Here is a 63788-nt window from a genome sequence, read left to right on the forward strand (position 1 = left end):
GCACTCCTCTTCCCGCTAAAACAAGATGGCAGCTTTGCCCATTGGGGTCTGCTCCTAGGAAGAAGGCTCGGGGTTGCAAGAGCGGGCCTTGGAGATGCGTAGTCGGAGCCAGAGCTCTGCTGTGGCCTTTAATGAAGACTGCATGCCCTCCCGCCCGTTCCAGACTCCCTTTCTCCTGCACCTCTCTCTGTCCTTCCGAGAGCGTATCCCAGAACAGCGCGCATGCGCATAGCTGTCCTGCTGAGCAGATAGGGGACGTGCAAAACTGCAGGGCATGCTGGGTGAAAACACCGACATTGTAGATTATTTTGATTGAAGAGCTGATTTGCCACATTATAATCCAACTGTCAAATTTATGCCACTCACTGAGTCAACCTACCTATATGGGTCTGCAAGTTTCTTATGTCTTCTTTACAATATATTAACCAACCTGATTTCGTTTGTAAATTTAGCTGCCACAACTTTTCTCCCCTCATCTAATTCATTCATGTAAATTATAAAACATTGAGGTTCCAGTATAGACCACTTCAGGACTTTGCTGATCATATTCTACCAATAAGATATGGATGCAAGTTGTGCAAGCCGCTATCCATATTACCTCCCTTAACTTTCATAATAACCTTTATTGTAGCACTTCATTGAATGCCTTCTGGGAGTCCAAGTATAGAATATTGGCAGGTGTCTACAGCATATGTTACTTCTTCAGATATTTTTCTAATCAACCTGTTCGGACATGTTATTACACACGTCTGGGACTTGAACCTGGGTGTTCCAGCTCAAAGGCAGGTACACTACCACTGCACTACATGAGTCCTGATTTCACTCTATCAAAAACTCCAATAAATTTGTTAAGCATGAATTCCCTTTGACAAAACCTTGCAAACATGTGCTGATTGCCCCCTTTTTTTTTCCTAAAAGTGCACCTATAATCTCTTTAATGATCAGTTTTAACACCTTCCCCACTGGCCACATCGGTGTTTTCTTGGTGGTGGAAAGTATAGAATAAAGTTTTTGCACAATGGTGTCTTTTTACTGAGTCACTACGCTATAACACACAACCACGGGTGATGTGGGGAAAAATAAGCATTACTACTGTGCTCTGGTAGAGTAGGGGAGAAAAGGGGGATTCGGAGAATCAAAAGACAGGAGATTTTAAAATGCACTACTGCTGTGCAGTGGTAGTGTGCGGTAGAGGAGAAAAAAGGAAGAAAAGATGTGTCAGACATCCTGTTCACACTGAGAGTCGGTTCTGAGGAAGCTGGATCAGTGTCAAGGACAGTCCACATGTAAATAAAGGATGACTTGGTGATGGGATAACAGCCTCTGTGGAGTTATTTCAGTGGCGACAAGCGAGCTGCATGCTCCAGAAGAAATTATCTTGCGACAGTCGCCTTTAAGTTGGGGTAAGTATTTCTGGCATCTTACCATTATTTGGGAAGCTTGATTCATTGGATCCTGCCGTTGAAGACTGGCCCTAGTATGTGGAAAGAATGTGTTTTCTTTTCTGGGCAAATGACATTGAGGCAAATGAAAAGCAATGAGTAATTCTCCTGACAACTTGTGGACCAACAGCTTTTTTGGTTATTAGGAGCCTAACTTTTCCTGAGGCACCAGATACTGAAACCTTTCAAGCGTTGACAGATTTAGTTAAGGAATATTATGACCCCAAGCCTCCTCTAATTCTGTGACGCTATCAGTTTTACTTGGCAATTCGAGAATTCATGTTGGGATTTTTGACTAGTTTAAGACAACTGGCAGAGGCATGTAACTTTGGGTTAACCCTTAATGAGATGCTGAGACATCGTTTTGGTATGTGGGATAAATGATGTAACCATGCAAAAGCGCCTATTGCTGAAGTTTTCCTGGACTTCAAATAGGCACTACAACTGTTTTATCATTGGCAAGTGAGGCAAGTGGACCATATGAATTGTAGGGTATTCCAATGGAAGTGAACACCCTCCCCAGTCCAACTGAGCTTGGGGAAACACTACTTGAGGCAATTACATAGCCTCATTCCGTACATATCCTGAACAGAGGGACTCTCGGTCACCCCATAACAAAACTCCAAAACTAGCCAAGCCTAAGCCAAACGATTAAAATTTTCTTCAGGACCCGGGTAAGCAAGGTATTGTAGTTGCTGCAGGTATGTGGACTTGAAACAGCAAAAGAATCCCACTAGACCTAAATTGAGTAAGAGAACTCCTAGGCCAGTATCTAGGAGAGTGCATACCTTTAAAAGTCCAGCTACAACTGATTTGGAACTGTTAAATTGCTTAGCAACATCTAAATCAGAACCAAACAATGAACAACTGGTTAAATGGTTACTCAGTTCTAATGGAGATCAATACCGACACGGCCATTTTTGTGAAAGCAGAACCAATCTTCAGCAAAATTTGCTCTGGGCTACAACCATTAAATTTGTGCAAAACCTCAGCTAGACTACGCTGGGGAACCTTCACAGTTTAAGGGTACAATGTCGGTTCCGGTCTGAGGAGCAGCTGGTTCAGTTACCACCAGTTGTAGTAAAAAGCTTGGGCCCAAGCTTGATGGGGTGAAATGAGTTGAAAAAGATTCACTTAGATTGGCTGAACATTTTTTGATTGGAATATGGTTGCCTCAGTGAAGTCCTAATTAAATACGCAGAAGTTCTTCAGGAAGGCCTAGAGACTATCAACGGAGTCAAGGTCACCTTGTATGTTGACCAGGAAGCAATTCCATGATTCTGCAAGGCTCATCCAGTGCCATTGGACTTACAGGCAAAACTAGAGGCAAAGATCAGAAGGCTGAAAAGCGAAGGAATCATCGAATCAGTTCAGTTTGCGGAATGGGTAGCTGGTTGTACTGATTGTACAGCCCAATGGGTCAGTTCGCCTTTGTGGAGATTTTAAACAAACAGTAAACTGCTTTTTGCAGCTGGATAAATACTCAATCCCTCGCATAGGGTATGCACCATTGTACAAAACTGCAATTTTTCAGTGGACAAAGAAAAACATTTTACATGGTTACCCCAGGTCACCATTTATCTAGATGACATGCTAATAACAGGGAAGACCAATAAGGAACACTTAAGTAAACTTGGATATAGTCCTTAGACATTTCTCCCAGGTAGGCATAGCTCCTTAGAAGGGAAAAATGTATGTTCCAGGCACCAGGGCTACAGAGTTGACAAGACCGGGTGATCAACGATGCCATAGCTTCCACTTCTATATCAGAGCTTAGGGCTTTCCTTGGGCTGGTGAATTATTACATCAAGTTCATACATAACCCGGCCTCCATCCTGGCACCTTTGCATCAATTCTTTAAAAAGGGTCAGCCTTGGAATTGGTTGTGTATCCAAGCCATAGCTTTCAGGAAAGTGAAGAAACAACTATCATCCTCTAAGGTATCGGTACACTCTGATCTCAAGCGAGATCTGGTATTGACATGCGATGCCTCCTCGTAGGCCATCGTGGTAGTAATAGCTTACAGGTTGCACAATTGAGGGAAACATCCAACAGTGCATGTATCCAGGACTTTGGCTAATGCAGAACGTAAATGTGCCCAGATAGAGAAGGAAGCTTTGGCAGTCATATTTGGAGTCAGGAAGTTCCACAAATACCTTTACAGATATAAATTTGTAATAATAACAGACCACAACCCCTGCTAAGTCTACTTAAAGAGGACAAGGCAGTGCCGCCCATAGCTTCAGGCTGAATTCAGTGACAGCTGTAATACTAAGCGCATATAATTACAAGTCAGGAGGCCAAGAAGCAAATGCCGATGCATTGAGCCAACTCCTAGTGGCAGATAAACTGCTGGTAGCACCATCACAGGAAGCGTCCATAATTGTTTTAAATTTTGTGGACACAGTCCCAGTAATAGCTGAAAATATCAGACTTTGGACGCAGAAAGACCTAGTCCTGGCAAAACTGAAAGAGCTGGTGGTGATGGGTGAATCCAAAGGGCCACGAAAACCAGAATTGAAACCCATTTGGATATGAAGAAACCAGATCACAGTAGATGAAACGGGAAGCAAAGTTTGCCAGCAGATTCTTGCTGAACTCATCCAGGGGTTTCCAAAATGAAGATTTGGCGAGATGTTATGTCTGGTGGCCAGGATTTAATACAGGCATAGCTGCATTGGTGGATCAGTGCCCCGAGTGTCAACAGGGACGAAAATTACGGCCAGCAGATCGACCACATTCGTGGGAATGGCCAGGTAAACCCTGGACTCGGTTGGCTAATCAGTTCCTTTCAGGGGATCAATGTTCTTAGTCATTGTGGGTGCCGACTCATAGAGTTCATTCATCAAACACATGGGCGATGATAGAAAAACTAAGTGCATCCTTTGCAATACATAGACTCCCAGAAGTGTTGGTCACAGGTGACGAGCCATTGTTTACCAGTAGGGTACTTGAGTATTTCTAAAAGTCGAATGGTATTTGACATATAAGGACAGTTCCATACCATCCAATATCCAATGGTCTGGCAGAAAGACCAGTCCGAACTTTGAAGGCAGGCTTATTAAACAGCCTACAGCTTCACTAGATATCCAACAGTCCCGTTTCCTATTTGGTTATAGGACCACCCTTCATGCAACTATAAGGATAGCTGCAGCAGAGTTACTCATCGGGAGAAGACTCCGTACCAGGTTAAATCTGATCTTCCCAGACTTTGGTGGTGAAGGGGTGGTGGAGGGGTGGGGGAGGTTGGTCAAACAGCCATCATGAACGCCAAGGCCAGACCTAAGACTCTGCTAAGCAGGACAGACAGTTTACTTCAGGAGATAAAGTTTGGGGTAGGAACCATGGGAATGGCCTCGCATGGGTGAGAGGGATGGTCAATGCCAGGTCAGGTCCAGTGACACATCAAGTTCGAGTAGGTGCAATGGTTCTGAACAAGTGTGTGGACCATATGAAAGCTGCAAACTTGCAAACAGTGCAGTAGCCCAGCTCCTCAACAGCCTTTCAAACTATTCCAGAATCCGTGGGTTCTACTTCTCTGTCAAGCATTGATGATACCTCAGAATGTGAGTTGGACACAGTGGACATCATCACCTCGGCTGCCTATAGATGAGAATGTCCAGGCGCAAGACACAAACTACGATGCATTACATTCCTCCCAAATCAGAGGCAGAATTGGAGGAACCTGACCCATTGCTAAAACACCCCTGCAGGAAGTTTAAAAAAAAAGTCCTATGTCCTCAGACTCAAAGGAGGAGGAATGTAGTGATTGTCATGAGGTCAGCAATGTGAACCTCACAGAATATGAGTTCCCTGAGTGGGGCTGTTAAACTTGGCTGACAGATATAAAGCAGGAGTCTCAGATACCCAGTTCACTCTGACAACTGGCTCGGTGGGTGCTGGACCAGTGCCAAGGATGCTCCATGTGTAAATAAGGAGTGACTTGATGACGGAATATCAGCCTCTGTGGAGTTATTTTAGTTTCCACTAGTAGGAGAGTTTAGGACCCAAGACCACAGCCTCAGGGTGAAGGGACAATCCTTTAGAACGATGACGAGGAGGATCTTCAGCCAAAAGGTGGTGGTGACTCTGAGGACCACATTTCCACAGAAGGCTGTGGAGGCCAAGTCACAGAGTATATTTAAGACAGAGGGACATAGGTTCTTGATTTGTAGGGGGATTAAGGGTTACAGGGAGAAGGCAGGAGAATGGGATTGCAAAACAAATCAGCCATGATCCAAAGGCTGAGCAGACTTGATGGGCTGAATGGCCTACTTCTGCTCTGATATTTTATGGTCTAAAAGCCAGAACGTTTTGCTCTACCGAAGCTACTGTAAACACAAACCAAAAGAACTGCAGATGCTGTAAATCAGGAACAAAAACAGTTGCTGGAAAAGCTCAGCAGGTCTGGCAGCATCCAAGAAAAAAAATTCAGAGTTAAAGTTTCGGGTCTGGTGACCCGAAACGTTAACTGATTTTTTCTTCATAGATGCTGCCAGACCTGCTGAGGTTTTCCGGCAACTTTGCTTTTGCTACTGTAAACAAAAAGTTTCCAACTGAGATAAAACCTGGATTTTCCCCTTCAAAGTAAATGCACTAATCCCTTTTCTGGGGACAAAGAAGGTGCTTATCCCTGTTTGTGAACAGTAAAGGTGCAAATCCCTGTCCTGGGAACAGTAAAGATGTCAATCCCTACCCTGGGGTCAGTGAAGGAGCCGGGGAAATCAGAGAGGAGCAATCAGGCCAGGGACGCCTGACCCTCCAGCTCCCGCTCCAATGTACAATAGAAAAAGCTGGGACAGTCAGCAGCTCAGGGTGAGGCTGGGGCAGTGTCGCCTTACAATCGGATCCGGGTGATTGACAGTGGTTGTGGCCAATAGATATAGAGGGGGCGGGGCTGGAGGGCGGGGCCCCGGGACTGCTGAAGGCACGTGATCATCCACACAGGACGAAGCTCCTGTGCAGACGCAATGACTGAAGACTGTGCAAGTGCAGGAGCCGATGGAGAAGGGAGTGGTGCAGGGAGAGGAACAGCGAGGAGCTCGAATAAAATCGAGCCAGTGTAGACTTTAGGATTCGTTAACACCAGGCGTAGGTTCTCAGATCCAAATTAGGAACTCCCTGTCCTTCGCTTGCAGCAAACGGGAAAACGGCTACGTGACCCAGGCGCTGATTGGCCGCGGGATACTGCCGCCATCTTTGTTGGGGTCAATGTTCCGCGGGACACATGCATGGTTGCTCTGTTTGTAGGGAGGCAATATGCAGCAGTGCGCATGCGCTGCAGTTGACAGGGCTACAGTGAGAAAGGAAGGACTTAAGACACAGCAAACTCAGACCAAGAGAAGCGTTTGTCCATTCTGAATTTTTGTCCTGAACTGATTGTGATGGATTTTTTTAGCAAAATCCTTTGATAGAGGGTTAGATAGAGGGTCTCTTCTGAATTTCTATCCTGGACCGACGGTGAGGGGTTTTTCGTAAAATATTTTGCAGGTTATTAAATGGGAATCATTTGCGGACAGGAAACTCCACCAAACCACTTCGTAACAGCACCGTGGTATATTACCCGTCAAAGACTTCAGTGGCTCAAGAAGGAAGTTCCCCATTTTTTCCAGAGCAGTTAGAGATTGGGAATACTTACTGCCGTAGCTACTGATGCTCTCATCCTTGAGCAAATATTTTCAAAAAATCAAAATCAAACGAGGACCTGAATATCAACAGCATTTGACAGTGGAAGGCAAAAGGTTTGTTTTGTCTGTTGGAAAAAATTTCAGATCCATATGTGACTGTAAAAGTACTAAGATATTCAAGTATGGTTAGGTTATGAGCAGGGGTTAAGAAAATCTGGTATAGATTCATTATGGTACAGAAAGTGAACATTAAGCCCATTCAGGTTCTCTGCAAAATAATCCAGTCAGTCCCAATCCCCTGCTCTTTCCCCAAAGCCCTGCAAGTTTATTTCCCCCACAAGCGCTCATCCAATTTCCTTCATCAATCATTAATAGAATCAATTCTGCCACCATTATGGGTAGTAGATTCTGCATATTACCCGTCAATGCAAAACAAATAATTCTTGGCCTTCTATTCCTTCCCTGACACTTTAAACCTGTATCCCCAATCCCTGTCTCATCATCCACTGGAAACAGCTTTTCTTTTGTCTACCAAATCTAAACCTGTTTAAACCTTGTACACCTCTATGAAATCTTGCCTCAAATCCTTTTCTTAAAGCTGAATGACCCCAAACTAACCTTGTAATTAAATTTCCTTTATTCAGCCAACATAGTTTTTCTTGAGTTTGTTCTCATTACTTCTATTTATGAAGCCAAAGATCCCATATATTTTGCAAACTTCTCCCTCAATATATCCTGTTACCTTTAACGGTTTTGCACATTAGCCCCCAAGTCCCGCAAACTCTTTAAAACTGTAAAATTCAATATATAGTCACTGTCCCTATTGCTTCTGCCAAAATGTTTCACCTCATTGTATATTCCAAGAAAACAATCTTGAAATGTTAACCCTGTTTCTGTCTGTGCAGAAGCTGCTATATCTGCTGTTTTCTTCCAGCATTTCCTAATTTGAGGGATGTATTTCTGAAATTCAATCAGTTAAAATTTGATTTGATCAAAGCTTTCAGGATTTAAATTGGAATTGGTGATGTTGATGAGAAAGGAACTATTTTGACTGTTTGCGAAAACCAGGATGAGGGGACAGGGACTAAAACTGAGAGACAGACTTTTCAGGAGTGAATGTAGAAATGTTTCTTTAGACAAAATTGGTACAAGGTTGGGAATTGCTTTGTCAAATATTAACTCATGCACGATCTGTGCATGTTAAATCTGAAAAATTGTTCTGTAAAAGAGTCCTATTAGACTCGAAACGTTAAATCTGTTCTCTCTCCCGTGTCTTTCCAAAGGGTGTGTTTGTGGATTTGGGAGATTCTGTCAAACATCTGGTCGAGCTACAGATGTTTGAAGTCTATCTCCCTTTTGTCCTTTTCCACCTGTCTCTCTCCCAGAGAGGTCACAGTCTTATGTAAGTCCAAACTGGGTACTTCCCCTGAAGGATATGAATGAACCAGTGGGTTTTTATGACCTCCTCTTTTACTGTTACTTTTATCCCCAGCACCAGCCCACAAATTCATTCACTTCCATTTCACAGCCTGCCTTTGTGTTTTTCTTCCTGTTTTAAATATATTTTACAGGGCTTTGGAAAAGGACAATCTTCAGGCAAGAAGCACAAACGAAACACCAAGAATTGAGGGAGACACTCAGCAGGATCTGAATTTCATCGCATTTTGAACATGGAAGGAGAGAAAATGTACACATGTTCTGAATGCGGACAAGGCTTCAATCGATCCTCTGGCTTGTCAAGGCACAAGCGTAGCCACACTGGAGAGAAACCATGGAAATGCAGGGACTGTGGGAAAGGATTCAACTACCCCTTCGAAGTGGAAATTCATCAGCGCACTCATACTGGGGAGAGGCCATTCACCTGCCTGGAGTGTGGGAAGGGATTCACTAAGTCGTCCGAACTGCTGACACACCAGCGGGTTCACACTGGCGAGAGGCCCTTCACCTGCACTGAGTGTGGGAAGGGATTCACTCGATCATCCCACCTCCTGAAACACCAACGAGTTCACAATGGGGAGAGACCGTTCCGGTGCTGTCACTGTGGCACTGGGTTCAGACAATCGTCTCACCTCACTGTCCACCAGCGCAGTCACACTGGGGAGAGACCCTTCACCTGCTCAGCCTGTGGCAAAGGATTCACTCGCTCGTTCGACCTGCTCAGACACAAGCAGATCCACACTGGGGAGAGGCCATTCACCTGCTCTGAGTGTGGGAAGGGATTCACTCAGTTGTCCAACCTCCTGAGACACCAACTCGTTCACAATAGTGAAAGGCCCTTCAAATGCGAAAACTGCGGGAAGTGCTATAAAAGTTCTGGGGAACTGATGTCCCATCAACGTGTGCACACAGATGAGAGACCATTCAGGTGCTCTCACTGTGGAACTGGGTTCAGGCGATCATCTGACCTCACTGTACACCAGCGAGTTCACACTGGGGAGAGGCCGTTCACCTGCTCTGAGTGTGGAAAGGGATTCACTTCCTCAACTACCCTGCTGACACATCAGCAAGTTCACCAGTAATGTCAAAGATTGGATTTTGCTGTTCAATCACATCTAGAACTGAACTGTGTTCACTGGGGTTTATTTCTGCTGATGTTCCTAAGCCATAAGTCAATTACGGGAGCGGATGTTTTAAATAAAGATCAAACAATTCAGCTTTTTCTGAAACACAGGGTGTTGAGTCTTTTTAATATCTCAAACAACCTAGATCCTTTTGAAGGGCTCGCCCCTCGTCTGTCTTCTCCATCCTCACCTGCAATAACAACTGTAAGGGGCTTGTGGAGTTTCTTTCACATGAACATTGCAACCACCCTCCTTCCACTCGGCCATCAGGCCAAACTGTCTCCAGTGTTCTTCCCTGATCAACCCCACATCTTGCTGATTCCTCTAGTTGCTCTTCCCTCTTCTCTGCTGCCCTGTTAGAGTTGATCTTCTCAATGAGACCCACCTCTGCTCCCGCGATCAGATGCTGTCTTAACTGCTGACTGCCCAATCTTCCCATATTGTTTATAGTTCTCTCCTTGTGCTGTCCCCCTCATCTTTAAACTCACTATCATCACCCACCGTCCTTCCAAACTCCTGACCTATCTCCACCATTCCTTTCCTCTCCAAAGTCTTGTACTTGGCTCTTTTTGGTATATATATCCTTAGTCCCTCCTCTTTCTCATTTATATGCTGCTTTTAAGTGATATCATCCAAAAACAGTGTGTTATTTTTCATATGGACCAATATCCTGTTGGGGAAATTTGCTAGTGCTACTGCAGAGGCTTTAAATTAGTAAAGGGGCGGGGTGAGAAAAAACGATAGGTCTGAGAATGGTACACTAGATAAGGGGAGTCAAGACATAAATAGTCAAGGCAGGCCATGGCAGAGAACAAGGTAAGACTGATAAATTAAACTGCATTTACTTTAATGCAGAGGCCTGACAGGTAAGACAGATGAACTTAAGGCATGGTTAGAACAAGGGACTGGGATATCATAGCAATTACAAAAATGTGGGATAAGACTGGCAGCTTAATGTTCCAGGGTATAAATGCTACAAGAAGGATAGAAATGGAGGGCAAGAGAGGAGGGGAAGTGGGGTTTTTGGTTAAGGATAACGTTCCAGTTGTACTTGAGGATAATCCTGGCAGACATCCATTGAAGTTACATGAGTGGAACTGAAATATAAAAAAGGGATGATCACCTTATTGGGATTGTACTATAGGGCTTCCAGTAGTCAGCAGGAAATTGAGAAGTAAATGTTTAAGGAGATCTCAGATATATGTAAGAATAATAAGATTGTAATGGTAGGGGAATTTTAACTTTCGAAACATAGACTAGGACTGTCACAGTGTTCAGGGCTTAGATGGAGAGGAATTTGTTAAGTGTGTAGAAGAATGTTTTCTTATTCAATATGTGGATGTACCTACTAGGGAAAGACAAAACTTGACTTTCTCTTGGGAAATAAGGCAGGACAAGTGACTGAGGTGTCACTGGGGAAGCCCTTCAGGGCAAGTGATCATAATTCTATTAGTTTTAAAATAGTTATGGAAAAGGTTTGACTTGATCTAAAAGTTCTAAATTGGACTAAGGCCAATTTTGACAGTATTAGGCAAGAACTTGCAAAAACTTGATTGGGGGAGGCTTTTTGCGGGAAAAGGGATGATTGGAAAGTGGGAGGCCTTCAAAAATGAGATAATGAGAGTTCCTGTTAGTGCACGGGACTGGGCCTGATAGGTGTAGGGAATGCTGGATAGCTAGAGAAATTGAGGTTTGGGTCAAGGAAAAGAAGGAGGCATGTGTCAGGTATAGACTGCTGAGATCAAGTGAATTCTGAGAGAAGAATAAGGGAGGCAAATCAGGAGGGCAAAAAGAGGACATGAGATAACTTTGGCAAATAGAGTTAAGGAGAATCCAAGGAATTCTACAAAGACATTAACGGCAAAAGAGTAACGAGGGAGAGAATTGGGCTCCTTAATGATCAATGAGATCTTCTTTGTGTGGAACCACAGGGGGTGGATGAGATACTAAATGAATATTTCATATCAGGATTTACCGTGGAGAAGGGTATGGAAGCCACAGAACCTGGAGAAATAAATAGTGATGTCTTGAAAAGCAACCGCATTACAGAAGAGGAGGTGCTGGAGGTCTTAAAATGCATAAAGGTAGATAAATCCTTGAGACCTGATCAGGTAAATCCCAGAACTTTGTGGGAAGCTAGGAAAGTAATTTCTGGGCCCCTTGCTGAGATATTTGTATTATCGACAGCCGTGGATGAGATGCCAGAAGACTGGAGGTTGGCTAACGTGGTGCCATTATTTAATAAAAGTGGTAAGGAAAATCCAGGGAACTATAGACTAGTGTGCCTTATATAAGTGTTCATAGAATCCCTACAGTGTGGAAACAGGCCCATCGGCCCAAAAAATCCACACCAACCCTCAAAGCATCCCACCCAGACCCATCCCCCCATAACCCACCCTATGGGCAATTTAGCATGGACAATCCACCTAGCCTGCATATCTTTGGACTGTGGGGAGGAACCAGAGCACCCGGAGGAAAACCACGCAGACACAGGGGGAATGTGCAAACTCCACACAGTCACCCAGGGGTGGAATCAAACGCTGGCCCCTGGCATTGTAAGGCAGCAGTGCTAACCACTGAGCCACCGTGCCACCCAAGTTATTGGAGGGGATTCTGAGGGACAGGATTTACCTGCATTTGGAAAGGCAGAGATTGATTAGGAATAGTCAACATGGCTTTGTGTATGGGAAACCGTGTCTCATTAACTTGATTGAGCATTTTGAAGAGGTGACAAAGAAGATTGATGAAGGCAGAGTGGTAAATGTTATCCAAAAGGACTTCAGCAAAGCATGTGACAAGGCTCCGCATGGCAGACTGGTTAGTAAGGTTAGATCACAAGGAATCCAGGGGGAGCTGGCCAATTAAATACAAAATTGGCTTGAAGGTAGGAGACAGAGGTAGTAGAGGTGACAAAGTGTGGAGCTGGAGGAACACAGCAGGCCAGGCAGTGTTACAGGAACAGGAAAGCTGACATTTCGGGTTGGGACCCTTCGTTTTCTGAAGAAGGGTCCCGACTGAAATGTCAGCTCTCCTGCTCCGCTGATGCTGCTTGGCCTGTTGTGTTCCTCCAGCTCCAAACTTTGTTATCTCTGACTCCAGCATCTGCAGTTCTCATTATCTCAGTAGTAGTAGAGGTGGTGTTTTTCAGACTGGAGGCCTATGACCAGCAGTGTCTGGCAAGGATCAGTGCTGGGTCCACTGCATTTTGGATGTGGATGTGAGTACAGGAGGTACAGTTACTAGGTTTGCAGATGACACCAAAATTGCTGGTGCAGTGATCATGAAGAAGGTTATCTCAGAGTACCACAGAAACTTGACGAAAAGAGCCAAGGAATGGCAGATGCTGTTTAATTGCGATAGATGTGAGGTGTTGCATTTTGGTAAGGCAAACCAGGGCAGGACTTACATGGTTAATGGTAGGACCCTGGGGTGTATTACTGGACAAAGAGACCTAGGGGTACAGGTGCATAGTTCCTTGAAATTGCAGTCACAGGTGGACAGGGTAGCGATGAAGGCATTTGACACACTTGTCTTCATTGGTCAGTGCAGGAGTCAGGACATCATGTTGTGGCTGTACAGGACATTGGTGAGGCCACTTTTAGGGAATACTGCATTCAATTCTGGTCTCCCTGTGCCGAAAAGATTTGCAAGGATGTTGCAGGGATTGGAGGGTTTGAGTTATAGGGAGAGGCTGAACATGCTGGGGCTTTTATCCTTGGAGCATCGGAGGTTGACGGGTGGTTTAGAGGTTTTTAAAATCATGAGGGCCATGGATAGGGTGAATAACCAAAGAGTTTTTTTCCCAGGGAAGGGGAGTCCAAAGCCAAACAGCATATGGATAAAGTGAAAGCGAAAAGGGACCTGAGTGGCAACATTTTCACACAGTGGGTGGTGCACTTATGGAATGAAATGCCAGAGGAGGTGGTGGAGGCAGGTACAATTACAACATTTGGGTACATGAATAAAAAGAGTTTAGAGGAATATGGGCTAAATGCAAGCAAATGGGAATAGTTCAGTTTAGAATATCTGGTCAGCATAGACAAGTTGGACTGAAGGGTCTGTTTCTGTGCTGTATAACTCTATTACTGTATATACACTGACAATGCCCAGCTGTACCTCACCATCATCTCTCTCCATTCCTCCACTTTTACTAGTTAATCAAATTACTTATCACACATCCAGTGCTGGAATTAAAAATTGGAAAGATGAAAGTCATTGGCTCCAGTCACTACAACACTTTCTGATCTCTGATTACTGAATCTACTCCTTCAGACAGCGCATCAAAAGTAAAAGTATGGTGATAATATGATTAGTGATTAGATATGATAAGTGTTGGATAGGCTAGCGACACTTCAAAGTTAACAAAGCACCAGGATTGGATGAAATGCATCCGAGGAAGTGAGAGTAGAAATTGCAGTGGTACTGGCCACAGTCTTTCAGTCTTCCCTGGACTCAACTGAGGTGCTGGAGGAGTTAAGAATTGCTGGCATTTTGTCCTTGTTCAATAAAGGTTGTAAAGATAGGCCAGCAATTACAGAACAGTCAATTTAACCTCAAGTGCTGGAGAAACATCTAGATATAATTACTTGGAATAGAAATAGCAGTCAGATGGGTAAAGGAGGGTTACTTAGGAAAACCAGCATGGATATCCAAAGGAGAAATTGCATTTGACTAACTTGCTGGAATTTTTAAAAGAGGCCACAGAAAGATTGATGCAGCTAATACCGTTGCCGTAGTATACAATGCCACTGAATATACTGGTAAAGAGAGCATCTACATCCTTAGTAAAGACAAACGCAAAATTTCCATTTAACATCTCAGCGTCTTCTCCACTGTTACTAGACTTCTGAACAGACCTCTCAAATTTTCAACTTAATGTTGATCTCACTCACTGTGCACCTTCTCTGCAGCTGTAACATTGTGTTCTTCACTCTGTTCTATTACCCTAATGCACTTTGTATGGTATGACCTACCTGTACTGTACACAAAACATGTCACTGTACTTAGGTATATTTGACAATAATAAATTAAAATCAAATTAAATCAAAGGTGGTAATGAGCAAGTTAGACAAAGGAGAGCCAATCGTCATGATCTATTTCAATTTCCTATAGGCCTTTGACAAGGTGCTACATAGGAGGCAGTTACATAAGAGCCCATGATGTAAGGGGCAATGTACTGGCATAGATGGAGGATTGGCTAACTGGCAGAAGACAAAGAATGGGGATAAAGGGGAATTTCTCAGGATAACATCTGAGGGCTAGTGGAGTTCTGCAAGGATTAGTGTTGAGATCACAACTATTCACGTTTGATATGAATGATCTTGATGAGGGACGGACGGCATTGTTGCTAAGTTTTCAGATGACACAAAGATAGAGGGAAGGACGGGTACTGTCGAGGAGCAGGGAGGCCGCAGAAGGACCCGGGATCATTTTCTCCCATCAGGTGTAACATCATCCTGTCCCTTGGGTTCCTCTAGTACCACCCCTCATTCACTCTCATTGGTTGGAGGACCAGCTCCACCAGCTGGGTCCTCCAGTCCCACCCCTCGTTCACTCCCATTGGTTAGAGGAACGGCCGCTCAGGGTACCGCCCAAAAACTCCGCCCCTCCACCGGACCGAAGGTGCCTTGTGCGGCAGTGAGCATGCGCAGTGCTGTTGAGTTTAGGGGACGTGGTGGAAGATTCAGGAGATGTTTGTGGGGATCGGGAAGCTTTACCAACACCTGGAGCAGGCCTCACACACATACACATCACGATAAAAAGCTGCCGGCAACGGGTGGGGAGCGATCGACCAGTCAGTTGGTGAGTGGAAAGAGTTCCTCAACAGCTTGTGTCAGCCGCAAACCTCGGATAAACCCGGTCCCATCAAATGGGACGATGGCCCAGACTTATATCCCAGCGACAGGCTCTCGGGAATGCGACTGCCATCTTTGTTAGGGGCACTAGGCTGCAGGAAGCCTGTGCCATCTTTTTAGGGGCAATATTTGGAATGACTGGGAGGAGCCTGTTGTCCATTGTTGAGAATGGATACAATTTATTCATCAAGCTGCATGAAGCTTTCACACCCGATGTCTTATTGATGAGGCACAACGGTGCTACGAAGAAAGCGGCACGGTGGCTCACAGCGCCAGGGACCCGGGTTCGACTCCACCCTCGGGTGACTGTGTGGAGTTTGCACATTCTCCCCCCCCCGCCCCGTGTCTGCGTGGGTTTCCTCCGGGTGCTCCGGTTTCCCACAGTCCAATGATGTGCAGGCTAGGTGGACCGGCCATTCTAAATTGCCTACAGTGTTCAGAGATGTGTAGTTTAGGTGGGTTATAGGGGGATGGTTCTGGGTGGGATGCTTTGAGGGTCGGTGTGGGCTTGTTGGGCTGAAGGGCCTGTTTCCACACTGTAGGGATTCAATGAAAAAAGGGAAGCAAATCTTGCTCTCCAGATCCCACTAGTTCTTTGAACATTAAAGTAAAACAAAGAACTGTGGATGCTGGAAGTCAGAAACAAAAATAAGTTGTTGTAGAAATTCAGCAGGTCTGGCAGCACCTGTGGAGAGAAAACAGAGTTAATGTTTTGAGGCTAGTGACTCATTCTTCGGAATTGATGGTAGCTAGGAGAGGGTATCTCTGCTGAAGGGATTTATGAAATAAGGAGGGGCTGGGCATTGAAAGGAGTATGTGATTGGTGGAGATGGAGCCTACCACTTCAACACACCACACCAAATGTTCACTGGCTGACATTTCTGTGTAGGGCCTGTTCAGTGTTCCAGTGAGGCTCAGAGCAAGCTGGAAGAGCAACATCTCGCTTTCCACTTGAGGACCCTGCAACTTTCAGGGTTTAATATCATGTTCAATAATTTTCAGGCCTAAGCACCTTCTTCAATGTGCTTTACCTATCCCCACACCCACACCTCAGAACTTGTCATCATGTGTGCTGCTTTCAGCATAGCCAACTCATTCTTATCGTTGTCCCAGTGATTAGCTTTTCTATCTTCCCTGGCTTACCTATTATCCATCCCCTTTTCTGCCTAACTAACTTTCTCTGTCTCTGTCTATATCTCTACCTATCGTGTACTCCTCTCCCTCCTGTCTTCAGCATGTATGCAACATTTTCCTAGCTGCCATCAGTTCTGAAAAAGAGTCGCTGGAATCAAACTGTTAATTGCTTTCTCTCCACAGATGCTGCCAGACCTGAGTTTTTCCAGCAATTTCTGTTCTTAGTAGCTGTATAAAAATGCTTTCATGCATTTTCTTCTAGAGATGGCCAAATATCTTAAATTTGGGTAGTGTTGTAGAACAGAGGGATCTAGCAAGTTCAGGTACATAATTCTTTGACATTTGCATCACATATAGACAGGGTGGTTAAAAAGGTGTTTGGCACACTTGCCTTTATTGCTCAGTCCTTTGAGGATAGGAGTTCGAAAATCATGTTGAGGTTATACAGGATATTGGTGAGGAATACTGTGTCCAGTTCTAGTCACCCAGTTATAGGACGGACATTATTAAGCTGGAGAGGGTTCAGAAGAGATTTACCAGGATATTGCCAGATGTAGAAGGTTTAAGTTGTGGAGAAAGGCTGGGACCTATATCACTGGAGTGCAGGAGGTTGAGAGGCAACCTTACAGAAGTTGATAAAATAATGAGGGGTATAGATAAAGTTAATGGTAGTTGTCTTTTCCTAAGGATGGCAGAATTTCAGAATTCGGGGAAACATTTTTAAGGTGAGAGGAGAGAGATTTTAAAAAAGACATGAGAGGAAAACTTTTTACGTGAAGGGTGATTCGTGTGTCGAATGAACTTCCTGAAGAAGTGATGGACACGTGTACAATCACAACATTCAAAAGACTTTTGGATACATACATGAATAGGAAATGTTTAAAGGGATATGGGCCAGGAGCAGGCAGGTGGAAATAGTTTAGCTTGAGATTATGTTTGGCATAGACTGGTTGGACTGAAGGGTCTGTTTCCGTGCTGTGTAAACCTATGACTCTATATCTTGAATTGTAAGTCAAAGCAAGAGTAAGGATCTTCTTTTCTGAACTTCTGACCTTACTAAAAATGATGTATTTTTTAAAAAACTCCTATACAGGATATTACAACAGGATTCACGAACAAGAAACTCAAACCATACCAAAAATCTGACAGAAACACTTGATTCACCAGGACCTGGATATTATCAGCCTTTGAGTGAAAGTATTGAGTTCTAGCTCATTACCATAGATCATAGTAATAGAGGCATACAGCATGGAAACAGACCCTTCAGTCCAACTCGTCCATGCCGACCAGACATCCCAATCTGACCTAGTCCCATTTGCCAGCATTTAGCCCGTATCCCTCTACACCCTTCTATTTTGTATACCCATCCACTTGCTGTAAGATGTAGGAACAGCCCACTGAGTCGACTCCAACATTGAAAGAGATCACGGCTGATCTGATAATCCTCAGCCCCACTTTCCTGCCTCCTCTACATAACACTTGGCTCTCTTAATGAGTAAAAATCTTCTTTCTCCACCTGAATACACAATTCAACCCAAACTCAAAAGCCCTCTCAGGTAAAGAATTTCAGAGATTCGTTACCCTCTGAGAGAAAAAAAAATTCCTTCTCTTTACTGTCTTAAAGGTCCTCCCCTCATTTTATGATTATGTCCTCTTGCCCACAAAGAGAAACAACCTCTCCACATCTATCCCGTCAAGTCCCCTAAGAATCCGAATGTTTCAATAAGGTCAGCTCTCATTCTTCAAAGCTCCAATGAGTACAAGCAAAACCCACTAAATGTCTCCACATAAGACAGCCCCTCTGTACACGTGATCAGTCAAATGAAATTTCTCTGGACTGCCTCCAGTGTCAGGATATTTTATTTTAGATAAAAGGACGGACCAAAATTATTCACAGTATTTTGGCTGTGGCCTAACTAGTGCCTCACGTATTTTCAGCAAGCCTTTTTTTGTACACTATACCCATTGAAATAATGTCCAACATTCCACTTGTCTTCCCTAATACCTGCTGAATGTAGATGCTAGCCTTTTGTGATTCATGCACATGGACTCTCAAATCCTCCTGTTGTCTTGCTTTCTGAGCTGTAGCTTTTAAATAATATTCAACTACTCTATTCTTCATGCCAAAGTACATAACCTCACCCTTTTCCACATTATATTCCATCTGCCAAGTTTTTTTGCCTGCTCACCTAACCCGTCTGGATCCCTCTGCAGACTGTTTGTGTCATCCTCACCGCTTAGCTTCCCACCTATTCTTATTTCATCTGCAAACTTGGCTACAGAGCATTCACATTAATTTGTACTGCCAAACAATTGCAGCCCTCGCACTGATCCCTGTGTTACAGTTACAGGTTGTCAGCCTGAATACACAACGCCCCCAATCCCATATGTCTGGTTTCTATTAGTTAGCCAATCCTCTCTATGCTAATAGACTGCCTCCAACGTCATGGACTCTTATCTTATTAAGTAGCCTAACATGTGGTACCTTATCAAAGCCCTTGTTGAAATCCAAATATTACATCAACTGCTTCCCTTCCAGCTATGCTTCTTGTTAGAATTCTAGTAGATTTCTCAAGCATAATTTCCCTTCATGACGCCATGTTGACTCTGTTTGATCATATTATGCTTTTCTAAATGCTGTGCTATTGCATCTTTTATGATAGACTCTAACATTTTCCCAATAACAGAAGCTCAACTAACTGGCCTACAGCTATCTGTTCTTTGTCTCCTTCCCTTTTTAAATAAATGTGTTATATTGGCAGTTTTCCTCTCCACTGGGACTTTCTCTTAAGGATCTGAGGACGGCTGGAAGATGACTTATCGGTGCTTGCATTATCACTGTAGCTACTTTCTTTAATATCCCAGCATGCATACCGTCAGGGTTTTAGTCCCATTAGTTTCCCTAGAGATGGTTAATGTGTTTATTTTCTCTCTTCCTTTTGCCCCTCGATTACTTATTATTTTTGGAATGCTATTTGTGATTTCACAGAATCATAGAATCCCTACAGTGCAGAAAGAAGCCATTTGGCCCATCTAATCTGCATTGACTCTCCAAAGAGCATCCCACCCAGACTCAGCTTCCCACTCTATTACCATGGCCCCATATTTACCATGGCTTACCCACCTAGCCTGCATGCCCTAGACACTACAGGGCAATTTAGCATGACCAATCCACATCTTATGCTGCCCATCTTTGGATTGTGGGAGGAAACCGGAGCACCCAGCGGAAACCCACACAGACACAAGGAGAACGTGTAAGCTCCAAGCAGACAGTCACCTGAAGCTGGGATTGAACCCGAGTCCCTGGCGCTGTGAGGCAGCAGTGCTAACTGCTGAGACACAGTCTGTGTAGACTGATGCAAAGTACTGATTCAAATCCTCTGCCATTTTCTGGTTCTCCAGTGTTAATTTCCCACTTTCATTCTCTAAGGAACTCAAGTTCTCTTTCTCTTCTCCCTTCCCTTTTATATATTTCATGAAGCTCCTGCTGGCTGTCTTGATATCACTTTGCAAGTTTACCCTCAAAGTTTATTTCCTCTCTATCCTTTGTGGGCATCTTTTTGTTTTTAAATCTTTTCCTAATCTTTGCCACTTTGTATGCTTTTTTTCTTTCAATTTGATGGTATCCTTAATTTGGCTGGTTAATCAGGGTTGGCCAATCACTTTCCTAAAATCCTTCTTTCTCACTGAGATACGTCTTAGCATGTGAGCCATGAACTATTTTTTCTCAACTATCTTTGCTGCTAAACTCCTTACCCAGTCCACTCCAACTATCATTGCCCTCATTCCTTTGTAATTACCCTTATTTCAGTTTAGCAAAGTTGTTTCTGACCTAACTTTCTCGCACTCAAACTGAATGCTAGATATTATCATTGATGTTCACATTTGCTCCTCAAATCTCTTGGTGATTTTGCCGAAGACCTTAAACAGTCCTGCAATCCTTTTATGATCAGCTAATGAGAACCACTTTTATCTACTTTGTCTAACTGTCTCATAAAGGCCTCTATCAAATCTTCCCTCAATCTCCTTTGCCACACTGAGAACTGTCCCAGTGTTTCCAAGTTCCTGATACCCCAAAGCATGTAACAGTATCTAGAAAGCATAATTCAGTCCCTTTACCACTGATGCACAGTGCCAGTAAAGTGTACCGTCTACAAAATGCACTGCATTAATTCACCCAAACTCCTTAGATAGCACCTTCCAACTCCCAAACTTCTGCCACCTTGAATGGGCTGCAAACACATGGGAACTTTCTAAGCCGCACATCATCCTGACTTGGAAATATATTGCAGTTTTTTTCACTGTTGCAGGGCCAGAATCCTAACTCCACCCCCACCTCCCCTGAACAGCATTGTTGGGGGGTGGGGGGGTTCTCTACAGCAATTCAAGACAGCAGCTCACCACCACCATTTTAACATTTTAAGGGCAATAAATGCTGGACCCAGCCAGTGGCTCCCACATCCCATGAACAAATAATAGAAGAAAATTAACCTTACAAATAAAATTCCTCATTCTTTCAACTATTCTGATAGATCTCCTCCACCCCCTGTCAGGGACCCTCCCATCCTTCACCAATGTGTGGTGATCTCTGGTTTGCACAGACCCAGATGAGCTTTATTCCTGACAATTGCATGTGACGTCACCCATTCACTGGGGATTTCCTCAACCATGAGATTTTTCCTCTGTCTCCCGTGCTTCTCATATCATTCCAGCTGCCGGCTCCGCCAGGAGATGTTCGAATTCAAAACAATGAAATTGTTTCAGAGATAAGTATTTTGAGCATTTGTCTACAAATTTTGAATTTCTTGTGCAGTGCTCCACGGGAGGTTGCATGGCTGTGGAGGTGGTGTGGCTCCTTTACTGTAGATCTTTTCTGGAATTGGGAGGGCATAGTCTGAGAACTAGACCGAACTATTTGGGGGAGATGTTAGGAAGCACTTCTCCATACAAATGGTGGGAAGTGTTTGGAACTCTTCCACAAACGGCAATGGATCCTGGATCGGTTGTTAATTTTAAATGGTATATGGAGTTAGGACACAGATCAGCCACAATCTCGTTGAATGGTGGAACAGGCTGGAGGGGGCTGAATGGCCTACTGCTGTTCCCTAGAATCAAGCCATTGCTCCACTTCAGCTGTGCTCTCCCTGATCACATCTCTGACTTTGTCCCACTTCTTCTCCCTCTGCCAATGGCAAACATGGGCCAGGTTTTGTATCTCTCTGTTACTTCTGCCAACCATATCAACTTCCGATTTCCACCATTCCCCAGCAAAGCGTTGGTGACTCACCAGTTTTATCTTTCTGTCTTTCCCTGGTCAGGGATTTTTTTTTGCACTACGGTCAAGTTTCTCTTCCACTTCCAAACTTGCGTTGACCATCGGATTCTGAGGGGGCTCGGCAGTGTGGATGTTGAGGGGGAGGGGATGTTTCTACAATTAGAATCTTGAACCAGGGAATGTACAGAATAAATAGAAGCTCAATTAATACTTAAATATGAAGGTTTTTGTTTTCTCCCAAAGGATAGTGCATGTCTGGAATTCTCTACTCACGAGAGTTGTGGAGGCTAGGTCAGTGAAGGTATTTATAGAGGAGGTAGATAGGCTTTTGAAATATCAGAGGATTGAAGAATATGGGGTACTAGCACAAAAGAGGGCTTGGGACCTGCTGCAGATCAGCCATGATATTATGGAATGGTGGAGAGGTTTCAGGTTCTAAATAGACTATTCATGCTCCTACCCCTTACATTCTTAAAAGGGCCACAGTCATAGAAGCCTACAGCAAAGAAAACGGCCCTTTGGTCAACTGAGTATGCACCAGTCAAAAACAACCACCTCACCAATCTAATCCCATTTACAGCACTTGGCCCGTACTCCCATATTGACTTGGCATTGCAAATGCACATCTAAATACTACTTAAATGTTACAAGGGTTTCTGCCTTTACCGCCCTTACAGGCAGAGTGTTCTGGGTTCCCACCACCCTCTCGGTGAAAAACAATTTCTTCCCATCCCCTCTGAACCTCCTGCCCCTTGCCCTAAATCTATACCCCTCTGATCATTGGTCTCTCCCTCAAGGGGAAAGGTTTCTTCCTGTCTATGCCTCTCATAATTTTAGACAGCTCAGTCATGACCCCAAGGAAAATAACCCTAGTCTGTCCAATCTCCCTTCATAACTAAAACTGTCCAGTTCAAGTAACATTGTGGTAAATCTCCTCTGCACCCTCTCCAGTACAATCACTAGCCTACAATTTTGTGGATTCCAAAACCACAAGCAATACTCTAGCTGCGGTCTAGCCAACATTTTATATGATTCAGTCCAAAAGATTTCATAATTGTTATTTCATTGTACTAGCCCCACAAAGTACCACGTCCATTCAGTTTAATTTCACAATGCACCTTTGTGTTTTTTGAGTGTGGTGTCTCAATTTCCTCTTTCCGTTTTCGATCAATTTCACAGCGTATTAAAACGTGAGGATTTTCCGTTCGGAGAATCAAATGAGCCATCACATCAGGATCTATTGGATTCAGCCAGATTATTGTAACCGAAGCCTCACCCGGATTGGAACATGGAAGAAACAAGCACCGTTCCCGGTGCCGAGAAACTGTACACGTGTTCTGTGTGTGGACGAGGCTTCGCTAGATCATCTGACCTTTCAGAGCATAAATGCAGTCAGGACGGGGGGAAACCGTGGAAATGTGCCGTCTGCGGGAAAGGATTCATTTCTCCATCCAAGGTTGAAACCCATCGACGCAGTCACACGGGGGAGAGGCCGTTCACCTGCTCCGTGTGTGGGAAGGGCTTCACTCAATCGTCCAACCTGCTGAGACACCAACGGGTTCACACTGAGGAGAGACCGTTTAAGTGCCCCGAGTGTGGGAAGTGCCACAAAAGCTACGACGAACTGACGTGCCATCGGCGGGTTCACACCGAGGAGAAGCCATTCGGTTGCCCTCACTGCGGGACTGGGTTCAGGCGCTCGTCTGACCTCAGTGTACACCGGCGGGTTCACACCGGGGAGAGACCGTTCACCTGCTCCGAGTGCGGGAAGGGCTTCGCTCAGTCGTCCAACCTGCTGACCCACCAGCGGGTCCACACCGGGGAGAGGCCGTTCTCCTGCTCCCAGTGCGGGAAAGGCTTCACTGCTTCGTCTGTTCTTCTGGCGCACCAGCGGGTTCACACCGGGGAGAGGCCATTCACCTGCTCCGAGTGCGGGAAGGGCTTCACGTCCTCGTCCACCCTGCTGACCCACCAGCGGGTTCACAGTGAGGAGACCCCGTTCATGTGCTCTCACTGCGGGACTGGGTTCAAGCACTCCTCTCAACTCATTGTACACCAGAGACTTCACAGTGGGGAGAGACCATTCACCTGCTCCGAGTGCGGGAAGGGATTCACTCAGTCATCTCACCTACGGAGGCACCAGCGCGTTCACCAGTGAATGCAGTGATCAAGTTTTGTTGTTATTTCAGATGCTGGAAGGATTTATAATTGATAAGGAGACAGATACACTATTTGACTTTAAAGTTAAGAAGGCGTTGAAACCATTAAGATACAATCACTGGCAAATGAGAGTGAAAATCATGCAGTTGGTTGTCAGAATTTTTCAATTTTGTTTGCAAAATGTCAGAGGACTGGAAAATTGCAAACATTGTGCCCTTCTTCAAAGCAAAAATTGGGGTCAAGATAAGTCGATGACCTGCAGGCCACTCAGTTTAGTTTGGGTTGTTCAGAATCCTCTAGAAACAATAGTTTGGGACAAAATTGGTTAAGACAATTTTTTGTTAGAATAGGGAGAGCTAGCATGAATTTATGAGGCAAAGGTTTTGTTTAACCAACTTGCTAGAGATTTCTTTTTGAGAAGTAAGAGGATTGATCAGACACATTCTGTTTTGTACTGCATGTGGAATTCCAAAAGGCTTTTGATACAGTGCCAAACAACAGACTTGTGAGGAAATTTAGAGATCATGGAATAAAACACAGTAACAACATGGATACAGAATTGATTGAGAGGCAGTAAACAGAGATAAGTGGTTAATGGGTGTTTTTTTTCAAGGTGATGGAAGGCGTGTCGTCCAGTTCCTTAAGGGTTCAGCATTGACAGTTACCTTTCCTATCATTATTTTGTCATGAATTGGTTTAAAACCAACTTTCACACACATCTATAATGATTCGGTGACTGTATTTAAAATACAACCTAATAAAGATAAATGCTACAACCATATGATTGGACAAAGCAGTAGCCTCCTAGAAACTTCTTTAGAAGTCAAAGTGGGCTGCAGAATCAATGTACTTCCTGATGGGACGGGAGTATTAAAATATTATGCTAAAAACTATGATTGAGATAGGATTCAAATGAGTGTAAGTTACCCCTATCCTGTAAAACGATGTTAATTTCCTCACATAATCTCTGAGATGAGCCATAGGCAGTTTTTTTTCCCCCCAAAATCTGCAACACAAGCATCTGTCTTGATAACTGTTCACTCCAACGCTGACCAAGGAGTCTTGATCACATAACTCCCAAAGTTTGGAGCTCAGTTATTTTGAAACATTTGTCAATCACAGGGTCAATGTTACTTCATACAACATCTACTGACAGTATCAAAACCCCTAACTTCGCTTTGTAGCCTGGTCCTGTTTTTATGTTCTCTGCTTGTTATAAAGTTTCTTTTATCAACACAGCAAAATAGAATTGACATTTCAGCAAAATTCTTCCACCTCTGAAAGAATTTTATAAATAAGAAATATCCATGGACTTTTGAACTGCCAGCTAGACAATCAATGAGCCCCCTCAAAGGAATTCCAGACTGCTAACTCCAATTTTGGGCTTTTGGACTCCACCTTAAATGCAAAGATTTTGATAAATTGGTATCCGTTCATTGTTTTAGAACTTTTAGGCTATTGCTAACTGGATGATCTGTTTTTATTATTATTATTTGTATCTCTCCTTGCATGTTTGTGAGTGTGTCTTTATTTCCAAATCATCTCTCCCATCCACTCCCACCCCACCACCCCCCCGCCACTCCACCCCACATCCAAATAGTTTGAAATAAACCTTACTTCTCCTGTAGTTCTGCTGCTGTTCTTACAAAGTCAAGCAAAAAGCGTGTGGAAACATGCCACAGCTATTCAAATTGGGGGATGAAAATAATCTGTTTCTGGCCAGGTTGTGGAATACAGAGGAAGATTAATTTTAAAACTTGCAAAAATAGTTCTGTAGAAATGATCATTGTCAGTCTGGGATGGAAGTCTCTTGCTTTGACTTTGCTGAACACCTAGTCATCTCTTCCAGTACAGCTACAACCCAGGCATCTGCCTGATAATGTCGAAAATTGAGATTCTTTAACATGGCTTAATATTTATTTGGAATTAGTTTCTCATGGGCTTTATGTAAAATAAAACTCTTAGAATTAATTACAGTAATATAAAATTACTTATTACCTATTTCTTGAAACACTGGACTATTTGTGTTGTATTTAGTAGGAGGAAAGAGTACTGGCTAAATGGCTAATTTCGCTGAATTTCTGATTGAATCATCATCTTTGAAGTTTCATTTTCTGGCCAGAATGAATGTCCAAGTATTATTTTAACATATAGGTGAATCTTTGACTCTGGATGATAAGACTCACTCTTTTTAAACGCTAGTTAGTGTGAATTGATGCAGTAACAATACCACTGTACTGTCACTTCCCAACAGCTATTTCCTGTCTTGACAAAAAGCAGCACAAATCTCACTCAGGCAATTACTGCCTCATTGGTCTAATCCTGATCATCAGCAAACTGATAGAAAGTGACATTGACAGTCCTGTGAAACACTTAGCAATAACCTACTCACTGGGCTTTCAGTTCAGTTCCCACCAAGTTCCTGACCTTATGATAGCCAAATGTGGACAAAGGAGCTGTATTTCTCAGGTGAGATGAGAATAACTGCCTTTTAACACCAAGGCTACATTTGACTGAGTGCAGCATCAGGTCAGTGGGAATCGGGGTGAAAACACTTCACTTGTTACAGCAATCCCTAACACAAAGGAAGATTGTTATGGGTGCCAGAGGTAATCACTGCAGGAGTTCCTCAGGGGTTTTGTCCTTGGTCCAACCAACTATAGCTGACTCAGCAATGACCTTCCCTTCATCATATTGCTCCCCGATGATTGTACAATATTCAGCCCCCTTCACCACTCCTCAAACACAGAAGCAGTCCACAAATGAGACAAGATTTGATTGAAACAGTTGATACAGTTCCAAGTCAGGATGATGGGTCACTTGCAGGGAATTTGCATTTGCTGGTGTTCCTATGAAAATGCCACCATGTCCTTCTAGATGGCAGACGTCACAGTTTTACAAAGTGCTGGCAAATTCTTTGTCAATGTAGCGGTTTTTCTTGTAAATAGTACATAGTGCAGCCTGTACATGTCAGTGGTGGAGTGAATGTCGGAGGTGCTAGTTGGAAATCAGATTTGCAGAATTATTACAGTGCAGGAGGCAGCAATTTGGTCCAACCCGTATGTGCGAGCTCTGAGAGTGTCTCACTGAGTACCACTCTCCTGCCTGCTGCCCCAACCCAACATGTTGATCCTTTTAATAAAGCCTTATTCTATACATGAATATCTTGATTGAAACACCTAGACTGAAATATCAATCAACTGCTTTGTCCTGGATGGAGTTGACTTTTTGGAATATGGTTGGTGCTGCTGCCATCCAGGTTAACAGAGAGTATACTGCCACACTCCAACTTGTGTCTTGCAGATGGGTGGACAGACTTTGGGAGACAGGAGGTAAGCTAATAACCACAGAATTCCCAGCCTCTGACTTGCATTTGTAACTACGATATTTACTTGGCTAGACCAGTTCAGTTTCTGGTCAAATTTAATTATAGGAAGGATGTGGAAGCTTTAGAGAAGGTGCAGAGGAGATTTACCAGGATGCTCCCTAAAATGGAGGGCAGGTCTTATGAGGGAAAGTTGAGGGAGCTAGGGCTTCTCTCATTGGAGCGAAGGACGAGAGGTGACTTGATAGAGGTGTACAAGATGATGGGAGGCATAGATAGAGTGGATAGCCAGAGACATTTCCCCAGGGTGGAAATGACTATCACAAGGGTGCATAATTTTAAGATGATTGGAGGAAGGTACAGGGGAGATGTCAGAGGTAGGTTCTTTACACAGAGAGTGGTGGGTGCATGAAATGCACTGCCAGCGGTGGTAGTAGAGTCGGATACATTAGGGACATTTAAATGACTCTTGGATAGGCACATAGATGATAGTAAAATGAAGGGTATGCAGGTTAGTTTGATCTTAGAGTAGGATGATAGGTTGGCACAACATCATGGGCTGACGGGCCCGTACTGTGCTGTACTGTTCTTAACTTGCATGACTGCACAAACGCTTTCCCAACACTCAAGACAGGTGAACGGTTTCTCCCCGGTGAATTTTCTGATGTACCTTTAAGCTGGAAAAATGAGCAAATCCCTTCTCACAATTGGAGCAGGTTAGTGGACTCTCTTCAGTGTGTCAGCGTTGATGAATTTCTAGCCAGGATGGAAATCTGAATCCCTTTCCTCGGTCCACACGTTTCCATGATTTTACCAGGGTGCCAGTGTCTACATCTCTCCGGATTGAAGGATTGGTTGAATCCTTGTCTGGAAACAAAACACATACGTGGTTTTACACCCTGCTGTAAATGGTGCAATGTTTTTTGAGTCTGTGTAACTGGTGAAAGTGCTTTCCGTGGTTAGTTCGTTGGAACACACTCATTCGGGTGTGCCTGTGTCTCAGTGATTTTCCAATCACACTGATGTTTGAAATCTTTCTCCTCAGAAAAAACAAACATTTCTCCTTGCACATTAGGAGGGCAGTGATGTTCAGCTCCTGTTGAATGCAGTGACTCTGTTAGGTCTTGACCTGATGTTTCGTTTGGGTTTCCTGATCGAGATCCTGCTCTTCTAATCCCTGTGGCAGGAGATGTCAAACCTGTTCACTGTCAGTAAAGCAGAGAAATCATAAACAGGCAATTCCAGTTTCTGTGGAATATTTTCCTCTCTTGTGCCCTCAAAATTATGAATCCCCGTCCTACACTCTCTCCCACCCTCCTTCATATAAATAGTGGGTAATTCTCTCCAAATCATTCTGATTGTTTAAAACTGGAGACAAGACCCTGTTCCTCCTTTGACTCAGCTGTTAAAAAGACAGCCGCGCAGGCGCACAGTCGATTGGTGAGCAAAGGCGTGCTGCGCATGCTTGAGCACCGGGGTCGGACGGGGGGGCAAGTTCATTGACAAGACTCCAGCCCAATAGGAGGAGGAAGAGTGGAGCCCGGACGCCTGCTTCAACCAATTGGAATCAATGAAGGGGCGGGACAGGACTCAGGAGCGATACATGCAAAGCGCCGGCGCTGGAAGGGCTGAGGGTGGGATTTAAAAGTGCAAAGGGCTGAACCTTGAGACAGAGACATTCCCCACTTACGACCCCAATTAGAAATTCCAATTCTTGCATCTGGAAACTGCTTTGACAGTTGGTTAGAAGGGGAGCAAAAACAAAGTGTTGGAAAAACTCAGCAGGTCTGGCAGCATCTGTGGAGAGAAAGTAAGAATTAGAATTTCAGTGACCCTTCTTCAGAACTGATTGTAGCTGGGAAAGGTTTGGTATATATGCGAAAAAAAAGGAGTGGGGGAAGGAGTAAACAATAGATGGAGATGTACCCCAGAGAGAGACAGAAGATCAATTGGGCAGACAGAGGAATGGGTAAAGGTCAGCCTGGCAGAATGAATAGCTGCTAGTGGGGACTGTTAGAAACTGACGGTGGGTTGTTTGTGGTAGCAGCCCATGTGCTGACAAGGCCTGGTGTGTGGGGTTTGGGGTAAGGACATGGGAGAAGATGCTCAAGCCTTAAAATTGTTCAAGTTGATACTGAATCCAGAAGGCTGCAGGTTTCACAAGTGGAAATGAGGTATTCTTCTTCCAGCACGTGCTGAGCTTTGCTGGAACACTGCAGCAAGCCCAAGACAATGATGTTGGCCAGGGAACACGGCATCATCTGATCTGTGTTGAAATGGCAGGCAACCGAAAGCTCAGGGTCATTTCCATGAACAGAACTTAGGTGTTCTACAAAGCAGTTGCCTAGTCTGCACTTTATCTCCCCAGTGTGGAGGAAGCTACATTGTGAGCAGTAGACTACAGAATACAGTAGACTAGATTGGTGAAGTGCAGGTAAATCGCTGCTTCAACTGGAAGGTGTTTCTGGGGCCTTGAATAGTGAGGGGGGGAGGGTAAGAAGTAAACAGGCAGGCATTACACCTTTTGCAATTGCAAAGGAAGGTGCCGTGGGGAGGCATTGAGAGTGAAGGAATGGACCAGAGTGTCCTGAAGGGAACAGTCCCTGTAGAAGGCTGACAAGGGAGGGGAGTGGAATATATGTCTGGTGGTGGCACCCTGCAGAAGTGGCAGCTAATGATCCTTTGGATGTGGATGCTGGTGGGATAGGCTGTTTTTTATTCTCTCTCTGGGCTAAATCTCCACTTATCATTTACTGCTCCAGCCACCTCTTTAGCACATGTACCAACCTCTTCCCAGCTACAATCCGTTCTGAAGAAGGGTCATTGGACCCAAAATGTTATCTCTCCTTTCTTTCCACAGATGCTGCCAGACCTGCTGAAGTTTCTGATTTCCACCATCCGCAGTTCTTTGGGTCATTTTTTTTTGGTTAGAAGGTACGAATTTATACACAGCAACTTTCAACCGTGAAAAATATTTGGCTTTTTGAATTTCTATCCTGACTGATAGTGAGGAAGTTTCGAAATTTCTTTGACAGTGAGTTGGAATAAACATAAGAAATAGGAGGCAGCATAGGCCATTTCAACCCTTCAAGCCCCTCCAGCTATTTTAAAAGATCATGATTCATCCACCCAGGCCTCCACTCCCTTTTCTGCCAGCTCCTCAAAGCTGTCATTACCCCAACATTTCAAAAATCAATACACATCTTTAATTACTTTCAGTGATCTAGCCTCCACAATTTTCTGGGGTAGAGAATTCCAGACTTCACTATCCTCAGAGGAAAATCTCCTTCCCTTCTCAGTTTTAAATGACAATCCCTTTATTCTGTAAAAGCATACCCGAGTTCGAGAGATCCCCATCACTGGGATCATCTCAACGGTCACCGCATTGTTCTAAACACTAATTAATAACAACCTAGAACAAACACAGAAGATGCTAGAGAAACTCAACAAGTCTGGAAGCATCTAAAGAGGTAAAAAGAGTTAACATTTCGAGTCTGGTAGGACCCTTCAGAACTGAGGCCGAACCTGCTTAGCCATTCTCAATAAGTCAGCCCCTTCATCCTAGGATTCAGCCCAGCAAATCTCTTTCAAACTGTTTCCAATGCTAATATGTCACTTCTTGACAACTGTACACAGTGCTAGAGGTGCAGTCTCACCAACACCTTGTACAGTTGAAGCAAAACTTCCCTACTTTTAAACTCACATCAACTAGCGATAAAGACCTAAATTTTATTTGCCTTCTTAATTACTTGCTGCATTTGCATGATAATTTGGTTTGTGTTTCATGCACAAGACCCATCTGTGTTGCTCTTTTTTTGGAGTCTCTATTTAAATGACGGCCTGCCTCTTGATTCTTCCTGCCAATGAACATGACTTTGCTATATCAAATTGCATTTGCCACCTTTTTGCCCACTGACTCAATCTATATATTATATGTATATATAAGAAATATATACACACACACACACACATTTTTGCAGACTCCTCATCACAATGGGAGAACAGGAGAATTAACAGACCAAACTCAAACCAAGTGTGTTTGGCTCTTCAAATTTCTATCCTAGACTGACAGTAATGGATGTTAGAAACACCATTGTAGAGACTGAGAAGGGAAGGATTTATGTGCAGCAAACTCTACTGAATTTCTGTCCCAGACTGACAGCAATTTTCTGCTGTAAATATCTTTTATTGGACATTGGGGGAAACATTTTCGGGCAGAAAGCTCAACTCAAACATCACCATCATCATGTGCCATCCTGACTTGGAACTGTATCGACTATTCCTTCACTGTCACTGGGTGAAATCCTGGAACTCCCACCTTAACAGCACTGTGGGTGTCCTTACATCTAGTGATGGGCACCAAATGCCAGCCTCGCTGGTGTCACCCACATCTTGTGAAAGGTTAAAGAAAAACAAATCTGGGCAGTCCGTATGATGGAACTGTATATAACGTTGCTCAGGGCACAGTGGAGTAGTGTGTGCAGTTCTGGTCAGTGCACCATTGGAAGGTTGTGACTGCACTAGAGAGGGTGCAGAGGAGACTCACTGGGATGTTCCGAGGATAGAGCAGTTTAACTCCGTACAGAGGCTGGATAGACTGTGATGTTTTCTTCGAAGAAGAGAAGGTTGAGGTGGACCTGATTGAAGTCTATAAAACTATGAGGGGCAGACATAAGGATGGTAAGAAGGAACTTTTCCCTTTTAGTAACAGGATCGATAACAAAGGTACATTGATTTAAGATACAGGGCAGTAGTATTAGAGGGTATTTGGGAAGAAGTTGTTTCAGCCAGAGGATGGTAGGTATATGGAACTCACTGTGTAGGGGCAGGAACAATCACAACATGTAAGAAATATTTTGATGAATGGCCACGGACCAAGTGCTGGGAAATGCGATTGAAGTAGATAGGTACTTGATGATTGACTCAGACACGACAACCCAAAGGGTCTCCTTCCGTGCTGTATCACTCGATGACCCTCTCTAATGCTTCACGTCCTTCCTAAATGCAGCCCCCAAAACCAGACACAACATTCCAGCGTGGACCAAACTGGTGCGTGTCACACAAACTGAAACATAATCTGAACTCCGGGACTGCCCCAGACAGACTGAAATTGAAAACCAAACATGGGGAAATAGACAGCAGATCACTCACCATGAGAAAGTGAGAAGATGAATGGTCACTATTTCGGGTGGGACTTCTTCAGAATGAACACTTCCCACCAGTAGCACCAACCAGACCCTACCTCTATGTCCGCTGAATATGCCTTCGACCACTCATCCACCCATTGCTCATCCATCCATTGCAACCATCCTGGACCAACATTCAGTATTGAGAGATTTTATGGGGATCATGTGCGCTTCTGTATAATTCAAATAGATTAGCTTAGATTATTTAATATATATTCAGTACTTTTAGATATATTTAAACAAAATTATTAACTTAAACTACTTTAGATATCTTGAAATGAGTGAGTTTCACATCCTTTTGCTCATTGAGAACCCTGGCGATTGCTGGCACTTCCAGCTCCATCTCAATTTCCATGGCATCTTCTGTGAACCCAGTGTGATGGCGAAGTCCAACAAACTGAGAGAAGTCCTCAATATTAACAATGTTCTGGACTTGATATCATTTGCTGAATTGTCTTTTCTGAGTACTTTTCCCAAGCATTCCTCTATGCTTGGCAGTCACAAACAAGTCCAAAACAAGTCTCTGTGTCGCTGCAAAACAGCCTGTTCTCATGCCAAGTCCATCTTCTTGCAAAAAAAAAGCCTGTTTTCACATATTTCTCCACTCTCCGTCAATTGCTTATTGCCATGTCCACCCAACCCTTAGTGATCCGGCTTGGAGATATCATTTTATGATCTATACACTACATTCCAACCCTTGCAAGCTAATTATACATTTGGCAAAGTTTACAAGCCATTATACAGATAAATAAAAACAAGAAGCAAACAATTATCGATAGTACAATAAGTCAGGGCCATAGGAGCTACAGTACTGCTCAAGCTTTGGGTGACCACCCCTTTAATATGTCCCACCAATGATACACAGTAACAGTCCCTAAATTGTCCACTGCATGAATTAATTGATCATGACTGTAAGTCATGGCAGTTTCTTGCTGCAATAAGTCATGGTACACTGTGCCAAATGACAGTGAACCTGTTTATGATGTGCAAGCAAAGTCCACAGTTTTGAAATATCACATATTGGAGGTAGCTTATGTAATTGGTTATGGAGTCATAGAGATATACAGCATGGAAACAGACCCTTCAGTCCCACTCATCCATGCCAACCAAGTTTCCCAAACTAAACCAGTTTCACTTGCCTGCGTTCAGCCCATATTCCCACTAAACCTTTCCGATTCATGTACCTGTACAAATGTCTTTTAAATCTTGTAACTCTAGTGGTGTGGTCCTAGGTTATTGCCTGCTATTCTCTCATTCTGTAGATTTTATAACATCATAAATAACATACATTTTCTCACTATATAAGTGGATGGGTAGTTTTCCCTCTCTTATCATTAAGATATATAGCAGAGAACTAGTTACTAACATGTGGACAGGGCCAATTTTGTGAATGATTGTATCATTGACAGTAACTTTCTTCATGTGCGAGTACCCCTGCTAGGCTGCAAAGTACATGGTTCAAACGCAGGGGTATGGGAGAAGCATACTAGACCTTCTGGCCATTGTTCACAATCATCCACTTGTGGGTTTCGAGCTATTTACCATAAACATGGGTTCCCACAACATGTCTCCAAACAGAAGGGGCAATAAACTGGCACCATATTTCCCGTTGTGCACTACTTAAAATCAAAAAGGTAGCATTACATACTGTGACATTACAATTAGTTTTTAATGTATTACGCTTAAGCATTAAGTTAGCGTGTGTGAGACTAAATAACCATTTCCAAGACCACAAATGTCTGGAGAACAATGAGGTGGTTAATTCATGCCATTGTATCAAACAATATAACTCTAAGAAGTTACGCTATGTTCAAATAGCTTCAGCGTTAAGATCCATCTGGGTGTGATGCCCCAGACAGCACTACCAACAAATTTCCAAACCATGTTGGTCAGAGACCAATTTGCTAAATCTCTATGTGCTAATGGTTTGGTCTATACAGCAGATAATTTAATAGCTTCCCTAGTTAGTTACCCAACTTTAGCAATCTTATTTTCCACAGAATTTAAAGTACCTATCTCTGTCCCTGCTCCATCTACAGTGGTAGACAGTACATCATTTCTACTGCACCTCTGTAACATTAGTGGTGTGTGTAAAGGGCGGCAATGGAAGAGGAATTTTTATTTCTGTTATTTCCACTGTCAGAGTCAAAACAATATTTTGTTTGAACGCTGGGGGACACGCATCATACAATTGCTGAAGGTGGGGTATCTGTATGTCATTGGATGGGCCCATCTACTCACCCCACCCTAACCCCACACCCCAGAATCATGTCCCTTTATCTCTGTAACATCATGGACATAATAGCCAGTCACCATTTCAAAGCGCTATATTACACCAATTTTCATGTGAGCTACTGTCAGACACGGCCTACTTTAGGCACTGCCTTCCGATAGTCTTATGTCAGGTCAGAGGTGAGATGTAGTTATTGCTGTCTAGTTTTGTATTGATAATCAGGGATGCAGTGCGATTCCATGTCATACGGTAACAGCAGGATTTTCAGTGAACAGTAGCAAGGTGAGATAGATGACTGAGTTCCTGTTCTCTCGAGAGGGGAGTACATGGGTTGTTACACATGTATGGAAAGTTCAGCATGGCACACTTTTCACCCGGTCAGCAATTAAAATTATTTCGCGTACACTTATCCTCCATCTGACTCCATCCTCTAGATCGTATCCTGTGGTGAGATTGTGCAGGTGATGGCAGATCTCCTGTCAAACAAGGCAGGAGGAAGGAAACACAGGTACTGCAGCAGTCACCACATCATCAGTTTGCTGCAACAAAAATAATTTTTGTTGTTAGTTTAATACCTGATGCATCGTACCATATTCATGTTTGTCTCCTTTGACTGTTTTTTTTCCCAACTGGACACACTGGGATATCTTTACACTGTGATAACATCCAATAAATGTCTCCCTGTCCCATGGGATAACACATTCCCAGGTACAACCACCTGGTCAGGGGTAGCAGATCCATACCTTACCCCCATTACAGACAGACAATTCTGTCATTCACTTGTGGTTATCTGGATATCACTTATCGTTTTGCTCCTGGGTGGGTGGGGCGGTCCCCAAGTTGAGCTTGGTTGTCTAGGTCGTATTCTACCTGGAACAAGACTTGCAACCACCCTGAGTGTCTGTGTAGGTGTCAACAGTTCGATGTGTTGCTTAACAACTCCATTCATATGTTCTACTAACCTTGCTGTGTATACCCTTTGGATCCCATTATCAAGTGCCCAATGCTGAACTGCTTGTCCTGCAAAATATGACCCATCATCAGTTTGTATTTCCACCGGTTCCCTGTATCAGAAGATCAGGGCATGCAACCCTTTTATTGTACTGGTTTGGTTTGCTTTCACACAAGGTTATACGATTGCCAGGTTACCAATTCGGCATTCACCATGATCAAAATCTATTGATAGCGCTGTTGCGAGGACAATGGTCCAATATCGTCTCATTGCAAGATCTATCCTGTGCCTGCACGAGTGGATGCTAAGGGCTCAGTCTGCAAGGGGAATTGTTTCACCTTTCAGCAAGTATTGTGTTGCTCCACTATTTTGTGGGCGATGTCATGCATCAGAGGAATCTCTCACTCCACAGCCCATTGTTTGGTACCTGATACTCAAATTTCCACATGGCGAATTGTTTGAGCTCTTCTTCTGCAGTTAGCCACACAGTGAGTATCTTTGTAAGGCTATCAACTCTTCTATTGCGCACAGCCGTTTCACAGATTTTTTTTTGGTATAGTCGTTAACAGTTTCATTGCGCTTCTTGCTAGATTTCCTCCCATAATTGTTGCTCCGAGGGCTTTCCCTATCATCCAACTGTGTCATCAAAACCATCACATCACTGTCAACAGCCTGAGAACTGGTGAAAACACGCATCGCTCCTGGTTCAGCTTCTTGGGCGAGGACTACATTTGCTCGTTCTGCCATCTGACCTAAGCCAACCACACTTTCCTTTCCTGATATTGTCTGCGTCTTCAGGTTAAACGTAGCAGCTTTCCCGTGACGCTTGCCATCACCGTAGGTTGCACAGCCATCAGTAAGACCAGGCACACTCTGCCACGTCTGCATTTAACTGTTCAACAGGTAAACCCCTTTTTACCGGCCAGTTAGGAAGAGAGTCAGGCAGTGGGGCAATCAGTATTACTGAGATAACTGGCAATCCTTTCACGGAGACTTGAAACTCCATACCTTGGCTGCACTACCCGCAATGTACCACTTCTATTTCATTATGGAGCTCTGTTGCATTCATTACCACCCCCAACTCCTTATTGATGGTACGTCAGACAACGCCCATGTCAAGATGGTGCGCCCTGGCCTTAAAAGGATCTTATCTGTCCCAGTCACTCCCTCAGTTTTCACAAGTTTGGATGTGAATACAGGAGGTCTGGTTAGTAAGTTTGCAGATAACACCAAAATTGGTGGTGCAGTGTACAGCAAAGAAGCTTACCTCTGAGTACAATCGGACGTTGATCAGCTTGGACTGAGGAGTGGCAAACAGAAAATTTAGAGAAATGTGAGGCGCTGTATTTTGATAAAGCAAATCAGGGCAGGACTTATATACTTAATGGTAAGGTCCTGGGGAGTGCTGCTGAACAAACGGACTTTGGAGTGCAGGTTCATAGTTCCTTGAAAGTGGAGTCACAGGTACACAGGGTAGTGAAGGTAGCATCTATACACTTGCCTTCAATGATCAGCACATTGTGTATAGGACTTGGGAGGTTATGTTGCGGCTGTACAGGACATTGGTTAGGTCACATTTGGAATACCGTGTTCAGTTCTGCCCTTCCTGCTATGGGAAAGGCATTGCCAAACTTGAAAGGGTTCAGAAAAAAATTACAAGATGTTGCTGGGGTTGGACGGTTTGAGCTATAGGAAGAGGCTGAATTGGCAGGGGCTATTTTCCCTGGAGCGTCGGAGGCTGAGGGGGTGACCTTATAGAGGCTTATAAAATCATGAGGGCCATGGATAGGGTGAATAGCCAAAGTCTTTTTCCTAGGGTAGGGGAGTCCAAAACTAGACGGCATAGGTTTGTGGTAAGAGAGGCAAGTTTTAAAAAGGTAACTTCTTCACGCAGAGGGTGGTGCGTGTATGGAACGAGCTGCCAGAGGAAGTGGTGAGGCTGGGACAGTTACAACATTTAAAAGGCATCTGGTTGGGTACATGAATAGGAAGGGTGTAGAGGGATATGTGCCAATTGCTGGCAAATGGAACTAGGTCAGATTAGGACGCCTGGTCAGCATGAATGAGCTGGACCAGAGGGTCTGTTTCTGTGCTGTATGACTCTATGATTCTATGACTCTAAATGGCAGAGGAACTGAAGAAGTATTTTGCATCAGTTTTCACAGGGGAAGACATCAGTAGCATACCAGAACTTCAAGAGTGTCAGGAGGCAAAGGTGGCTGTATTGGGCATTACTATGGATAAGGTGCTGGGAAAGCTGAAAGGTCTGAAGTTGGATAAATCACCCAAACCTGATGGACTACAGCCAGAGTTCTGAAGGGGATGGCTGAGGATACTGTGGAGGCATTGGTGGTGATCTTTCAGGAATCACTGGAGTTCAGAGAGGGTCCCAAAGGACTAGAAGATGGCTAATGTAACACCCCTGTTTATGGAGGGAAAGAGGCAGAAGCAGGAACCTGTAGGCTGGTTTGACATTGGTAAGATTTTAAGAGTCCATTATTAAAGATGAGATTGCAAAGTATGTGGAACTGCAAGGTAAAATAGGACTAAGTCAGCACATCTTCGACAAGGCGAAGTCATGGCTGACAAATTTGTTACGATTCTCTGAGGTGGTAACGAGCAAGTTAGACAAGTTCCCTTTTCCATGCCCCTCATGATTTAATAAACCTCTGTAAGGTCACCCCTCAGCCTCCAACACTCCAGGGAAAAAATCCTCTTCAGCCTCTCCCTAGAACTCAAGTCCTCCAGTCCCGGCAACATTCTAGTAAATCATTTCTGCACCCTTTCAGGTTTAACAACATTTATTCCTGTGGAAGAGCGACCAGAATTATGCATGGTATTCTAAAAGTGGCCTCACCAATGTTCTGTACAGCCGCAACATGACGTCCCAACTCCTTTACCCAAAATTCCAACCAATGAAGGCAAGCGTGCCAAACGCCTTCTTCACCGCCCTGTCTTTCTGCGACTCCACGTTCAAAGAACTACGCACCTGCATCCCTAGGTATCTATATATGGAAACACTCCCCAGGGTCCTACCATTAACTGTATAGGTCCTGCCCTGGTTAGCCTTACTTCACATTTATCTAAATCTCCATCTTCTACCTCTGAGCCCGTTGGCCCATTTGATTAAGGTCTTTGTTCCCCAACACTAATTCTCTAGGGTCACTGTCCACTCTTGCCTCTTTGTTACCTTTTATACATCTTAACAAAAAAATCCCTTGAAATCTCGCTAGCTTCCTCTCACATTTCATCTTCTCCCCACTTATTGCTTTTTTAGTTATCTGCTGGTTTTTAAATGCTTCCCACTATTTGTCACCACACTGTATTCTTTGATTTTGCTTTAAAGTTGACCCTGACCTCGCGCCGGAACCAAGGTTGCTTTGTCCACCCCTTTGTATGTTCCTTCTTCCTTGTGTGATAACCCTATTTGTGCTTCTATAAATCGCTTCTTCCATTAATGTTTAAAACAATTATGAGAAGACACTGGGATTCTGTACAAGGCTCATGATTCAGTAGCAGTAAAGGTCAACTAGAAGACCGTTGTGGGTGAGGAACCATAAGGTGAGCATCTGATTGGTAGGGTACCACTAGGAGATTTCCCGGATGAAGGAACTAACTCAACTCAGTAACTCTTCGAAAGGCTTCAGCTCTTTCCTCACCAAACAGTCCTAGAGATGGTCAGAGGGCTTTCGCACATCCGGAGGTCAGAACCGCTAGCCTGAGACTCAAATGCTCTGAATCCTGCCACGTAGCTCACCTCCTTTCTCTCTCTCTCTCTCTCTAACGTAACAATCTAACCTCTGCTACCAACCTTTTGCCTTGTACAACAGGTCGAAGTGCCGGCTCAGGGAAAAGTAGGGGAGTTTTGGGCTAATAATCCGGGTTGTTAAGTCTGTGGCTTTAAGAGGTTGTCTCATTGCCTTTCCTAGAATTTTAACTGGTTCATTTTGTTAGTAAGAAATAGTTATTCCTATTTTATGTCAAACGAACAGTGTCCAAAGTCTTTGTAACAGGTATATCTCGGGCAGAGCACATTCAAGCATAGGTCAATTGGGAAGGAGTTATTGCGATCAGTTCACAAAACTTTCATCACATTGGACCCGTAGTTCTCCATTTTGCATCCATCCGTGTGGTTAATTCCCTCTCCGTGATACTTGGGATGAATACACTGTGTCTCCCGTCATTGCTGCTTTGCCAACTTCCCCACTAGGCTCCCATTCTAATCAACTCTGGCCAGCTCGTCATGTCTTTGTATATCCTTTACTCAAACGTAATGCTGGTACATATGATTCAAAATTTCTCCCTCTCAAACTGCAAGGTTGAATTCTATTGTTTTATGGTCGCTACCCCAGAGAGATTCCTTTACTTTAAGCTCCCTAAACAAGTCTGCCAAATTTTGCATCATCAAATCCAGAATTGCCTGTTCCCTTGTTGGCTCCACCACAAGCTACTCCAAAAAAATTCCTGCAGACATTCCACAAATTCCTTTTCTTGGGATCCACTACCAATCTGATTTCCCCAGGCTACTTGCATATTGAAGTCCCCCATGATTATTGTAATAGTGTCTTTCTTACACGCCTTTTCAATCTCCTGATTTATTTTCTTCCCCGCGCCATCCTGACTACTGCCAGGAGGCCTGTATATAATTCTCACCACGGTCCTTTTTCCTCAACTCTACCCACACAGATTCCAAGTCTATATCACTTCTTCTTATCGATTTCATTTCCTTTCTTACTAACAAGGCACCTCACCCCCTCTGCCCATTGGCATGTCCTTTCAATAAATGTATCCTGGGATTTTTAGGTCCCAGCCCTGATCCTGTCGGAGTCACATCTCTGAAGATACCCACAAAATCATACCTGTCAATTTCAATCTTTGTTTCAAGCCCATTAACCTTGTTTCATATGCTGTGTGTATTTAAGTACAACACCTTCAGTCCTGAGTTGACTGCCCCACTTCTCATAGCTGCCCCCTTATCTTCTGTGTCTAAAGTTAGATTCCTGACCTTTTCCCTCTGTCCTATTTCACATTCTGGAAAATTTCATAACTTCTGCTTAGCCCTCCCACCACTTTTAACTTTTTCCATAATTTTCGATGTAATTAAATCCACGCCCTACTATTTAGTTAAAATCTTATCCACACTGCTAATTATGTAATTTGCAAGAACTCTGGTCCCAACATGATTCATGTGGAGCCCCATTCAACGGAACAGCTCCCTCCCTTCCCAGTACTGCTGCCAATTTCCCATGAATTTGAACCCATTTTCCCCAACACTGATCTTTGAGCCACACGTTTACCTCTTTAATCTTGTTGACCCTGCGCAAGATTAGTTTGTGGCTCAGGTAGTAATCCAGACATTATTACCTTTTTGGTACTTTCTCTTTCAATTTAGCCCCTAGCTGCTGATATTACTTTAGCAGAATCTCTTTCCTGGTTCGACCTGTGTAGTTAATACCTTTGTGGATCACGACAACTGGATCTTTCCCCTCCCACTCTGCAGCTCGGATAGGATATCCTGAATCCAAGCACCAGGTAGGAAATACTCTTGATCCTGCCCACACAGAACAGGGTCTATTCCCCTGACTATACGATCCCCGATTACAACTACATTTCTCTTTTCTTCCCTGTCTTGAATAGCTCCTTGTACCACAGCACTGTGGCCAGTTTACTCATCCTCCAACCAGCCCCTCCTCTCATCCCTACAGGGAGCAAGAATCTCAAAACTGTTTGACAAGCTCAAGGGCTGAGGCTCCTTCAGAACTATCTTACGGACCCCCTGCCTGCCTCGGTCTTGCTCACATCCTCCAGTCCCTGACCACTGACTGAATTCGGGGTCGTTAATCCCGGGGCGGGGTGTGACACCTCCTGAAACACAGCATCCAGGTAACTCTTCCTCTCCCTGACGTGTCACAGTGTTCAAAGCTGAGACTCCAACTCATCGACTCTGAGCCATAGGTCCTCAAGCAATCACCACTTGCTGCAGATGTGGTCACTACCAACCACAATGGGGTCTGCCAGCTCCCATATCATACAGGTACAACACATCACCTGGTCCTGCATCTCCAGCTTATCTACTTCATTCTTAATTTGATTTTTAAAACTTTCCTACTGATATTTTAGTTTGTAACCTGTAAATATTTCCCCTATTTACCTTCAATCTGATGGTAATCTATGAAAAACAGTTACATTTGTAGCTACAACCAAGCAATGAAGTTATTGTCTTACTGAGATGTCACTCTTTGTATTGTGCTGGGCCCTATCCTCGGCTTCAATTTATCATTTTAAAAAGACCTTACAAACAACAAGACAAAAAGGAAGCAGAAAGCATCTCCTGCCCTCCACGCCGAATTCCGACACTGCCTACGAGTTCCCCAAACTATGTACTCACTTAAGCCATCTCTCATTCTGGATGTGATCTCGCCTTCCTGACAGTGCGCAGTTTACAGCAAGTCCTCTGGTGCTGCTGTAAGTTGGATAACTGAGTGAAACTCTTCCCGCAGTTAGGGCAAGCGAACGGTTTCTCTCCAGTGTGCGTTCGCTGGTGTACACGCAAGGTGGATGACTGAGCGAATCCCTGCCCACAGTCAGAGCAGATGAACGGTTTCTCCCCGGTGTGAATTCTCCAGTGTTCGCATAACTTAGAAGACTGAGCAAATCCCTTCCCACACTCAGAGCAGGTGAATGTTTTTTTTCCAGTGTGAGTTCCCATGTGTGAATGTAAGTTGGATAACTGAGTGAATCTCTTCCCGCACTCAGGGCAGATGAATGGCTTTTCTCCGGTGTGGGTTCTCCGGTGTTGATGTAAGTTCACCAACTGAGTGAATCCCTTCCCGCACTCAGGGCAAGTAAACGGTTTCTCTCCAGTGTGAGTTCTCAGGTGTTGATTTAAGTTGGACAACTGAGAGAATCTCTTCCCGCACTCGGGGCAAGTGAATGGTTTCTCTCCAGTGTGAGTTCTCTGATGTTGATTTAAGTTGGACAACTGAGTGAATCTCTTCCCGCACTCAGAGCAGATGAATGGTTTCTCTCCAGTGTGAATTCTCTGGTGTACCTGCAAAGTGGCTGACTCTGCGAATCCCTTCCCGCAGTCAGAGCAGGTGAATGGTCTCTCCCCGGTGTGAGTTTCCTTGTGTGAATGTAAATTGGATAACTGAGTGAATCTCTTCCCGCACTCAGGACAAGTAAACGGTTTTTCTCCGGTGTGAGTTCGCTGGTGTTGCTGTAACTTGGATGACTGAGCAAATGCCTTCCCACACTCAGAGCAGGTGAATGGTTTCTCCCCAGTGTGAACCTTCTGGTGCACATGTAATCCAGATACATTAGCGAATCCCTTACCACATGTGGTGCAGATGAATGATTTCTCCCTGGCATGATGTCTCTGGTGTACCTGTAAGCTGGATAAATGAGCAAATCTCTTCTCACACTTCGAGCATGTGAACATTTTTTCTTCAGTGTGTGTTCCCTGGTGTACCTGTAAGGTGGATAACCGAGCGAATCCCTTCCCACAGTCCGAGCAGATGAATGGTTTCTCGCCAGTGTGAGTTCTCCGATGTCGATATAACTTGGAAGACTGAGCAAATGCCTTCCCACAGTCGGAGCAGGTGAATGGTTTCTCCCCAGTGTGAATTCTCTGGTGTACATGTAAAGTTGATGAATGAGCAAACTCCTTACCACACTTGGTACAGATGAACGGTTTCTCCCCGGTGTGAATTCGCTGGTGTACATGTAAACTGGATAAATGAGCAAACCCCTTACCACACTTGGCGCAGGTGAATGATTTCTCCCCAGTGTGAGTTCTCTGATGTATCTGTAAGCTGCATAAACGAGCAAATCCCTTTCCACATGTGGAGCAGGTAAATGGTTTCTCCCCAGTGTGTTTGCGCCGATGAACGTCCAGCCTGGATGGAAATCTGAATCCTTTTCCGCACTCCACGCATTTACATGGTTTCTCCATGGTCTCCAGGGCCTTTGTGTCCTTCCAGACTGAAGGATCAGTTCAATCCTTGTCCAGACACAAAACACGTGTGCAGTTTCTCCCTGCTGTAAATGGTGCAATTTTTTAAAAGTCTGGGTGACTGGTGTAAGCGCTTTCCACAGTCAGTTCACCAGAACACTCTCATTCAGGTGTGTCTGTGTCTCGGTGATTTTCCAGTCACACTGATGTTTGAAATCTTTCCCCTCAGACAAACATTTCTCCTTGCACAGCCAGAGGGCAGTGATGTTCAGCTCCTGTTAAATGCGGTGACTCTGTCAGATCTTGACCTGATGTTTCGTTTGGGTTTCCTGATCTAAACCCTGCTCTTCTAATCCCTGTGGCAGAAGATGACAAACCTGTTCACTGTCAGTAAAGCAGAGAAATCATAAACGGACAATTCCAGTTTCTGTGGAGTATTTTCCTCTCTTGCTCCCTGCAAATTGTAAATCCCCGTCCCACACACTCTCTCTGTCTCCCACCCTCCTTCCTGGGTGAAACCCCTATAAAAATGTTGGATAATTATCTCCAACTCATTCTAACTAAATGGTTATAACTGGAGACAAGACACAGACCCAGACACAGACCCAGTTTTCTGAAGAAGGGTCTAGGCCCGAAACGTCAGCCTTCCTGCTCCTCTGATGCTGCTTGGCCTCCTGTGTTCATCCAGCTCCACACCTTGTTATCACAGACACACACCCTGCTTTGAAGCAGCTGCTAAAATGGCTGCCGCGCGTGCGTACAGACACTCCGGGAGCAAATACGCGCTGCGCATGCCTGCGTCTGCCACCGGGCTGGATGATTGACGGATGTTCCGGACCAATGGGGAGAGAGGGGGCGGTCCTGGAGGACCATTTGGCTGCTCTGGTCCTCCAACCAATCGGAGTCAACGAAGGGGCGGCACAGGACTGCAGGGGGCGAAAATGAAGTGCTCTTCTTCCAGCTTGCGCTGAGCTTCGCCGAAACACTGCAGTGAACCCAGCACAGAGATGTTGGCCAATACAGGGGTGTTGAAACAGCAGACATCTGGATGCTCAGCGCCATATCTGCAGACAGAACAAAAGTGTTCTGCTAAGCAGTCACCCAGGCTGCACTTTGTCTCCAGAATGTATAGGAGACTACATTGTGAGCAGCAAATACAGTAGGCTAGATTGAGTGAAGCGCAGGTAAAATCAGGCTTCATCTGGAAGCTGTGTCTGGAGCCTTGGACAGTGAGGAGGGAGGAAGTAAACACAGGATGTGTCCCAGAAGAAGCAGTCCCTACAGAAGGTTGACAAAGGAGGGGGGGGGCAATACGTATCTGGTGTGGCAACACACTAGAAGTGGCAGAAATGGCAGCTAATGATCATTCGGATGTGGATGCTGGTGGGATGGGCTGTTTTTCACTCTCTCTCTGGGCTCCATTTCCACTTTGCATTTATGCCTTCCATCTCTACCCAACCCTTCTTTAGCATATATACTAACCTTTTTGCAGCTAAATCAGTTCTGAAGAAGGGTCACTGGACCCAAAATGTTACTTGATTTATTACAGTCACACATATCGAGGTACAGTGAAGTCTTGCCTTGTGTACTTGACAGGCAGATCGTACTATACAAGTCCATCAGCGTAACAGAATAGAGTGCAGGATATAGTGTTACAGCTGCCAAGATGCAGAGAGAGATTAACATTAATATTGGAGAGGTCCATTCAAAAATTTGATAACAGCAGGGAAGAAGCTGTTCTCTGCTATCTCTCCACAGGTGCTGCCAGAACTGCTGTTTTTTTTTCAGCAAATTCTGGTTTCATTCCTGATTTCCACCATACACAGTTCTTTGTTTTGTTTTGTTTTGTTAGAGGGAGACAATTTATACACTGCAACTTCCACCCAAGAAAACTGTTTGGCTCTTTTGAATTTCTATCCTGACTGACAGAGGGGGAGTTTGGAAATTCCTTTGACAATGGGTTGGAATAATTATTAAGAAATAGGAGCAGGTGGAGACCATTCATTCCCTCAAGCCTGTCCAGCTATTTTAAAAGATCATGGTTCATCTGGCCCAGGTTTCCATTCCCTTTTATGCCAGCTCCCAAATACCCTAACATTTCACAAATCTGTACACATCGTCTTTAATTACTTTCGGTGATCTAGCCTCCACAATTCTTTCGGTAGAAAATTCCAGACCTTCACTACACTTTTCAGGGGAAAATTTCCTTCCTTTCTCAATTTTAAATGAGAGTGCCGTTATTCTGTAACAGTGTACCCTATATACACTCATGGCACCATCTCAACATCTATCCTTTCAAATCCACAGCCCCCACCACCTCCCAAATGTGGATGCTGGTGGGATGGGCTGTTTTTCTCTCTCTCTGGGCTCTGTCTCCACCTATCATTTACTCCTTCCCTCTCCATTTTTCAAAAGTGTACCTTATATACATCTATCCTGTCGAACTGTGCAATACTTGCATGTTGAGACCGTTTAATTTAGGCTGAGTAGTAGAGTTAAAATAATACATGACTAGGAGTACGAAGTAGGGAAACTTTAGCTTAATGAAACAGTACATATTGCTGTAACTGCAACCTGCCTTTCCCTAGCCTGAGAAGTCACATAGGATAGATAGCAAAAGCTAGAGCTCGCAGCATCTGTACACTCTTATCTTCACCGCATTCTGCTTTAATTAATGTATGTCTGGTTGCCTAAGTAATGACCTTGCCTTGCTAAAACACAGTACAATTGCAGTTTGTTTTAACTGGTTTGTACCACTGTATAAATTCTGCTTCTTTTTTGTACTTGTCGGAGTCTTCGGACCTGACCTTTTGTCAACGTTGGCTCTCTGTGATATCACGAATAAAATCTCTTTGCCTCAAAGTCTGGGCCTTTGGTGTGATTTAATCTAAGCTCTTCGACACAAATCCACCACCCCCCCCACCCTTGGAATATGTTTCAATAAGGTCACCCCCTTGTTCTAAATACTAATTAACAAAGGCCTAAAACAAACATTAAATGCTACGAAACTCTCAAAGTTCTGGCAGCATCTGTGGAGAGTAAAAGAGTTAATGTTTTGAATCTGATATGACTCTTCTTCAGAACTGAGACCTAACCTATTTAGCCATTCTTGATAAGCCAACCCCCTCATCCTGGTAATCAGCCTAGTGAATCTCTTTTGAACTGTTTCCAATGGCAGTATATCACTTCTTTAAAATTGTACACAGTGCTACAAGTGCTGTCTCTTGTACAGTTGAAACAAAACTTCCCTATTTGTAAACTTAGATGGCCCAGCAATAAAGACCCAAATTATATTTGCTTTCTGAATTACTTGCTGCACTTGCGTGATAATTTGTTTTGGGTTTCATGCACAAGACCTCTCTGTGCTGCTCTTTTTTTTGAAGTCTCTATTTAAATAACAGCCTGCCTCTTGATTCTTCCAACCAAATGTTCATGACCACACACTTTGCTCCATTAAAACTGCATCTGCCATGTTTTTGCCCACTCACTTGACCTGTAGCATTGCAGATTCCTCAGATCCTTATCACAATAGGAGAATTAACACGCAACTAACTCAAACAAGAGAAGTATTTGGTTCTTCTGAATTCTATCCTACCCAGTTAATGATGGATTTTGGAAACTCCAATGATAGGGGTCGAGAAGGGGAGGATTTATGAGCAACAGACTCGACTGAGTTTCTGTCCAAACTGACAGAGATTTTCTTTTATAAATATCTTTTATTGAACATTAGGGGAAACATTTTCAGACAGAAACCACAAACCAAACCACCATCACATACCATCCAGATTCGAACTGTATCGACCGATCCTTCACTGTCACTGGGTGAAATCCTGGAACTCCCTGCACGACAGCATTGTGGGTGTCCCTACACTACACAGGCTGCTGTCATTAAAGAAGGAAGCTCACCACCACCTTCTCCAGGGCATTTGGTGCCAGCCTTGCTAGAGATGCCCACATCCTGTGAAAGATTAAAGAAAAACAGATCTGCACTCTCAACAGAACAGATGGTTAAGAAGGCATTTCAGACATTTGCCTTTATTTGTTGAGGTGGTGAACACAGGATGTAGACAATGTTGCTCAGGCCACAGCTGGAGTATTGCATGCAGTTCTGGTCACTACACTGTCAGACGGTTGTGACTGCACTAGAGGGGGTGCAGAGGAGATTCCCAGGGATGTTCCTAGGATGAAGCAGTTTAACTATGAAGAAAGGCTGGATAAGCTCCGGCGTTTTCTTTGAAACAGAGAAGATCAAGAGAGGACCTGATTGACATTTCAAAATTGAGAGGCAGACACAGGGATGATAAGCAGAAACTTTTCCCTTTTAGTAATAGATTTAATATACAGAGCAGAAGCATGAGAGGGTATTTGAGAAGAAATCGTTTCAGCAAGACGGTGGTAAGTATGTGGAATTCACTGCATAGAGGAAGGAACCGCCACAACACTGAAGGAATACTGTGACGAATGGCTGTGGAGCAAGTGCTGGGAAATGGGATTAGAGTAGATAGGTACTTGACGACCGACTCAGACATGATGACCCAAAGCGTCTCTTTCTTTGCTGTATTACTTGATGACCCTCTCCAATGCTTCACATCCTTCTGGATGTGTGGCCCCCAGAAGTGAACACGACATTCCAGCTGAGACCTAACCGGTGTGCCACACAAAATGAAACATAACCTGAACTCTGCAACAGCCCCAGACAGATTGAAATGGAAAACCAAACATGGGGAAATAGAGAGCAGATCATTAATTATTAGAAAGTGAGAAATTAGTGGTCACTTTTTCGGGTAGGACTTCTTCAAAATGAACAAGTGCCAACGACTCCCCATCTCCAAATCCACCGAACATTCCTTCGATCACTCATTCATCCATCCATCCATCGCTTATCCATCCAATGTCTCCCATCCCGGACTGACATTCAGTATGAGCTGATTTTGGAGGTGGGAGGAACATGTGAGCTGCGATATTATGTCAGCTTAGATTATTTAACACATATCAAGTAATCAAACAATTGGTGGTCACAAAAGACAAAAACAAGTCCAGTTGTCACTGCAAAATTACATGTTCTCATGCCAAGGCCACTTTCTTGCAAAAAAAGCCTGTGTTCACGTATTTTTCAACTCTCCAATTGCTTATCACCATGTCCAATTAAACACTAATGATCCGGCTTTGAGATATATCATTTTTGGATCTAAACATTACATTGCACCCTTTCACATTTTCACTCTAGAACCATGTGTTGTTCAATGGTTGCAATTTAATTATACTGGTGACAAAGCTTACAAGTCATTACAGAAGTGAATAAAGACAAGAAGCAAACAATCAGCAACAAAACAATAACTGGGTGCCATTGGAGCTAGAGTGCTGCTCAAGCTTTGGGTGACCACCCCTTAAATATGTCTCACCGATGACACACAGCAAGACTTCCTAAATTGTCTGCTATACAAATTAATTGATCATGGCTGTAGGTCATGGTTCACTGCTGCCAAATGAAAGTGAACCTGTTCATAATATGCAAGGAAAGCCTGCAGAGTTTCAAATGTCACATATGGAGGTACCCTACGTAACAGGACAGTGGTGTGGTCAACAATATCACTCTAACAAATTACAAATAGCTTCCGCATTAAGATCCTTCTGGGTGTGATGCCCCAAACGGGGCTATCAACAATCTTCCAAACTGTGTTGATCAGAAACCATTTCGCTAAATCTCTACGTTCTGATGGTTTGGTCCATGCAGCAGATAATTTAGTAGCTTCCCTAGTGAGTTACCCAACTTTAGCAATCTTATTTTGTAAAGTTGCAATATCCATAGAATTTAATGCACCTATCTCTGTCCCTGCTCCATCTACAATAGTAGACAGTACATTGTTTCTACTGCGCCTCTGTAACAAGAGTGGTGTGTGTAGAAGGTGGCAATGGAGGGGTAATCTTCATTTCCATTAGTTATTTCCACCATCACAGTCAAAACAATATTTTGCTTGCACACTGAGGTACATACAACATACAACTGCTGAAGGTGGGGTATCTATACATCATTGGATGGGCCCATCCACTCACCCCAACACCCCAGAATCATGTCCCTTTATCTCTGTAACATCTTGGACATAATAGCCAATCATTTCAAAGCACTATATTACACCGATTTTCAAGTGAGCTACTGTTAAACATAGCCTACTCTTCAGGCACTGTCTTCAGATTGTCTTATGTCAGGTCAGTGGTGAGATGTAGTTATTGCCACCTACTTTTGTACAGATAATCGGGGGCGCAGTGCAATTCCACGTCATACAGTAACAGTAGCATGTTTAGTTCCTGTTCCCTGGATTTGTTGGGAACATAGGTTGTTACATGTGTAAGTAAAGTTCAGCTAAGTACACTTTTCACCCGGTGAACAATTAAAATTAATTTGCATACAGTTATTATTATGACGACTCCATCCTCTAGATCATATCCTGTGGTGAGATTGTGCAGGTGATGGCAGATCTCATGTCAAACAAGGCAGGAGGAAGGAAACACAGGTACTGCAGCAGTCACCGCATCATCAGTTTGCTGCAACAAAAGCAATTTTTGTTGTTAGTTTAATACGGTATGCACCGTACCACATTCATGTTTACCCTCATTACAGACAGACAACTCTCACCCACTCATGATCACGTCATAGCTGTCCTCAGGTATCACTTACATTTGCTCCTGGTGGTACCCCAAGTTGGGATCGGTTGTGTAGATCACATTCTACGTGAAGTAACACTTGCAACCATCCTGAGTGTCTGCGCAGCTGTCACAGTTTGATGGGTTGCTTAACACGTCCATTCATATGTTCCACTTATTGTGCTGCCTGTGGGTCATAGGGACTGTGATTTACCCTTTGGATCCTATTATCAAATGCCCATTGCTGTACTGCTTGAACTGCAAACTATGATCCATTATCAGTTTGTATTTCCACTGGCTCCCCATATCGTAAGGTCAGGGCATGGAACCCTTTTATCGGACTGGCTCAGTTTTGGGCAATTTCACATAGACTGTGGGACCAAAGTCCGAGCAGAGACTGCCGCCATGGCTGGCTTGTCCATAGCTAATGTAGCTATTTGCGGTCTATCACAGATACCTGCGACTCCAGGGGAGCTCCTGGTACACAAGCAGCCTATGGTGGGGTAGGCGATGGCCTAGTGGTATTATTGCTAGACTATTAATCCAGAGACCCAGCTAATGTTCTGGGGGCCTGGGTTTGAATCCCACCACGGCAGATGGCGGAATGTGAATTCAATAATAATCTGGAATTAAGAGTCTAATGATGACCATGAAACTACTGCTGATTGTCGGGAAGAACTCATCTGATTCACTAATGTGCTTTAGGGAAGAAAACTGCCGTCCTTACCTGGTCTGGTCTACGTGTGACTCCAGACCCACAACAATGTGATTGATTCTTAACTGCCCTCTGAGCAATTAGGGATGGGGCAATAAATGCTGGTCTAGCCAGTGACGCCCACATCCCATGAACGAATAAAAAAAAACACAAGCTTCCAAAGGATCGGCTTGCAAAACCGCCTCCTTAGCAGCTTCAAAAGCCCTCCGTTGTAATGGTCCCACTTGAATACTGCTTTTTTCCATTTATATTCATTCCAGTTTCCATGTGTCTGAATGGATTTCCATGAAGGATAAGTAACCTCAGCCTTTGGATCAAGTGAGGCCATAACTTGTTGTTTATTCCTATTTCTCCAATATATTACAAGAGGGATATATGATCTCTGGAATTAAATCCCTCTATTAGTTGCATTACAGGGCCCCTGTCAGCCCACTAAGCTAAGGGATTACTCACTCTCCATATTCCCTCTAACATAGGGTACCCAGGGAACTCCGACGTATCCTCCTTTTCCTGGGGAGTGACATCTAAGTTGGAATTTCTTTCTCGCACCATGGACGGGACTGACAGCCACCAGTGCACAATGCTTCCTCCAAACAGGATACATAACGCCGGTGAGTACACTGTCTATTTCAGGCTTACTTCTGCCTGCTTTCAATTAAGCAGCAAACATCTCACTTCAGGTTACCTTCCGTTTCCCGCTCTTTGCTTTTCTTATTGTTCATCGCTGGCTAGGCCAGCATTTATTACCCACCTCAGAAGGCAGTTAACATTCAACCACATTGCTGTGGGTCTACAATCGCACGCAGTCCAGATGAGGTAAGGACGGCAGTTTCCCTCCCTGAAGGATATTAATGAAGCATGGAGGAGATTGGCTGGGACACATTTCTCCTCCACCTCAGGATTAAGTCTCACGTTCAATCCCGGATATGACTTGCAACAGCAACAGCAGCAAAATCCAACCCCTACAGTCACTCACAAACTGGCTGATGCCTATGCAGATCAAGTGACCAAGTGTAGTACACCCCATACTTGGTGCGAGTGAACAGTTTTTCTCCAGTGAGAGTTCTCTGGTGTGCATACAGATGGGTAACTGAGCGAATCCCTGCCCACAGTCTGAGCTGACGAATGGCAGACCAAGACCATAAGACAAGGAGCAGAATTAGGCCGTTTGGCCCAAGGAGTCTATTCCACCATTCAATCATGCCTGTTATGTTTCTCAACCCCATTCTGCAGCCATCTCCACGTTTCTTTATTCATTAACGTGATGAGGACATTGCTGGACAGGCAGCATTTATTGTCCATCCCTAATTGCCCAGAGGGCAATTAAGAGTCAACCACATTGCTGTGGGTCTGGAGTCACATGTAGGCCAGACCAGGTAAGGATGGCAGTTTCCTTCCCTAAAGGACATTAGTGAACCAGATGGGTTTTTCTGACAATCGACAATGGATTCATGGTCATCATTAGACTCTTAATTCCAGATATATTTTACTGAATTCAAATTCCACCATCTGCTGTAGCAGGATTTGAACCTGGGCCCTCAGAATGTTATCTGGGTCTCTGGATTAACAGTCCAGCGATAATGCCACGAGACCATTGCCTCCCCTTAAACCTTGATCCCCTTACTCATCAAGAACCTATCTCTGTCTTAAATACACTCGATGACTTGGCCTCTGCGAAAATCCGTTCCACAGATTCACCACCCTCTGGCTGAAGAAAATCCTCTTCATTTCAGCTCTAAAGGCTCATTCCTTCACTCTGAGCTGTGCCCTCAGGTCCTAGTCTCTTTTACAAATGGAAACACCTTCTCTATCCAGTTTAGACCCAGATTCCTCAACCGTTCATCAAGTGCCAAGCCGTTCATCCTCAGGATCATCGTTGCAAGCTTCCTCTGGACCCCCTCCATTGCCAGCACATCCTTCCTTACATACGGGCCCAAAACTGCTCACAATATTCTAAATGAGCACTCACCAGAGCCTTACATAACCTCAGCAATACATCTATGGTCTTGTATTCCAGCCCTCTTAAAATGAATGCTAACATTGCACTTGCCTTCCTGCCTGCCAAATGAAGCTGCATGTTAACTTTACAAGAAAACCAAACTCCTGCATCGTTATGTCCTGAAGCTTTTCCCCGCTTAGAAAATAGCTTATGCCTCTATTCTTCCGAACAAAGTGCATAAACTCACAGGTCTGATGAAGGGTCACTGAATCCGAAAAGTTAACTCTGATTTCTCTCCACAAGTGCTGCAAGACCTGCTGAGATTTTTCAGCAATTTGTTTTTGTTTCTGATTTCCCGCACCCGCAGTTCTTTTGATTTTTTATTTTGCATAACCTCACACTTCTCCACACTGCATCCTATCTGCCACTTCTTTGGCCACTCTCCCTGCCTGTCCAAGTCCTTCTGTTGGCCTCCCTGCTTCCTTCACACTACCTATCCCTCCGCCTCTCTTTATGTCATCCGGAAACTTAGTCCTCAGTTCTTTCATCCAGATCGTTAATGTATCCACGTGAATAGTTGTGGTCCCAACACCCTGACCCCTGCAGAACCTCCCTTAAAAGAACTCTATTCCCCAGTGTCTGCCTTCTGCCCGTCAGCCAGTCCTCTATCCATGCCAGTATCTTGCCCCAAACACAACAGACCCTAACCTTATTTAGCAGCTTCTTGAGTGGCACCCTCGTCAAAGGCCTTCTGGAAATCCAAATAGATCACATCCACTGGCTCTCCTTTGTCAAACCTGCTCATTAACACCTCGAAGGAATTCTAACAGATTTGTCAAGTATGACTTCCCCCTGATGAAGTTGCACGGACTCAGCCCTCTTTTACCATGCACTTCTAACTACTCCACAATCTCATCTGTAATAATTGATTCTAAAATATGACCAATGGCTGAGGTCTATAGTTTTCTGTCTTCTGCCTCTCTCCCTTCTTAAACAGGGGTGTTGTATTAGCCATTTTCTGGTTCTATGGACCCTCCCTGACTCCAGTGGTTCCTGAAAGACCACTACCAATGCCTCCACAATATCCTCAGCTATCCCCTTCAGAGCCGCGGAGTTTAGTCCATCTAGTCTGGGTGATTTATCCACTTTCAGCTTCCCCAGCACCTTCTCCTTCGTGATGGCCACTGTACTTTCCTCCGCACCCTGACTGTCTCGATGTTGGTACGCTACTGGTGTATTCCATCCCGTAGACTGTCACAAAGTACTTTTTCAATTCCTCCGCCATGTCTTTGTTCCTCAATACTACTACTGCAGCCCCACTGTCCACTCTTGCCTCTCTCGTACTTTTTATATATCTAAAAATCTCCTGCAATCTTCAATTCTACTACTACCATCTAGCTTACCCTTACATTTCATCACCTTCTCCCTTATTGCTTTTTCAGTTATCGTCTGCTGGGGTTCAAAGGTTTCCCAATGCCTCAGGCTTCCCATGGATCATCACCACATTGCATGCTTTTATCTTTTATGCTGCCTCTTGACAGCCACAGTTGCCTTGTCAACCCCATTGTACGTTTTGTCTTCCTTGTGTTATAACCCTACCTGTTCTTTCTAACTTTTCCTTCTGTAAACCTCTTATATTAATGTTTTAAACAGTTATCAGAAAAGGCTGCGATTCTGTACAAGGTTCATGATACAGTCAGCACCCTCGCCATCTGCACTGCCAGGGATACAACACAGATCAGGATCGACTGTTCGTCGGTCACCTGTGCCCCCCGCTGTTACGCTGCAGAAAGCCAACCAAAGCTAACAGGGAATTTAATCCTACAGTCTTGCAAAGAAACAGTCACAAATCTGCAGGGAAAAACAAGGGGCCGGAGTAACAATGCCAAACCCCTCAGCCCTGCCTGAGGAGTCGAAGGCTGGAGCTTGAGCAGCGAGGTTTGAGAAAGGGATTGCTTCCAGAGAGGAGATGCATCCTGAGTGCCCGATTGGTGAGGAGCCAAGGGGAGACCGCCTGAAGCAAAGAACAGATAAGAGTGACTGCAGCAATAAAGGTCGAACTGCAAGACCATTTTTGGCAAGGAGCTGTAGCGTGAGTTTCTGATTGGTAGGGTATCATGAGGAGATTGTCCAGAGGAAGGAACCAATCCAACCTAGTGAATCTTTCAAAGCTTTCAGCAATTTGTTCAGCAAACAGTTGTAGAGCTATTCAGAGGGATTTAGCACATCCAGAGGTCAGAACTGAGATTCAAATTCTCTAAATCCAGCTGCACAGCTCATCACCTTTCTCTCTCTCTACCTTTCAACAAATATCTCACCTCCACCACCAACATTTTGTCCTGTCTGACAGAGTAAAGTATACCGGCTTCAGGATAAAGCAGGAATTTGGGCTAATTATCTGGGTTTTTAGTTTGTGGCTTTAAGAAGTTGTATCAATGCCATTCCTAGAATTCTGTCCGGTGTTTTTTGTTAGTAGTGAGCTGTTATTCCTGTTCTACATAAAATAAAGGCTGTCAGAAGTCTTCATAGTATGCCTGGCTCAGGAGCGGTAAATTGAAGCACAGGTCAGTTGGGAGGAGTTATTGCATTAACATCACAAAACCTTCATATGATTACAGTTCTCCACTTTGCGTCTGACCGTGTGGTTAATTCAGTGTCCGTGATTCTTGGGATGTATTTCTGCTATGTCTCCCGAGTTAGGCCAGAAAATCCTGTCATTGCTGCTCCAACATCTTCCCTGCTAGACTCCCATTCCAATCACTTCTGGTCAGCTCCTCCACCATGTCTTTGTCTTTAGCCTTGGTCAATTGTAACACCGTTACATCTGATTCAAATTTCTAACCCTCTCAAACTGCGGGGTGAATTCTATCATATAATGGGTACTGCACCCCACCCCAAGGATTTTTTCATGTTAAACTACCTAATCAAGACTACACATCACCAAATCCAGAACTGCCTGTTCCTTCTGTCGCAAAGTCGGGTCAAGTATTTGTGGATCGGATGGCAGGACGTTAGAATTTGATGTTTGTAAAATGATGGGGGGAGAAAAGAGTGTGTGGTCCCTTTAAAAGATGATGCGCTTTGTTTTAGGCTTGGCGATTAAAAGAAAATGTCTGCAGGCAGCAACAGATGCGCAGAGTTCTTGAAATTGAAACACTGTTATCAAAAGGTGATACTGTTAGCAGGCAAAGCAGCATTTTTACCAAGACAACAGGTTTTTGAATTTAGCCAATTAATTTAAACCAGGCCCTGGATTCCAAAATCCAATTAAATTTAAACCTGACGGTTTTGACAACCTAGGATCGATCCTATTGTAAGAAATTAATAGGTTATCAAGGGTATAAAGGAGGAGGGCATTTGAAAATCGGTGTGAGAGTCTACTGTCATCTGCGAAGAGAACAGCTTTCAGCTATAAAAGAAAGAATCATTGGCTCTCACAGAATTCTGTTAGCTCTCTGAAAATCATCTAAACTAAAGGTACAGCGGCACTCTTGGCTAATATTCCTGACACAAGATTTCAACAGAGAATGGCAGTCCTGACTGAGGATCAGTGGAAAGGGCACGGAGCATTCCGGAAGACACATCTTGGCTGTAATTTCGAGGGATTAAGGTATAATTTTTTTTGTTATTTTGATTTTTACAAGTGGGGCTTATATTTATTGGAACAGCATATCATTAGAATTCTGTTTTATTCGGGAATAGTTAGTAGTTAAGGGGGAATTGTTTGGTTTGTTAGTAGTTCTGTTAATGGGGAGGCAATGGCCCAGTGGTATTGTCGCTGGACTGTTAATCCAGAGACCCGGATAACATACTGGGGACCCAGGTCTAAATCCCGCCATGGCAGATGGTGGAATTTGAATTCAATAAAATATCTGGAATTAAGAATCTAATGATTCCATTAATCCATTGCCGATTGTTAGAAAAACCCACCTGGTTCACTAATGTCCTTTAGGGAAGGAAGCTGCCATCCTTACCTGGTCTGGCGTACGTGTGACTCCAGACTCACAGCAATGTGGTTGACTCTGAACTGCCCTCTGGGCAATTAGGGATGGGCAATAAATGCTGCATAGTCAGGGACATCCTCATCCCGTTCGTAAATAAAGAAAAAAAAAATTGTTCACTTTTAGAATTAGATAAAATAAATTGTTACTTGTTGATTATAGAGTGACTGTCAGGAGTTCATTTCATTTAACCTCTCCATTATAACAGATTTGGTGGGGGTCGTGAGAGGCAGATTATACCACTTTTCACATTTCCTTTAACAGATGAGCTTCTCTGGGTGTTTCGGTTTTAGTTATTAGAGGGTGGTCATCCTCTGCTTCATAACACTTCATGAGCTCTACCACAAACTATTCCAAAAAAAAAGTTGCAGACATTCTATGAATTCCTTTTCATGAGATCCACTGCCAACCTGGTTTTCCCAGTCTACCTCACTGTCCCCATGATTATTGCTATAGTGCCTTTCAATCCCCTGATTTATTTTCTGCCCCACAGCCTGACTACTGTCAGGGGGCCTGTACATAGTTCTCATCACAGTCCTTTTTCCTTTGTGGAATCTCAACTGTACCCACACAGATTCCAAGCCTTCCCAGCCTAAATCACTTCTTCCTATTATTTTCATTTCTCACTAACAAGGCAAGCCATCCCTCTCTGCCCACTTGCATGTCCTTTCCATACGATACGTATCCTTGGACATTTAGTTCCCAGCCCTGATCCTGTTGGGAGCAATGTCTCTGTGATACTCATAAACTCATACTTGTCAAGTTCAATCTGCAGTACAAACTCATTTACCTTTTATATCCTGCATGCATTTAAATACAACACCCTCAGTCCTGCATTGCCTGCCTTCCTTCTCATAGTTGCCCCCGTATCTCCTGGGCCTCAAGTTCGAATCTTGACCCTTTCCATTCGCTCTGTCCTATTTCTTGTTCTGGAAACTTTGATAACCTCTGCAGACCTCTCCCCCAACTTTAAAATGTTCCATAATTTTACATGCAATTGATCCCACACCCCACTGTTAAGTTAAAGCCTTATCCACAGCCCCAGTTATGCAATTCGCAAGGAATCTGATCCCAGCATGATCCAGATGGAACCTGCCTCATTGGAAGGAGCTCCCTCCTTTTCCAGTACTGCAGTCAATTTCCTGTGAATTTCAAACCATTTCCCCACCACACCCCCCACCAAACTTTGAGCCATAGGCTTACTCGTTTAATATTGTTGACACCGAGCCCAATAGTTTGTGGCTCAGTTTATAATCCAGAGACTATTACCTTTTCGGTTCTGCTTTTCAATTTAGCCCGTAATGCTCCGTATTCGCTCAGCAGAACCCCTTCCCTCTTTATACCGACATCGTTGGCATCTACAACTGGATCTTTCCCCTCCCACTGCAAGTCTTTCTGTAGCCCGGATGAGATATCCTCAACCCAGGCACCAGGCAGGAAGCACAGCTTCGGGACTCTTGATCGTGACCAAAATGTCTATTCCCCTGACTACTCGATCCCCGATGACAATTACATTTCTCTTTTCTTTACTATCTTGTTGCCCTCTGAATTGAATTCCAACACTGCCTACAAAATTCCCCGAACCAAGTACTCACTCAGACTGTCTTTCACTCCAGACGTGATCTCCCCTTCCTGGCAGTGCGCAGCTTACGGTGAGTTCTCTGGTGTGAATGTAAGTGAGATAACTGAGTGAAACTCCTCTTGCACTCAGGACAGGAGAATGGTTTCTCTTCAGTGTGAGATCGCTGGTGTTCACGTAACTTGTACGACTCAGTAAATCCCTCAGAGCAGGGTTTATCTCTGCTGTGAGTTCTCTGGTGTTGATGTAAGTTGGATAACCGAGTGAATTTTTTCCCACACTCAGAACACGGGAACTGTTTGTTTCCACTGTGAGTTCTCTGATGTGACTGTAAGTTTGTTAACTGAGCGAATACCTTCCCACACTCACGGCAAGTGAATGGTTTCTCTCCAGTGTGAGTTCTCTGGTGCCTAAGTAAAGTGGATGACTTAGTGAATCCCTTCCCGCAGTCGGAGCAGGTGAATGGTTTTTCCCTACTGTGAGTTCGGTGGTGTTGTTGTAAGTTGGATAAACGAGTGAATCTCTTCCCGCACTCAGGGCAGGGAAATGGTTTTTCTCCGGTGTGAGTTGTCTGGTGTTGATGCAAGTTGGAGAACTGAGCGAATCCCCTCCCGCACTCAGGGCAGGTGAAAGGTTTCTCTCCGGTGTGAGTTCTCTGGTGTGACTGTAAGTTCGTTAACTGAGTGAATCTCTTCCCGCATTCAGTACAGCTGAATGGTTTTTCTCCAGTGTGAGTTCTCTGGTGTTGATGCACGTGCGATAACCGAGCGAATCCCTTCCCACAGACAGAGCAGCTGAACGGTTTCTCTCCAGTGTGAGTTCTCTGGTGCTCACGTAACTTGGAAGACTGAGCAAATCCCTTCCCGCACTCAGAGCAGGTGAATGGTTTTTCTCCAGTGTGAGTTCCCAGGTGTTGATGTAAGTTGGATAACCGAGTGAATCTCTTCCCACACTCAGGACAGGGAAACGGTTTTTCCCCAGTGTGCGTTCCCTGGTGTGACTGTAGGTTGACTAACTGAGTGAATTTCTTCCCGCATTCAGGACAGGTGAATGGTTTTTCTCCAGTGTGAGCTCTCTGGTGTTGATGCAAGTGTGTTAACTGAGTGAATCCCTTCCCACATTCAGGGCAGGTGAACGGTTTCTCTCCAGTGTGAGTTATCTGATGCCGAAGTAAAGTGGATGACTTAGTGAATCCCTTCCCGCAGTCAGAGCAGGTGAACAGTTTCTCTCCAGTGTGAGTTCTCTGGTGCTCACATAATTTGGAAAACTGAGCAAATCCCTTCCCACTCTCGGAGCAGGTGAATGGTTTCTCCCCAGTCTGAACGTTCTGGTGTACATGTAAGTCAGATGAATTAGCAAACCACTTACCACATGTTATGCAGATGAATGACTTCTCCCCAGCGTGACGTCTCTGGTGTATCTTTAAGCTGGATAAACGAGCAAATCCCTTCTCACACTTGCAGCAAGTAAATGGTTTCTCTCCTGTGTGTTTGCGCCGATGAACATCCAGCCTGGATGGAAATCTGAATCCCCTACCGCACTCCACACATTTACATGGTTTCTCCATGGTGCCAGTGTCTTTGTGTCACTCTCGTTTGAAGGATTTGTTCCTGCTCTAAACGGTGCACTGTTTCTTCAGTCTTTGCAACTGATTAAAGCTCTTTCCACAGTCAGTTCACTGGAACACTCTCATTCAGATGTTTGTGTGTCTTGGTGATTTTCTAGTCACACTGATGTTTGCAATCTTTCCCGCTGAGACAAAGCAAACATTTCTCCTTGCACAGTCAGAGGGCAGTGATGTTCAGCTCCTGATAAATGCAGTGACTTTGTCAGATCTTGAACTGATCTTTCGTTTGGGTTTCCTGATCTAAACCCTGCTCTTCTAATCCCTGTGGCAGGAGATGTAAAACCTGTTCACTGTCAGTAAAGCAGAGAAATCATAAACAGGCAATTCCAGTTTCTGTGGAATATTTTCCTCTCTTGCTCCCTGCAAATTGTAAATCGCCGGCACACACTCACTCTGTCTCCCACCCTCTTTCCTGGGTGAAACCCCTATAAAATGTTGGATAATTATCTCCAACTCATTCTAACTAAATGGTTACAACTGGCCCAGAACCTAAACCTGCTTTGAGGAAGCTACTAAAATGGCGGCCGCGCACGTGCACAGACGTTCCGGGAGCAAATCCTTACTGCGCATGCCTGTGCCCGCCACCGTGCTTAATGATTGACGGACGGTCCGGACCAATGTGGAGAGAGGGAGCCGTGCCTGGAGGACCATGCGGCTGCGGTGGTCCTCCAACCAATCGGAGTCAGTGAAAGGGCGGTACAGGACCGCAGGGCGAAGCATGCGCAGCGCCGGCGCTGGAGCTGAAAGGACGGAGGGTGGGATTTAAAGGTGCAAAGGGCTGAACGTTGAGACAGGGACATTACCCCTCAAGACCCCAATTAGAAACTGGTTTGACAGCGAGTTAGAAGGCGAGCATTTATGCATAGCAACTTCCATGCAAGAAGATATATTTGGCTGTTTTGAATTTCGATCCTGGAATGACAGTGAGGGAGTTTGGAAACTCCTTTCGCAGTGAATTGGAATAAACATAAGAAATAGGTTCAGGCGGAGGCCATTCATCCCCTCAAGCCTCTCCAGTTGTTTCAAAGGATCAAGTGCCTCAGGCCTCAACTTCACTCTTTTTTTGCTAACTTCTCACAGACCTCAACACCCTGACGTTCAAAAATCCATCTACATCCTCTAATTTCTTCTGGTCATCCAGCCTCCACAATTCTCCGGGGGAGAGAATTCCAGAATACACTATCCTCTGAGTGGAAAAGTTCCGTCCTTTCTCAGTTTTAAGTGAGAATCCCATTGTTCTGTAACAGTGTACCCTAGCTAGACATGTTGAGGTGTTCCCACGTCTTGTCAAACCCTGCCTTATAGTATCCTGTATGTTTCAATGAGGTCACCCCATGGTTCTAAGCACTAATTGATAAAGGCCCCAATCACAAAATGCTGGAGAAACTCAACAAGTCTGGCAGCAAATCACATTATTACGTTAAACCCTCCGCATGCAATTTTTATATCAATCACTTTATTCCAATCATTTGGTTTATCTAAAGCATCACCTTATTTATTATGAGATAACAAGATGTAGAGCTGGATGAACTCAGCAGGCCAAGCAGCATCAGAGGAGCAGGAAAGCTGACATTTCAGGTCTGGACCCTTCTTCAGAAATGTGAGGTGATGCGTTTTGGAAGGTCAGGTGCAGGTGGAAATTTTACAGTGAATGGCAGAGGGAACTGGGAGTGCAGGTCCACAGGTCACTGAAGGTGGCAGCACAGGTAGATAAGGTAGTGAAAAAGGCCTATGGTATTCTTGCCTTCATTGGAAGGGGCATTGAGTATAAAGACAGGCAAGGTATGCTGCAGCTTCATAGAACTTTAGTTAGGCCACACTTGGAATATTGCCTACAGTTCTGGTCACTACACTACCAGAAGGTTGTGGATGCTTTGGAGAGGGTGCAGAAAAGGTTTATCAGGATGTTGACTGCAAGGGGGGATTTTAGCTATGAAGAAAGGTTGAATAGACTGGGTTTGTTTTCACTGGAATGCAGGAGGTTGAGGGGGCGACCTGAAAGAAGTTTATAAGCTTTTGTATGGCATAGATGGAGTGGAAAGTATGAGGCTTTTTCCCAAGGTAGAGGGGTCAATTACTAGGGAACACAGGTTCAAGCTGCAAGGAGGGGGGGGGGGAGGGGGGCGGTGAAGTTTAAAAGAGATGATCGAGGCACTCATCAGATCTACCACCTCGAGAGACAAGGGCAGCAAATGCACATGATCATCATCGCCTGCAAGTTCACCTCCAAGTCACAGTCTATCCTAACTGTTCCTTCACTGTCGCTGGGTTAAAATCCTGGAATGACCTCTCTAACAGCACTGTAGGTGTCTCTTCTAACAAAGGACTGCAGCAGTTCAAGAAACGTAGAAACAAGCACCAGGATTCAGCTATTCAGCCTTTCGAACCTGCTCTGCCATTCAATACAATGATTCCCGCTTTCTCTATATAACTCTTGATGCTTTAATATTGAAATATTTTTCGTGAATATGCTCAGTGACCCGACCTCCAGAGCATTCTGTGGTAGTGAATTCCAGGGGTTGAAGAAATCTTTTCTCATCTCAGTCCTAAATGGACTACTCAGTATCCTGAGACTATGACTCCTGGTTCCAGACTCTCCAACCTGGGAAATATTCTCCCTGCTTCTGGGCCGTCCAACCTAGTTAGTATTTTATATATTCCAATCATGACAGTAATAAATCAAATTTTGTAGATGGAAAGGTCACACCACGTAATCAGGTTCTCTCTCATTCTTCTAAAACTTAATGAAAACTGGCCCAATTGAACCAATCTCTCCTCATAGTACAGCCCTATCATCCCTGGTATCATCCAAATGAACCTTCATTGCAATCCCTTTGCAGGAACTGTACCCTGTCTTAGGTAGGGAGACCAAAACTGCCACAATACTCCAAGTATGGTCTGATTAAGGTCCTGTATTATTGCAGAGAGACACCCCTATTTCTGAGCTCAAGAAGTCTCATCAAGAAGCTCACATCAACTCCATTCTCCCAAGTTGCCTTGATCCCTTGCATTTCACCTACCAGAGCACCAGGTCCAGGGTTGATGCCATCTCCCTGGCCGTACACTCATCCTTGGAACGTCTGAACAACAAGGATACCTATGCTGGGCTCCTACGTATTGACTACAGCCGTCTTCAACACCATAATTCCAAACAAGCTCATCTCCAAACTCCAGGATCTAGGTCACTGTTCCCCGCTCTGTAGCTGGATTCTCGACTTCCTGACCAACAGACCGCAGTCAGTAAGGATAGACAACACCACCTCCGCCACAATAATCCTCAACACCGGTGTCCTGCAAAGCTGCGTACTCAGCCTCCTACTATACTCCCTAAACACACACATGACTGTATGGCCATATTCCGCAACAACTCCGTTGACAAGTTTGCTGACGACACCGCTGTTGTACGCTGGATCTCAAACAGCAACAAGACAGAGTACAGGAAGGAGATAGAGTGCTTAACGGCATAGTGTAAAGACAACATCAATGTCAGCAAAACACAGGAGTTGGTCATTGACTTCAGGAAGTGGAATGGAGAGCACAACCCTGTCTGCATCAATGGTGCTGAGGTGGAGATGTTCAAT

The 63788-nt window shown here is 44.3% G+C and overlaps 2 protein-coding genes across 3 annotated transcripts; one reads left to right on the plus strand and one right to left on the minus strand.

The window, feature by feature from the left end:
* The first annotated feature begins 6361 nt into the window (after positions 1 to 6361).
* On the plus strand, positions 6362 to 24052 carry LOC109933978 (zinc finger protein 420-like). Its single transcript, XM_048619306.1, has 3 exons — positions 6362 to 7183; positions 8641 to 9584; positions 23287 to 24052. The coding sequence occupies exons 2-3, from the start codon at positions 8740 to 8742 to the stop codon at positions 24050 to 24052; spliced, it is 1611 nt and encodes a 536-aa protein (XP_048475263.1). The 5' UTR covers positions 6362 to 7183; positions 8641 to 8739.
* Positions 24053 to 24200: 148 nt separating this feature from the next.
* On the minus strand, positions 24201 to 60720 carry LOC109933979 (gastrula zinc finger protein XlCGF57.1-like). 2 transcript variants are annotated; one of them, XM_048619214.1, is made up of 5 exons: positions 58841 to 60720; positions 42139 to 43660; positions 35203 to 35337; positions 32531 to 32738; positions 24201 to 28584 (listed from the first exon to the last, which is right to left on the minus strand). In XM_048619214.1, the coding sequence occupies exons 1-2, from the start codon at positions 60145 to 60147 to the stop codon at positions 42151 to 42153; spliced, it is 2817 nt and encodes a 938-aa protein (XP_048475171.1). In that variant the 5' UTR covers positions 60148 to 60720; the 3' UTR covers positions 24201 to 28584; positions 32531 to 32738; positions 35203 to 35337; positions 42139 to 42150. The 2 variants fall into 2 exon arrangements, with proteins under 2 accessions (XP_048475171.1, XP_048475170.1); XM_048619213.1 differs by lacking the exons at positions 24201 to 28584; positions 32531 to 32738; positions 35203 to 35337; positions 42139 to 43660 and adding an exon at positions 48939 to 50247 and having other exon boundaries at positions 58597 to 60720.
* Between the last annotated feature and the right edge of the window lie 3068 nt (positions 60721 to 63788).

This window comes from Rhincodon typus, chromosome 42 (assembly GCF_021869965.1).
Source record: "Rhincodon typus isolate 14 chromosome 42, sRhiTyp1.1, whole genome shotgun sequence".
Lineage (NCBI taxonomy): Eukaryota > Metazoa > Chordata > Chondrichthyes > Orectolobiformes > Rhincodontidae > Rhincodon > Rhincodon typus.

Coding starts and splice junctions, on each gene's coding strand:
- LOC109933978 (XM_048619306.1), top strand. CDS start 8,740: ATGGAAGGAGAGAAAATGTACACATGTTCTGAATGCGGACAAGGCTTC. Junction 9,585..23,286: donor ACACATCAGCAAGTTCACCA/GTAATGTCAAAG, acceptor GCATAAATGCAG/TCAGGACGGGGGGAAACCGT.
- LOC109933979 (XM_048619214.1), bottom strand. CDS start 60,147: ATGGAGAAACCATGTAAATGTGTGGAGTGCGGTAGGGGATTCAGATTT. Junction 43,661..58,840: donor TGTGGGAAAAAATTCACTCG/GTTATCCAACTT, acceptor AAAAGGATTCAG/ATTTCCATCCAGGCTGGACG.